At 46.6% G+C, this 71,568-nt stretch overlaps 1 long non-coding RNA gene and 1 other non-coding gene across 2 annotated transcripts; both read left to right on the top strand.

Moving 5' to 3' along the window:
- Positions 1 to 18,027: 18,027 nt before the first annotated feature.
- Positions 18,028 to 18,134, top strand: LOC138427345 (U6 spliceosomal RNA). The gene has a single exon (XR_011251953.1). It is a non-coding gene; the product is annotated as a U6 spliceosomal RNA (small nuclear RNA).
- Positions 18,135 to 20,609: 2,475 nt separating this feature from the next.
- On the top strand, positions 20,610 to 64,622 carry LOC138929800 (uncharacterized). The gene is made up of 3 exons (XR_011445985.1): positions 20,610 to 20,696; positions 25,876 to 26,530; positions 63,204 to 64,622. It is a non-coding gene; the product is annotated as an uncharacterized lncRNA (long non-coding RNA).
- Positions 64,623 to 71,568: the final 6,946 nt, after the last annotated feature.

The raw sequence follows: 71,568 nt of genomic DNA, 5'->3' as shown, positions 1-71,568 counted from the left end.
GAACGAGACTGAGTAGCGGGATTTGCTAACACAGATGCTGGCCCCACACCCGGAGTTTCTGTTCCAGTAGTTCTGGGTTGTGGTTCAAAAACTGGCATTTCTTAGGAACATGGTCTCAACAACATTTTGTAAGAGAAAAACATTACATTCCCATTCATGTATCAAAAATAGACCCCACTTCAAAAAAAAAAAAAGAAAAAAAGACAAAACAAAACCCACTTTTTTGGTCATACCACATGACTTGTGAGATCTTAGTTCCCTAACAAGGGATCAAACCCAGGCCCACAGCAGTGAAAGCACTGAAGCCTAACCACTGGACCATCAGAAAATTCCCGAGGAAGTTATTGTTTAACGGGACAAACCGTCAGTTTCAGATGATGAAAAAGTTCTGGAGATCAGTGATGGTGATGGCTGTACCACATGAAGGTACATAAGGCCACTAAACTCTACACTTAAAAAAGGTTAGAATGGTAAATTTTATTATATATATTTTATCACAATTTTTTAAAAGACCAAAAAAGAAAAAATCACCTGGCTTTTCTAACAAGACCTAGGTGCCGCTGACCCTGTTGGTCTCAGGTCTGCTGAAATTGAGGTCTATTCTCTAAGTGACAGGCGAGACAGGATGATGGAATTTGGCTCTGGGAGAGTGGTCACAGAGGCTGTGATATTTGCACAGGGCCTGGATGTTCGAGCAGGATTTTGCAGTTTGGGGAAGGGGATTCCATGCAGAGAGAATGGTGTGAGTGAGGTATGGAGAGATGAGAATGCATGCTGGAAAGCGATCCACCATGGGAAGTCTGGGGTGGGGGTATGGGGGCTGCTGCATAGCTGCATGGCTGTACTCCTGCTTATTCTTCTTTATTCTTGGTCAGCATGGGGAGATGCAGCCTGGGGAGAGAACAAACCCAGGAGAGAACAGGATAGGCTAGGAGAGTTTAAGATCTCCAGTTTTAGATAGATTTGGACCTGAATGCAACTTTCTTAGCCTCAGTTTCTTTATCTGTGAAATGGGACAGCTTGTACTCATAGCTGCTTCAGAGAGTTATTGTGGATGAAATGAGCTGATGGATGTGAAGAGTGTGGCTCATGTCTGGCCCCTGGAGGATACCCAAGCATGGGAGACCACCATCAGTAGGTGAGTCTAATGCAGAAGAGGCGCATCATAGCTGTTTATGCATATGCCTCCCACTCCAGGCTGGGTCCTTTTGGGCATACTCTGTGACATTCCATCTGGGTCCTCCCACCCCTAACAGAGCCAGAACCGGGTTGGGGCCCAGATGCTCAGGACATGGGACTTTGGGAAGTGATGGCAGTTTCCCTACAGGGCTCAGCAGACACTTGAAAAAGGAATAGGATGGGGAGGCAGGTAAGCTGGAGGTGGCCTCCACCTGGGCCATCACATGATCTCAACAGATAGCCCAGCCTTGAGTGGCTAGAAGCCCCAGCCCAGCTGCAGGCTGGGTGGACCCCTCTCTCATTGGACCCTGAAGGGAAGAGGGCTTACCATGATGCCCTTGTCGCAGCTTCTCCAGACCAACAGGGCCTTGGCCTGGGTGGTTATGACCTGCGGTCCTAAAGGAACAGGTATCAGGACTTCCCTGGTGGTCCAGTGGTTAAGAATTCGCCTTGCAATGCAGGGGGCACTGGTGCAGTCCCTGGTCAGGGAACTAAGATCCCACACGCCACAGGGCAACTAAACCTGTGCTCTGCAACTACTGAGCCTGTGCACCGAAACACAAGCTCCCACATGACCCAGTGAAGACCCTGCATGCTGCAACTAAGAGTGGACCCAGCCAAATAAAGAAATGTTTTTTTAAAAAAAGAGAGAAGGTGTCATACCATAAACACTGTCCTTGGAGTCAGAGGGTTTGGGTCCGAGTGCCTTTGACTACCACTCCCTGTGACCTTGCTTGTGTGACCTGGCTGTTTAACTTCTCTGGACCTGAGGCCTCAGCTGTTAGGTGAAGATGATAATGTCTTTTCTCTTGGAATGCTGAAGGCTGGGTCACATCTTTAGGTGAAAGGACCAGCCCTGGGGAACAGGGTTTGGAAATAAAGAAGAGTCATCTTTCCACCCTCGCTTCCTCCCTCTTTCCCTGCTGCTGGTGGAGGAGGAGGTGATCCCGCTATGTATTGTGCCAGATACTGTGCTTGGCGCAGTGGGCGGAGTGGCGAGCAGGACAGACAGTGTTTTGCAGGCATGGTGTTTAATCTAGGTGGGTTAGAGGTCAAGAAAACTACACATGTAAGAAATCAGCTTCATATTCAAGGAGATCATCGGTAATTATACTAAGACTTCCCAAAGTCTGGGAAGGATTAGAGATGATCGCGGCCTAGGCACAGCACAGTCTAAGAATACAGTGTTATTTTGAAGAAGTAAGTTAAAAAGTCCCCTTTGTTTCACTTAGTGAAAGCCTGCTGTAACCAGGCACAGTTCTAGGCCCTGGGGATTCAGGATGAAGCAGTAAACAAGCAAAGTGCTATCCTCCTGAAGTTTACATTTAGTGTGGCAAGACAGCAAATCAACAAATACAGATATAATTCATCAGGTGGTGACAAGAGCTCTAAAGATAGCTAAGGTGGGTGGGGGGGATGGAAGCCACATCTTCCTTCCTCCTGCCCGGCCCCCATGTAGGGGGAGGACCCACACTCGCGGAACACTTCCAGGGATGGAGTGCTGATTCACCTTTGGTGATTTGGGGATGAAGAGTGGGGTGTATGAGGTCCTACTCATCTGCCTTCCTTTCTGCTGGGCATAGGCCTGCTCTTTCCAAGTGCCAGCCTGCTCTGCTCCTCCAGCCTTACCTGTTAGGGGCCCCTGCTGTCTGGCCCTGCAAAGCCAGAGTCTATCTTCCTCATCTACAGGTCAGTTCCCAGAGGCCCACTTGCCCACAGATATAAGCCTCATTTTCCAGTGTCAGTTCTACTGGAAATAAAGGTGACATTATTTTCCCATCTGCCTTTTAAAAAAATTTTTTGCTGTTGGATTGGAACTGACGTGGAGTAGGAGGGTACTTTTCAATGGACCCTTGAACTTCCAGCAGAGAGTAAAAGAGTGATACATGCATGCCTGACTCTTTGTGACCCTGTGGACTGTAGCTTGCCAGGCCCCTCTGTCCATGGAATTCTCCAGGCAAGAATACCCGGAGAATTCTGGGGTGGGGTGCCCTGCCTTCCTCCAGGGGAACTTCCCAACCAAGGGGTCACTTCTGCATTGGCAGGGGTTCTTTACCACTAGTGCCACCTGGGAAGCCCAAAAAAAGTGATAGGAGGTGCTATTTTAGATAAGAGGGGTGAGAAGGACCTCTCTGATGAAGTGAGAGAAGAGCATTCAAAGGAGAGGAAACAGCTTGTGCAAACGTCTCGGGGCAGGCGTTTGTTCAGAGTATGTATATGTGAACCAGCAAGGGAGCTGATATAGCTGAAGCATGGTGAAAAGAGAAGAGACGCATCTTAAGGATTCCTGGCTTTCTGCCTCAGACAGTTATTTTTCTGGATTGGATAAAAGCAGCAGCTAAAGGACCCAGTACAGCTCAAATAATGATTCCGTGCTTCATTCTGAACCCCGCTGGCTATTGTTCTGACCAACCTGCAAATCTCTTCCATCCTTGCTCAGTGCCAGGACTCCTCTTTGAGTGCCAAGGGCTGGAGAGATGTGCCAGGGACCAGCCTGGAAGATGCATGAAGTCTCTTGGGAGAGACGGGCTGGAAGATTCGCAAGACAGAAAACAGAGGCGACCCTCAAGTTGGAAGGCTTGAACCTAGCTGGGTGATTGATTACCAGGAGACCGCCCTGATTTTGTTCTCTAATTATGGTGTTTATTTGACACATCATATTGGGTCTGAAACCCTTAATACCAGCCGGTGCTGTTCATTGTTGCAATGTCCTAATTAAGCTTTGATTTATATGCTAATTTTATTCCAAGTGTGTTCAAAAGGGGGAAAGTTATTAGACTTTATTTTGAGATTACATTTTAATCCTGGGGTCTGCTGGGTGAGCACCGTGTTTATTCTGTCGGCTTTTGTGTCCAGGATGTTGGTGGCAATTGTGATGATTTCCTTGGAGGGGAAAGATGATGAAGTGGTAAGGAGCTGTTTAGAGTCAGTGGGGCTTCTGCTAATTGGAATTATGTAACCTCTTGCCTTTGCCTTGACAGCTTTGCAATGAGGCTTGCTTTGACTGCCCAGCTGGTTAGGAGGGACAACTGGGGTGTGCCTTGGGGATGTCACACAATGGTAAACACTTGGAAGGAAGTCCATGGCATGAGGGAATGACTGGATTTTGGAATGTGAGTGGAAATTGGGCTTTACCGCATGAGTCTGTGAGATTTGGAAGGGTCACACAAAAACTCTGGTAAGGGGAGCAGCTTGTCTTTGCTACAGAAAGGAAGCATTGTGTGTATGCGTGTGTTTACACGACCATTTTTCCTAAGTAGATATCGTTTGAATTTTCCGATTCAAAGATTACAAAGTCTTGCCACAACTGTAGGTCTGTTTATTTCTGGCCTTAGGAGGTTTGTGCAACTTTGTAAATACCCTGAAATAATATGTAAAATAGTGTACATGTCTGGGCATGTACCTTTTGCTGGTCAGGGCCCAACATTTTCATCAAACTTTCAGGAATACCAGCGTTCTCAAATGTTAAGAATTACAGGTTTGGGAAACATTAGACTTAGGTCTGGTATTAAATTTCCTGAGATTGGCTGTGTGGCTTAAAGAAACCAGTTACCCAGATTAACAGATACAAACTACTATATGTGAAACAGGCAAGCAGTAAGGATTTACTATATAGCACAGGGAACTATATTCAATATCTTGTAATAACCTATAATGGAAAAGAATCTGAGAAAATAATGTTTTGTTATTGTTAGGTCACTTAGTTGTGTCCAACTTTTTGAGACCCTCACGGACCACAGCACGCCAGGCCTCCCTGTCCATCATCAACTCCTGGAGTCCACCCAAACCCATGTCTATTGAGTCGGTGATGCCATCCAACCATCTCATCCTCTGTCGTCCCCTTCTCCTCCCGCCTTCAATCTTTCCCAGCACCAGGGTCTTTTCAAATGAGTCAGCTCTTTGCATCAAGTGGCCAAAGTATTGGAGTTTCAGCTTCAACATCAGTCCTTCCAATGAACACCCAGGACTGATCTCCTTTAGGATGGACTGGTTGGATCTCCTTGCAGTCCAAGGGACTCTCAAGAGTCTTCTCCAACACCACAGTTCAAAAGCATCAATTCTTTGGCGCTCAGCTTTCTTTCTAGTCCAACTCTCACATCCATACATGACTACTGGAAACACCATATATATAACTGAATCAATTTGGTATACATCTGAAACTAACACAATATTATAATCAACAATACTTTTTTAAAAAGAATCCAAATATCCAGTGGCCCTTTCTCCTTGCTCATCTAGATCCTGTCTGCCCATGTTCAGGATGTTGCCCCAGGGGAGAAAGCCACGGGGCCATGTAAAATTGGAAGGGATGTTTACCTGACTTTGTTCCTCACTGAGTGGCATGGCAAGGACCCAGACTCTTTGCTCTGAGTCACCTGGGAGTTTTGGTCTCAACTCTAGAGAATAAGAATTGCTTATTAATAGATGAGGGCCTCTGAGTGAACACTTAGGGATATCTGTTATTCAAAACCTTTTGCAACCTGGAGCATGCCAAGTTTCCCACAGTGTTTCAGTAAATGGTCCTTCCATTGGGTCTTCAGTTCTTCTGATTGGATTTTATGCTTTTTCATCCCTCTTCCTCACCCTGCCAGCCAATGGTGACCATCAGAAGCATTTAACAGGAGTATGTTCATCTCACATTCTTCCATCATGAGTAGTACACTGTCTGTGGTTCATTTGACACCTTTATTTGATAAAATTAAACTGAAGGATTCTGATTTGGAAAATAATTAAGCAGCTAACATTTATCAAGCATTAATGTCCTAAGCATTTTATCAGCCTTATCTTAGCTCCTACACCCCCATATCCTTGAGGCAGGTTTATTATTACCATCTCTATATACAGATGGAGAGACTGAGGCTTGGAGAGGGTAAGGGCCATTTTGGGGGTCACATATCTAGTACATGGTTAGCTGGCCTCAGCCTGGGTCTACCAGGCTCCAAGTCCATGCTTTGGATCACTATGCTGGGTCATATTACTTTTTAAGAGTCTGTTTCAAAATTTTCTGTAGAGAACATTCCTTTATCCCTGTGGATATGAAGACATGAAGTATGGTTCAGCTCCTCTTGCCCAGAATCATATCTTTCCCAAGGATACCAAGGACCAGTCTATAGGAGAGCAGGTCTGTATCTCTAAGCTCGGAGGGGAGACGATCCCCAAGCTGGACAAAGAGAACCCCGTCTCTTATTCTCTAGACGCTTTGACCCTGCACCCCTACTCAAGCCTAGTGTAATCAAAGCCTTCCATCCGACCTAGTTTAATTATGATGTGGCTTCAGGAAGATTCTATCGCTTGCTTCTGATGCTTTTATCTTAGCACCTCTGCTATTCTTTGCTGCTTGCCTATATTTTTAACTTTTCACCTTTTGTTCTGTCAACTTTCCATAGAGTGAAAATCTCCCCATTCACTTGGTGCTGCTCCAGAGGAAGAATCTTTACCATTTTCCGCAGATGGTGACCCTGGGGTGGAGGAGATGTCTGATTTAGTGAGGCTCCCAGGTGACCCCTAAGAGTTCCGTTTTAAGATTCTTAAAAAGTCATATTCTCTTTCCATCCTATGACAGGGATTTTTTTTCCTATTCCTTTCCTTGTCTTTATCTATATGTACACAAATTTTACTTAGTTGTGATGATGGCATAGATTCATTTCATGTTCAGACTTAATGTAGTGAGTAGGAATTTCACAAGTTACATATTCAAATCTGGAAAGATAATCATTTTTCTGTAGCTTAAACTTCATTTTGAACTACCTTTTAGCTGATGGCTACAGTGAAGAAACAGACCCCCCCCAAAAATTCTACCTAATTTAGTCAACTAATCATCCAAAGTTTTCCTGACATTTTTTTGGGGTAAATTCAGTTAATTCAGGATGTTCAACCTCCCTCCTTTCCCCTGGGATTGTGATAAATTCCCAGGGGTCTCACATAGCATCAAGACTTCAGTTGGGAGTGAGGGAGGCTTCTGTTCCAGATTAGTGAAAGTCCAGTTAGGAAAACAGAAGCCAAATGTAAGACAAGAAATAGGGCACATCAGTTATGGAGGGAATGAGAGACCAACCAGGGAACAGTGATGAGCTGCCAGGAAGCGATTATCACTGTTAGGGCTGGGGGACATGAGTGAGATGGCAGTGTTACAGAGTCCAGGAGCCAGAACCTTCTAGCTAGAACCACGGCAAAGTCTTCCTGGATGGAGCTATAAGGCTGCCTAGGAGGGGCCATTTGGCCGAAACTAGAATCAAAGGAGATAGCCACCAAAGGAACTTGTGCTTCACCTGAGGCGGGCTGACTGAGAGAGGATGAGATAGCCCAGCTTCTCTCCTCCTTCAGCCTTCCCCCAGTGCCTCTCATTGGCCAAACCAGTTGGCAAAGGAGACTGGGAAATGCATTTGCCCGCGGCAGAGAGCAGAGATGGGGTTCTCTTAGGGTGGGGAATGGATCTGAGAATAGACAGGTAAGTGACTAGGCCTGGCATCGTCTGGCTTACATTGGCATCCACTGAGGAAGAACCAAGTCCCTCCTGCACTTTGGTGGCTAGCATCATTCATGCCGCCCTCCTCCAAGGTGTCCAAGGCCAGTTGTAGCCGCTGGTCTTTGTTGGACAGACTTTTGACTTCCTTGTCCTCTCCATTCCCCAGAGATGCTGTCAGATCCACTGGACCCCTCGCAACACTTGGACACCCCCCTTGGAGGTTATGGCAAACTGTGGAAAGTTCATCGTGTTTGTGGCTACACAAGGGGATACACAAGGGGTCACTACAGTCTTGTTCTGTCTAGCACTGTCCTGCCACCCTATTCCACGGCAAGAGATTATGCTGGGGTGGGGCTGGCTGGGGACAATCTTCCTGATCCTCCCTAAAGGAAGCAAAGTGGGGATCGCCTCACCTCTCAAATTCCTGTAACCACATTTTATTTATTTATTTTGACATCATTACAAGTAGTTATTGGTACTAGAAGGATACTAAGGAAATACTGTAGACAACTTTATATCAACTATATGAAACTTAAATGAAATAGACAAATTTTTAAAAGATCAAGCTACCAAAGCTTGAACTGTGGTGTTGGAGAAGACTCTTGAGAGTCCCTTGAACTGCAAGGAGATCAAACCAGTCAGTCCTAAAAGAAGTCAATGCTGAATATTCATTGGAAGGACTGATGCTGAAGCTGAAGCCCCAATACTTTGGCCACCTGATGTGAAGAGCTAACTCACTGGAAAAGACCCTGATGTTGGGGAAGATTGAAGGCAGGAGGGGAAGGGGACGACAGAGGAGGAGACGGTTGGATGGCATCACCGACTCAATGGACACGAGTCTGAGCAAACTCCATGAGATGGTGATGGACAGGGAAGTCTGGCATGCTGCAGTCCATGGGGTTGCAAAGAGTCAAACAGGACTGAGGGACTGAACAACACTGAAGCTTACTCAAGAATAAACAGATAATTAAATAGCATAGTCCTAACTCTAGTAAAGAAATTGAGATTATAGTTAAACATCCCTCCTCCACACAAAACAAAAATTCTGCAACCCTATTTAAAAAAATTATTTCCACTCCACCCAAGACTTGAGCTTGGGGGTGAAATGAGGGGAATGATGGTATAGGTAAGACCATGACACTTCCTTCTCCGAGTATCCACCAGTACCTAACATTCTTCCCTAACATTTCCAAGAATTATGAAAAAGGAATAAAACGTTAGCTCATATCTCAAATTGCTATCTGGACATATTTGTATCAGTTCAGTTCAGTTGCTCAGTCGTGTCTGACTCTTTGCGACCCCATGGACTGCAGCACGCAAGTCTTCCTTGTCCTTCACCAATGCCTGGAGTTTGCAGTGATGCCATCCAACCATCTCATCCTCTGGCATCCCCTTCTCCTCCTGCCCTCAATCTTTCCCAACATCAGGGCCTTTTCCAATGAGTCCGTTCTTTGCATCAAGCGGCCAAAGTATTGGAGTTTCAGCTTCAACATCAGTCCTTCCAATGAATATTCAGGACTGATTTCCTTTAGGACTGACTGGTTTGATCTCTTTGCAGTCCAAGAGACTCTCAAGAGTCTTGTCCAACACCACAGTTCAAAAGCATCAATTCTTCGGTGCTCAGCTTTCTTTATAGTCCAACTCTCACATCCATACATGACTACTGGAAAAACCATAGCCTTGACTAGATGGATCTTTGCTGGCAAAGTAATGTCTCTGTTTTATAATATGCTTTCTAGGTTGGTCATAACTTTCCTTCCAAGGAGCAAGCGTCTTTTAATTTCATGGCTGCAGTCACCATCTGCAGTGATTTTGGAGCCCCCCCAGATAAAGTCTGTCACTGTTTCCCCATCTGTTTGCCGTGAAGTGATGGGGACCAGTTGCCATGATCTTAGCTTTTTGAATGTTGAGTTTTAAGCCAGCTTTTTCACTCTCTTTCACTTTCATGAAAAGGCTCTTTAGTTCTTCTTTGCTTTCTGCCATAAGGGTGGTGTCATCTTTGTATCTGAGATTATTGATATTTCTCCCGACAATCCTGATTCCAGCTTGTGCTTTATCCAGCCCAGCATTTCGCATGATGTACTCTGCATATAAGTTAAATAAGTAGGGTGACGATATACAGCCTTGACGTACTCCTTTTCCTATTTGGAACCAGTCTGTTGTTCTGTGTCTGGTTCTAACTGTTGCCTCTTGACCTGCATACAGATTTCTCAGGAGGCAGGTCACATGGTCTGGTATTCCCATCTCTTGAAGAGTTTTCCACAGTTGTGATCCACACAGTCAAAGGCTTTGGAGTAATCAGTAGAGCAGAAGTAGATGTTTTTCTGAAATTCTCTTGCTTTTTTAATGATCCAGCAGATGTTGGCAATTTGATCTCTGGTTTCTCTGCCTTTTCTAAACCCAGCTTGAACATCTGGAAGTTCACGATTTATGTACTGTTGAAGCCTGGCTTGGAAAATTTTGAGCATTACTTTGCTAGTGTATGAGATGAGTGCAATTGAACGGTAGTTTGAGCATTCTTTGGCATTGCCTTTCTTTGGGATTGGAATGAAAACTGACCTTTTCCAGTCCTGTGGCCACTGCTGAGTTTTCCAAATTTGCTGGCCTATTGAGTGCAGCACTTTCACAGAATCATCTTTTAGGATTTGAAATAGCTCAACTGGAATGGATAAGTATTAAAAGAACCTTAACTGGCTTAATCATTCCCTTATTGGCTATTTGGATGGTTTTTAGTATCTTACTTGGAAGCAGAAATGACAACCCACTCCAGTTTTCTTGCCTGGAGAATTTCATCGACAGAGGAGCCTGGCAGGCTACAGTCCATGGGATCACAAAGAGTCGGACACGACTGAGAGGTTAACACATATTTTTACTGCTGATTCGTGGTGGATGTATTTTAAGAAGCTGGCAGAAGCTGCCCACCTGCCCCTGTGCCTTTATCCCCTGCTAACACTCTGATGTACCTGAGAGCCAGAAGAAAGAAGGGTTTGATGTGCTTTAGCCCTTTTCATGACAAAAGGTGGGCCTTCTGCTCCTTGGCCTCATTTCGTGCTTTGCCTCTGCTTCACCCGAGATCCTGGCTAGAGATGGGGCCTCTTCTTTTCAATGCTGGGCCTCGTCTCACAGCCCCTGTCTGGCTCTTGCCCTCTGGTTGTGCTGCTCTCGGTCATCCTGGGTTACTCCCACAGAGCGAGAAAGGGCCTAAGAGGTGGGCTTTAATTGCCAAGGTCCGTGTTCCAACCTCAACCTACGAATGATCTCTCCAATGTTGATTTCTTATATTATGTTTAATTTTAAAGTAATTTAAAAAGGAATATCTGATCAGTTTAGAAGGCATGGAAACAACAAATGGAAAAAATTAAAGTTACCCCAATGTCTACCACTCAAAAATAACCACCACAGATCCCACGGGGGAAAGGACCTGGCTGATCGTACTCTTTCTGTTTAACTCCCGGGCCCAGGCACGTAGTAAGTGCTCAGTGCATGCGTGCTTAGTTGCTCAGTCATGTTTGACTCTTTGTGACCCAATAGGTTGTCGTCTGCCAGGCTCCTCTGTCCTTGGGGATTCTCCAAGCAAGAACACTGGAGTGGGCTGCCATTCCCTTCTCCAGGGGATCTTCCCAACCCAGGGATCGAACCCCGGGTCTCCTGCATTGCAGGCAGATACTTTATTGCCTGAGCCACCAAGGATGTGCTCAGTAAATATTGTTAAATCGATGCTAAACTTTCATTTAATTATTTCCATCTATTTTATACAAATAGAATCATATTCTACCTAAAAGTTTTGTAACTTTTTTTGTGTAGCAAAATACCATTAACATTTTCCCCAAATCGATAAATGTTCTCTTACATTATTTTAATAGTAGTACAATATTCAGTTGTAAAAGTGAAATATAATTAATTTGACTAGTAACTTAATCTAATATGTTTAGGTTTTTTCCCTAAGTTTTTTACTCTTTCAAACAACTTTACAGTCTTATATATATATGTGGGTGCATGATTGTTCTGAAGGGCGTGTACACATACTTTTAAGGCTTTTGATGCATTCTGCCTTCCAAGAGGCATGTACATTTTCAGCAAAATGAATGACACTAGATGTACATTCCATGAGGCAAGGATTTTGTCCATTATTATACTATGACTCTAGCCTACAGCAATGCCTAACACAGATTATGTTCTTAACAAACTGTTGAATTTGTTTCTCCGTGCCCTCATCAATAGCATTTACTATTCAATAAGTTTTTTTTTCAGTCTGATGGCAACCACAACAGTTCTCCCATTTAAAAATCATAAACTCATCCCATCCTCGATCACAACATGCTTAAGTCTGTTGGAGTTGGATCTGGGACATGTGGTTCAGTGATAAAGAATCCATCTTCCAATTCAGGAGATGCTGGTTCCATCCTTGGGTCCAGAGGGTCCCCTGGAGGAGGAAGTAGCAACCCACTCCAGTATTCTTGCCTGGAAAATCCTGTGGATAGAGGCACCTGGTGGGCTATAGTCCATGGGGTCACAAAGAGTCAAACAGGAGTTACCGACTGAGCTTGCATGCACAGAGTTGGACCTAAACATTTAAAGATTATTTTCAGAACAATAGTTAATGAGACATAGAACTGAAGTCTCTGGATTTAGACTCTGAAGCTCAAGGTGCTTCTACCTGAACCTGCTTACAACTCACATAGAGCCGAGCATCCTATCTCCAGGGGAGATTTCTGCAGGTAAAGGAAGGCAAAGAGATTCATGGCAGCACCATTCACACTGATAGATTTCTTCATGAAGGATTCATCTTTGTTTTGTTTTGTTTTGTTTTGTTTTGTTTAAACACGAAGCTAACCGACTGACCCAGAAAGAAGAGAGTTTTTAAAATTTTCTTTGAGGATTTGGAATATGTAGGCTTCCCTGACTCAACCCCAGGGGAAAAGACAATGGCATAGTGTGGTGACATCACCAGACTTCAAAAGTACCTTAAGAAGCCCTTGGGGGTGGAGCCTGAGGGCTTACTGTGCGTGTGCCTGCGTGTGTGTGTGTGTGTGTGTGTGTGTGTGTGTGTGTGTGAGCACTAGTTAGGAGGCAGCCAGGGATCCATCCAAAAGAATTGAAGTGGGGTTTTTCTTCTTTCTGTCCTTGGTCAGCCTGTTGGACTTTGAGTAGTTAGACCACTGGACACTTTGCCAGATGAAAGGAATTTGCGTTGATTTTCAGGCCACTTTCCTCTGATGCCACATGACAAAAAAAAATCTAATGGGGCTCCCTTTCAATGGAGAAATAAGACTTTGGAAATGCAAATGCTCCCAGTGTGCTATGCAAAGTAGCCAAGCCAGGGGCCCCACACCTGCCCTCCCAGGAAAGGTTGTGATCCACACACAGGAAGCTAGGGTGGGTGGCTTCATCATCAAAGCCAAGAGTCTTCCCTTTGAAGAATCCAGCAAAACAAAATGTCAACGGAGAGTCACACACCCATGAAACAAACACTATTCAGTTATGGGATAACTGAAACTTTTACTCAAAATCTAGGAGGGCACACCCATTCTCTTTTAGACATTAGAGTCACTCTAGACTTGAATGCAGTGGGATCTGGGATCCCCCACGTTGTCTTGGCGACACAGCTTAATGTCTGCCATTGCCCGAGTCCGTATCCTCACCCTCTCTTGCTTCCTGCGCTGCAGCTGCCTCCTGTCTCTCTGCAGTCTTCCCTGCTTTAGTCCATTCTTCACACTGGTCACCAGAGACATTTCTCTAAACAGCAACCCTGACTGCATCACTCCCCCTTCTCCAGCTTAAAATTCCTCCCTGCTGACTCCCTTTGGGTTTTGGAAGGAAGCATGGTGCCTGAAGGGGCTTCCTCTGTGGCTCAGAGGTAAAAAATTAGCCTGCAGTGGAAGAGAGACAAGGGACTCAGGTTGGATCTCTGGGTTGGGAAGATCCCCTGGAGGAGGGCATGACGATCCACCCCAGTATGCTTGCTGGAGAATCCCATGGACAGGGGAGCCTGGTGCGAGGAGCCCCATGCGATCCATGGGGTTGCAAAGAATCGGACACAACTGAAGTGACTGAGCGTGCATGTACGCATGGCACCTGAGACCGCCACTTCCACACCGCTCGCTCGCCATTCATCTTCCTTCTCCAGGACACAGATTTCCTTCCTAGATCCCCTAGACCTCTTCTTCCTCTAATGTTCCTTGACTATTGGCTTCCAAAGAATCTCATTCTTACATTCACGGAACATAGATACACAATAAATATTCACTGGATTTGTTTTGAATTTTTAGTTTCAACTCCATTTCTAGTACGTATATGCCCCCACTTTCTTAAGATATCTTGAAAACCAAAACCACTAAAATCAACTTCTAGCTTGAATCTTGTTACCCATTCCAACCTCCCTAGGATGTCCCACTCTGAGCGCTTTTCTCTACGTTTGACTGCTCCACAGCCCAACTGATGTGCTCATTTCTCATGTGGGTGTTTCTCACCAAGCCTGTTTTTATAGCATCCTCCTATGTTTGCAGAAGTGCCAGCCACCGGGGACTGGGGAACCAGAGCCAGTCCACCCCCTGCTTCCACTCCCTTGCTGGCTGACAATAAACTCCCTCCCAGCTACTGTCTATTTCAGACAATGGGGCATTGTCTCACCCACTCTCTGTCGGGAAAACAGACTCCTTCCGTCTGGTCTAGCTGCGCAGTCACGGGGGTGCTGAGTGAAGGATGATGAAGGAAGAGTTTGAGGAGAACCTGCCAGGGGCAGGAGGGAGAACCAGAAGGTCAGAGCCCATCCCTCTCTCCCCTCCCTACCACCCCTGCAATGACCATTCTGCCGATGAGGAGGACGGAGTGGCTTCCAGTCAGTGACTCTTCAAAGTTGCAGAAGGGACAAAATGAGGACGGTAGGCTGCCCCAGGAATGGGCTCAGTAGAGGTGGGGGTGGTGAATTTTCTTCAAACATAAACTTCAGACTTTACTACAATTTAGCACTTCTTTTTTTCAAGAGTGAAACTTCAGCTGCTTCCAAAAAAATCCAGAACGAGAGTCATATTTAATAGAATCACAGCAAATTGATTGTTTTCAAAACAACGGAATAGACTCATCAGATCTTCACGCTGTACTGCTCTGAGGACAGATTCTGTGCTTGACCTGTTCTTCACTGTATCTCTGGTTGCTGGTACAATTCCTGGGACAAAGCCCCTGCTTTGAGAGCTTACTGTATCCCCAGATTTATATTAAATGTTAAGAGGAATAAAAAAAGAAGAAAGAAATATTGAGTATTCTCTCTTTCATCTTTTGATTTGGGTTATAAAAGATCTGCCACTAAACTCCCTGAGGCTGTTTTCTCTTCTTTCTTCCTTCAAAACACAGGGATGCTAGCAGTCCCAACTTTTAGCATTGCTGTGGGGTTTGAATGAAGTCAAGTATTTAAAGCAAGTGGCACATCTTAGAGTTGCTCAATAAATTGTAATTAATAGTTCAATCAGTGTCAAATACTGGCTGTCCAGAACGCGAGTCATTTTTGACAGCTGAACTTTCCTAGAAGCCTTGGGTTTGTCCATTAAATTTTGTTTAGCCAATCTGCATGAAAAGCTTTCTAGCATACTAAGACCTTCCCTTCCTTATAAGACCTTTGTTGGATTCAGAGTCAGCATTATGAGGAATCCATGTAGTTTAATGAATGGATGAGATGTTTGAGATTGATTGTCCATTCACTAAGTGGTCCCAGATTGCCCAGACCTTTCGCTTTGGTTTTCATAGGTTTAATGGTTTCTTCTCTTGCTGACAGATGGTCTTCTCTTACATCTTAGAGTTGTCAACTTGCCAACTGTAGGGATCAATGCTTTCCTCTGATTTTCTGTGAGCCTGGGAGTGGAATAACCAGTCCCATTAAAAAGGCGAGTAAACCAAGAGCAGAGAGGCTTTGAATGAGGACTAGTGATAAAGATTTCCTTTATTACAAACCTTTGTGTCATCTCTTGACTTCTCAGAGATCTTCTGACTCTTCGTGTGTTCTAATCAATCAGTTCATACTGCAGAGGCATGTCAGTTCTTGGTATATGTGGTCATTCAAACTCCAGTACTTTGGCCACCTCATGCGAAGAGTTGACTCATTGGAAAAGACTCTGATGCTGGGAGGGATTGGGGGCAGGAGGAGAAGGGGACGACAGAGGATGAGATGGCTGGATGGCTTCACTGACTCAATGGATGTGAGTCTGAGTGAACTCTGGGAGTTGGTGATGGACAGGGAGGCCTGGCGTGCTGCGATTCATGGGGTCACAAAGAGTCGGACATGACTGAGTGACTGAACTGAACTGAACTGAATAAAACTTATCAACTCAACGAATGAAGGAGTTGGAAAACATAATCATACAGATATAATATACCCTAAACTTAAAGGGTGTATATGGAGGGAAAGGACGAGGTGAAGGAGCATAGAGTGAGATGTTTGCTATGTTGGAAGAGACAAACTGAGCTAAGTCTCAGAAAAAGGGGAATACGGTGGGTGAGGGTCAAGCTGGTATCATGCAGGGGTACAGAAAAGAGGGGTGGATGCTTCCCTGTTCCTGCCACCTCCTTAGGCTTGTTTTTCCCTAGATGGCTGTGAGTGCTCTGCCCTAGTCACACTAACCCTCTCTTTGCCCCATGAACGCGCCATGCCTGTTGCTTTGCCATCTGCCTCATGGTCTTTGTACTAGGAGCTGCCTCTGTCTGGAATGTTCTTCCTCCTGATCCTTGTGTGGCTGTATCCTCCTTATAACTCAGATCTCAGTTTAAATTTCTTCTCAAAGAAGTCACCTACTGCTACCTACCTGGTCATTCTCTGTTACCCCATCCTATTTTTACTCCCCACAGAGCCCTAATGATTTTCTCAAATACCCTTGACTAAACATTTATTTCTTTTCCATCGTCTTCCTCTCTCACCACAAGAGCAAGGACCTTTCGTGCTTTGCTCACTGCTGTGTCTCAGAATCTTTATTGGCAATAAAACCTGTTGCGGGATTGAGTGAAGGATGAATACACAAATGACTAGTCAGGGGGAGAAACGTGAAAAGGAGTGATTATGGTGTGGCGTGGCAGACACTAGAAGAGTACAGAGTGCTCTGAGAGGCCCAAAGAGAGAACAGCCAATTCTGACCAGGGCTTTAGGGGAAAATTCTTAGAACTGGGTCCCCAAAGATAGTGAAAGTTCACCAGTCCAAAAAGATAAGGTGCAAAGGGACATTTTCCAAATTCTTTACCACTCTGCTGGCCAAGCGGCCCTGTGTTCAATTCACAGGCAACTAAAGACACAAGAACATTTCTGTACCTAAGGTGCCACCTCTGTCTGCTGTCACACGTGTTAAGACTGTCTGCAACGAATCTGCCAAGCCTGCCTGCTTACTAGAGGCCTAAGACCAGAGTCTTCTTGAAATTGGATGAAAGATGTTCCTCAATTTATAGAAAAATAGAATCTACTTTAATTTCCTAAAGAGCCTCACAAGTTACTTGTTCAGGGGTTCCATAGCTCTGAAAGAGGGCAACATGGGCACTCTTGAAGATAAGCAAATAGGGGTGCAGGGGGTCAACATTAGGGCTCAGAAGATGAGTTAAGTAAGTACCTTGGCATGTCCTCCTCTCACTGTGTGCTACAACTGTCTGACATTGTCCAATGATTGAAAGATTTCTTTTGCATTTGCTACTGCTGATTGACTTCTGATCTGACCTAAAGGTCAGTGATGAATGAGATTCTGTCATGAGAATTTGAATAAAGTCCCAGAGGGTATTGGGTATTTGCACAGAGAGATCCTGATACAGACTGGGACTGCCAGCTGTGTTAGGCCACCAGGAAGGTGAGTGAGCAAAAAGGGAGACAAAAGAAGGGACAGCCCCTTCCTGAAGGTGTCAGGGGAGCAGCTGAGTCCCTAGGCTTGCAGTTCTAGTCCCTGGGAGACCCGGTTATACTATACTTCCTGTTTTTCTGCATTGGTGAAATAGAAATAACCCCCTCCTCAGGTGATGGGGCAGATTTGGGGTTAGGACCCTAAATGGGTGACTGGATGTAATTTTTTAAACTTTGTGCGTTCTTAATAAAGGCAAAAATGGTCTTGCAATGGGTAGAAGTTGTTAAGGCATTTGCTGCAACTCTCATTTGGGATTCCAGTGTGTGTGTGTGTGTGTGTGTGTGTGTGTGTGTGTGTGTGTGTGTGTAAGAGAGAGAGGGAGGTTGGTCAGACAGCATCTCCTTAAAACTAACTCTATCCTCTTGGATCCTAGTGTGCAGGTGGGGACTGGGTGGGAGGCATGGTGGCAGGAGAGAAAGAGAGCTAGTTTAGAAAAATGTTCCCCCAGATGTCCACCTCTAGTAGGTGAAAGGCTGTGGTGTAGACTGGTGGATCAAAACTACATGTGAAAATAAGTCAGTGCTCGCTTTGGCAGCACATGTACTAAAATTGGAACGATACAGAGAAGATTAGCATGGCCCCTGCACAAGGATGACACGCAAATTCGTGAAGCATTCCATATTTTTTTCATGTTTGGGAACACATGTAAGAATTAAAGATTTAAAAATTAAAAAAATAAAAAACTAAAAAAAAAAAAAAAAAGAAAGTAAGTCAAAGCCCACTTGGCCCAGACTTGGGGAAACACGTCAATGACTGGTTGGCTTATGATCAGGCTACAGATCTGGCTGCTTGGTTGTCTCCTCTTTGGATTTGCCTGGCAAATCCTCCTCATTCTAGGGAGGGCTGTATTAGTCACAGTTCTCCAGAGAAACAGGACCAACAGGATATGTATATATTTATGTATCTGTCTACATTATATAGTTCCTTCTCTTCCCCTTTCTGATAGATATGGATTTGTTTGAAGGAATTGGCTCGTGTATTTGTAGGAGTCTGTCAAATCCAAAATCTGGAGGGCAGAATGGCAGGCTGGAGAGCCTGGGAAGAGTTGATCCTGCAGTTGTAAGTCCAGAGCTAATCTGGAGGCAGAGCTCCTTTTTCCTTAGGGGGACCTCAGTCTTTTCTTTCAAGGTCTTTGATTAAATGAATGTGGATAGGGCTCATCCACAGTATAGAAAGTGACCTGTTTTGTTCAAAGTCTTCTGATTTAAATGTTAATAATCATTTTGTAGCAACATCTAGAGTGGTATCTGACCAAAAACTGGGTATCACAGCCTAGCCAAGCTAACACATAAAATTAACCATCACATGGGCAAACTGGGTTTATTGTAAAAGCCCTTCTCTTCTGCAAGGTACATTCTTGCTTTCAAAGCATATGCTCACCTATGATCACACCTGATCCTCAGAACTTCTCTGTCAGGAGGAATAATAACTTTTCTGTTTTATAGCTGAGGAAATGGAGATTCAGAGATAAGATTGTATAGCTGATAAATATCAGAGAGGATTCCAGCCCAGGCTGTCTGTCTCAGACCTGTGTGTTCTTCTGATCATCATACTCCCTACAACCGGCTACACAGTGTTACTTTCCTATCATTCCCCTGCTGGTCATAGTCCTTGCATGACCTCAGACAGACCCACAAGAATTGGCTAAGAAAGTGGCATGGTTTTCATTTTTCAGGTCTGTCTTGTGACCATTCTCAATGGGCCCCTCTGGGGCAGGATCCAGGCATGTAACCTGTGTCTCTGTTGGAGGGACCACAAGCCCTAGGTGCCATTCCACCCCAGCTGCAACTGCCTCACCCTTGTCATCTTGCAGCTGGGCCCTCTGGTCTCAATAGGAGGCTTCCGCCCCCTTCTTACCACCACACCTGGGGACTGCCACCCTCTTCCTGAGCAGGAATCTCCTCCCAGACCTCAAATAGGGACCCAGAAGCAGGACTGACCTTCTGCTTCGGCCTGTGCACTGAGCTCGGGGCCAATAGCACCCTGAGAATGCTGGGCCCATATGGTCCTCACCACGTGGTGATGTAGCAAAACCTGTTTGTGACTGTGGACAGGCCTGCAGCCTGGTGGCATCCATAGGCTTTGAAAGGGCCAGGCCACTCTCCTGCCAGAACCAGTAGGACTCCATGCCTTCTCACCTTGGATGCCCCACATGAAGAAGTAAGTTTTGATTGGAGGATTAAATAGGAGGGAAATGAGGTCTTCAGAGATGGCGGTGACAACCCAAGTCCCTTTCTGGACATGCATGTCTCTCCTCTTACTCCATATTTGGGGAACTGATCTGGGTTTAAGAGATGAGAAAATGTTTGTTTTCTCCACTTTGGGTCCGTTTAGCAAATGGTGCTAGGATGCGGAGATTCCTCCCACTTGGGCATTGTGTCCCAGACTGACACCTGAAACAGGGGTAGAGGGACAGGGATGAGCACAAGCCTCTCTGATTTCAAACTGGCCCTGGGAAAAGATGAAAGAAGAGCCTCCTGAAGAAGGGTCACCTGGGGAACAGCGTGTGTGGTCTAGTTTCTGAAGGCCTCATAAGTAGCCGGGAACCTTTTTTTCCTACAGGTTCAAGAGAGCAGACACGGGTCTTGGTCGGGGGTCAGGATCAGTTCTGTTCTGGAAAGAACTTGCTTCTAGTTGGAGCTCTAAAAGGGAGGAGGCACTAAGCATTGCCTTGGGAAAAGGCGAGCGCTCCATCCAGAGAGGTGCTCAAGGCTGGACAGCTCCCTGTCTGAAAGAATTCTGGTTTTAGTGGAAGGCTGAAGTAGGTGCCCTGGGAATTTTCAGACTCAAGTTCTCCAGTCTTGTGGGTCTTTCTAAAAGTGCCAGGTACTATGTCCCACAGAAGAATGGTCCCTGTAGAGAAACCAGATGACTCTCTCTGGCCCCGGGGACCCCACCTTTTAGTAGCAGTAGCTCTAGTGAGAGCCCTGCCTCCCGGTCTGGTCCCTTAGCCTGGGAAGGGGTTCCGGACCCTGGAAGAGGACCGGAATTCCGAGATCACCCATTGGCTTAGAGGCGCCATGTGAACGGTGCTGGTTGGTTGGCGGGAGGGAGGGGGAGGCGGTTTCCCGGGTAACGGGAGGGCAAGGAGCGGCTGCAGCGGCAGCGGCCGCGACTGAGAAGCGCGGGCCGGAGCGCCGTGCGAGACCGGCTGGAGGCGGCGGCTCCGCGAAGCCGCGTGGGCGCAGGTAGGAGCTCCCCGAGCCATCCCCGGGGGCCCGGCTGGGCCAAGCTGCCCCGCGCCTGGACCAGCCGGGCGAAAGTTTGCCTCGCAACGGGACGAGCGGGAAGGCGAGGACTTGGGGATGCTCTGTGCTGGGCTCCGGGGGCCGGGCAGGGCGGGGACTGCCGGCGGGGAGAGGGCTGGCCCCGCGCGGAGCGGCGCGGGGGCCACATCTCCACTCCGGAACCCTGTCGGAGGACCCAGGCCTCCTTGGACGCGTGATTGCAGCACCGAGACCCGGCCGGCGGACGCGGACGGCCGGCGGTCCCTTGTTCAGAGATACGCTGGCAAAGTCTTGCCCGGCAGATGCTGGCTGGGGCGCGCGGCGAGGTGCTCCGTCCGAGGCGGTTCTGCGAGCGAGCTCCAGGAGCACTTTCCCCGGCCTCCGGCTACGCCGCATACGCCCCCATGCAGAGTGGGTGTGTGTCCCTCTGGGTGTGCGCGCCTGAAGCTGGGTGTATCTTCTCGTGCGTGTGCTTGTTTCTGATGCCTTCTGCTTGTGTGTTTCTGTGCGTGATGCCGCTCTTTGCGAGACTGGATCTCTGGGTGTCTCCTCACGTCTGGGCCCCTCTGTGTGTGCTCTCGGCGTGGGTGTCTTCGAACGCCCTCTCCGGGTGCTTCCGGGTGAGTATCGCTGTTTGTGGATCCTTCTGTCAGCATCTCCATGCATTTTCGGTTTTTGTGTGTGTCTCTTCCCTCTGTGTGCCTGTCTGTGTATCTTGCGCTTGTGTGTGTTTTCTGTCTGTGCCTCTGTCTTATAGACCCCTCTGCCTCTGCATGTCTGGTACCTGTCTGCGCGTGTCCCTCTCTGGGTGGGTGTGCACCCTCGAGTGTGTGATCTGAGCTTCGGTAGGTTTATGTGTGTGGGGGTGTGTGGGTGTGAGTCTGTGTGTATGTCTGGACCTCTGCGAGTGTCTGCTATGCCTGTGTCTGAGTCTCTTTTCTGTGTCTGTCCATATCCGTGTGTGTGTGTGTGTGTGTGTGTGTGTGTGTGTGTGTGTGTATGAATGAGTGTAGGTGGATCGAAGCCGGGTAAAGGAGGCCAGGCCTCCGGTTTCCCTGGCGCTCTCTCCCACGCTCAGGGTAGCGGGCGGCGGCGAGGGCGAGGGCGTGGGCAGTGGGTGGGGAGGGGGCGCCCAAGGGCCGGGAGCCAAGGCGCCTCCCGGGTGTGCGCTCCGCTGAGCCGGCTCCTTTCTTGCCGGCAAAGGAACCCCGGTGGTGGTGGCAGCAGCAGCCTGCGCCGCCCAGCTGGGGCCCTAGTGACTTATTTTTGTGTGCGATCCTTTCTTTTCTTCAGGGAAGAGGCGGGAGCACGCTCCACTCCCTAGTCGTGCGCAAATAAAGGCTCCGGGGTTGCCGGCTCGGTCAGCCCTCCTTGGCAGCTTAGCAAAGTGGCCGACTTGGCAGGGATCCCTTTGGTTGCAAAAAAAAAAAAAAGGCGCCCCCAAATAATAATAATAATAACTTTAAAAAACTCAGCCCGGAAACCACCATGCCTCCTTGGATCTCTTTCTTACATCTTCTGTAACTTATTTATTGATTGATTAATGAAAGGCTTGATTGCCAAGAAGCTCCTCCGTTTCCCCTATTGGCACCAAAGACTAATTAAAAATGCTGTGTTGGTGGTGAGTGTTAATTAGACCATTCCAGAGGCGATGCACCCTTCTTTCAGAAGCCTAACTTCAGTTAGAAGATGAAATAGGTCAGGCTGCCCTTTCTCATCCCATTAACCTTTAATCCAGGTTTAAAACCAGTTTCCCCAATCTTGGAGCCACCTGGGGGCAGGAGCAACTGGGGAGAGGGAGGGGGTGAGGAGAAAGCCAAAGGGGCTATGCCCAATTTTGAAAACTTTGGAGAATAAGAAGGATGCTTTATTAAAGCATATAAAATGGGTCCGCGATGCCAGCACCCAGGCAGAAGGAACGAGTGCGTTGTACATGGGAGGGATTGGCCTGCGGCTTGCCTGGCACCTGGCATTCCAAATTGGCATTTCCTGGGGGAGTGACACCTCCCTGGGCCTTTTGAAAGGATACCTCTGCATCGGAGGCTAGACCCTGGCTTGGCTCCCCAAGTCCTGGGTTGTGCCTCCAAACCAGTCTTTAAAAAACTTTCTCCTGGGGTTACCCAGAAGGCAGAGGGGGTTGGGCGTATGTGGAGTGGGCCGTTGAAGGCTTTCGGAGACTGTTTGACTAAGCAGGAGGAAGCCCCGGCAGTGTGTTCAGGATGTCTTCAGGATGGCTGGTCTGGTCTTCTGGATTTTAAGGAGGAGCTGGGCTTGCCTGTGATGCGCCCTGATCCCTCTGTGGTCCAGTTTTCTTCCTTCCCTTTCCCTTGCACTTCTCCTGGCTGACTTAGGGAACGGAGAGGAGAAGCTGCTGCTCTGTAGCTGCATTTAGGGATCAATCCAGCAAACATATTGACTTCTCAACCATCCAGTGAAATGGTCCGTTAGTCCTGCCTTTCAGCTCTTTCTCTCTCTCTCTTTTTTTTTTTTGAATTCAAGTATGTTTGAAAACTTCCTGAGATTTCTCTGGGCAGTAAGAAATCAGAGCTTTTACATCAGGGTCTGCTCTCATGAAGTCCTCCCCCCATCAGGAAACTGACTGGACCTGGCCGCCAGCCGAGAGTAGCATCCTCGCTTCTCCCTTTCTCAGGTATCCCCTCCCTACCCTGGCTCCAGCACAAGGACGGTGACAGCCCCAGACGTGGTGGAGACCGACTCCCAGGAAAAAAAAAAACAAAAGGCTCGTAGGAGGTATTGAACATCCTCCCACTCCCCACTGACCAGGAGGTTTTTCTGTGGCGAGGACGTCTGTGCCCATGTGCACTTGGGGCGTGTGCACTGGCTGGCGTGATGGGATGTGACAGGGTCTCACCCGGGAGACAGCCAGGGTCTGGCGTACAGCGCAGAGCTGTTCTCAGAAACAAGGGCTGAGGACACCGCGGCCCCCCTGGAGAAGGGCTGTCCAAGTAGGAGATCCTTTGGGCGGGGCCTTTTTTTCTTTTATTATTATTCATGAGGAGAGCCAGAAGCGGTAAGAAGTGTGGCCTCTGGACTCAGGCTGCATGTGAAAAGCCAAATAACAGCGATCCTGCCAGAGAGGCGTGGCTATGAGCAAGGACTTTGCAGTCAAACATGGGTTCAATTCCCAGTCCCACGACTTTCTAGCTGTGTGACTTTCAGCAGGTTACTTCATCTTCCTCATCAGCAGTTGTCTTATCTCTAACCCAAGGCTGAAAGTGAAAGTTGCTCAGTCGTGTCCGACTCTTTGTAGCCCCATGGACTATACAGTCCGTGGAATTCTCCAGGCCAGATTACGGGAGTGGGTAGCCTTTCCCTTCTACAGGGGATCTTTCTAACCCAGGGATTGAACCCAGGTCTCCCACATTGCAGGCGGATTCTTTACCACCTGAGCCACCAGGGAAGCCAAGGACCTTGGAGCAAGATAACTGGCACACAGAGATTTGTTGAATGAATGAATATGTAAAGAAGAGAGCCCCTGACGTAGAGCAAGCATTCAGCACACTTTAGCTTTCCATCCCCTCCTCTGTCAAGAGGTGATCTTGACCTTCCCACTCCTATGTGCTATCATTATCCCCACTTTATAGATGAGAACTCTGAGACTCAGAGAGGTTAAGTTCTTTTTTCAGAGTCACACAGTGAATTAAGTTGCAAAGTTGAGATTCAAACCTAGATCTGGCTGAGTTCTCTAGTTTGAGGTCTCAGTTTAGATTCAGAAAAGGGCAATATTACTCGGAGCCCATTTGCAAGAGTTTTTGCATTGTAATCTGGAGCTAAAAAGAATAGAATCTGAAAGGTTTCACCTCTGCCAGGGATCCCTTGAAGGGGTTGTGAAGATGGTGGTGGGCAACCAGAGGGCTTTCTCTGGAAGCTCAGCTATTTCCTAGGCCAGCAGAGGGCTTCTTAGCTCTGCCACCCGTGGGTGTATGAGATGCTTGTCTTCTGGACATTAAGCTCTCATGGGTGAATTCTTGCCAAATTCAGAACATTTTTGACTTGGGCATTCACTTGGAGAAATCTGCTCTTGCTGAGTGTTTCATATGGTATAGGACAAGCCTTCAACCTTTCTGTAGCTTCTCTTCCAGGAGAAGCTGTTCTCTTCCTCCTTGCAAGCCCTCTGTGTCTGGGTCTCTCATTGGCCTTTTAACCTGCTTTGGCGCTGAGCCGTGCGGAAGCCTTTTGTGACAGAGGGTGGCTTCGGCCTCATTCCAAAGTAGCCACCGGTCAGGACAGCTGCAAGGGAGGGTGTGAGGGCTTCTGTCTGATGCCCACTGCGGCCGGATCTGGCCACAGCTCTCCCGGAGGCTGGCGCAGCCTGAATTGTAGAATGGCTGGTGCGTTGATTAGAAATGCTGGCAAGAGATGAGTGCCTTTTGGTAAGAGCTTCCCCCGCCCCTTTTTAAATTTCTTTTCTGATGGTGCTGATGCTACAGGAAAAGGCATTCATAATCATTTATTGGTGCTTCTTCGTGGGGATTCTCCAATATGTTCCCTCCCTTAGATGTTCATGGAAGGTGCATCCCATGCAGAATGCTTTCCTTGGTGCGGAGGTCCCTCCTCTCCTCCCTCCCTCCCTGCCCCTCTGAGCTCTGTGACGTCAGCCTGGAGGTGACTGGGAGCCTTCTCAGCCAGCAGGTTCCGAGGCAGGGAACGCGGCTCTGGGGCACAGTTGCCTTCCAGCTCTCAGATGATCTAGTCTGCTCTTTTCAGTTCCCCAGTGGACCCCGTTGTCTCGCCTGCCGCACGCTGCCTCCGCAGCTGTAATTAGGAGAGAAGTGTTGATGCCTTTTCGCTTCACAGGCCATTGCTTCCCTGTCTTATCATATCTGGGTGCTTTATTCCTATGATGACGATGCACCCCACATAGGTTTGAGAAAGAATTCATTTCTGTCTCTGGTGTGTGTGTTTGGAGAACAGGGTCCTCTGTGTGCCTTTTCCCGGCGGGAGTGGGGAACCCAGGCGGCCCGCAGGTGCGCGTCTAGGGATGTGCTCGGAGGATGGCGAGGCTCAGAGGAAGATCAATGCTGGCTGCTGGGTGTGGACTTCAGATGGTGGGCAAGGAAGCTCACACTTTTCCTCCTCTGCACAAGGCGATTCTGACCGTTGAAACTTTTCTCCTCAGGTATGGGTCTTGCTCCATGGAGGAAGATGACAGCTCGGGAAGGGAGCAACCTCGGTGATGAGCACTCGCAGGAATTGTGAGGGGCGGCTCTGCGAGCAGCTTTGTGGTGATTTATGGGAGTCGGGGGCTGCCGGAGAGGGATGTGGGTGCCATCAGCTCGGTGGATTAAATGCCCATTTACATTGTTATTGACATATAAAGTATCGGTGCCAAGGAGACGGTGAGGGAAAGGATTTCTGGGGCAGTGATGTGGCGCATGCCCCAGGATATGGACTCGTCTCTGCCCAAATCTGTCCTCTGGGCACTCAGGAGGCCAGGACTGGAGCTGGAGTAAAAGTCCCAAATCCCAGCTCTCACGATGCCGGAGCAGCCACCCTCATTGCTAAGGCAGTGATGGCAAGAGAGGTCCCCGACTGGGTTTGAAGAAACGGGGGAGGCCTTTGACAAGGTCGTGTGGATTTCCTCGGCTGGCAGGAGCTGCGTCTGGCCGCCTGCATGCATCGCTTTTGCCTGGGTTCTTTTATTCCACTGTGGATTTGGAAGCACCACTGAAGAAGAGAGGGAATTTTATTCCTGGGAAATGGAATCCATTTCTGAGTCCAGCCAGCAGCAGAAGAGAAAACTGGTTACCCACGGACTGGAAGATCAAAAGAGGGTAAGTGAGAATTTTGTTGCTTGGCTTATGGCGCCGGAATTGCTAAGCAGGATTCAGGGCGCCAGGTGGTCGTCCTTGTTGTTGCTGTGTCTTTGATTATGCTGGTTTGTCTTTTTCTGGTTGAGGAGGCAGGATGGTGGCTCTTGACTTGCCAGGTCCTAGTGCTGAACTTGAAGTTTGGCTTGTTGGTAGGCAAAGGGAAAGAGAAAGAAGGCAAAAATCAGAAAGACAAAGATGTATAAGCCTTAGCTCAGGGAGTTAACAAACAGTGTGGGTGTCCTCTAAGTCAAATATGAGCTTATTTTGTATTGATGCTCCCTTTGGGATTCATACACTGTTAGCACCTTTTGGAAATGGTACTCTTGACAGTGGTGGTTTCATTTGAGTTATTCGCCATGAGGTCTGCTGGCTCTTGTGTTTATGGATCAAAAACATATTCTACTCCGCTCTTTCGCCTCATCTGTGAGAATGTCAAAGTCATTTAAAAAGGCCCATCGAGTATAGGTCATTTGCTGTCATCAGCCTGAAAGCCGCAGTCACCCAGGACTTGTGTCTACCAGTTAAAGTTCAACTTGTCTTCAAAAGCCTTCGAGAGTAGCATTGAGTGGCTGGTTGTTCAGGAAGAAAGTTGAAGCTGTGCTTCCTCATTCCCAGGGGAATTGCTAGGACCAGGCAGTGGCCAAGGTTAAGTACAGCTTGAGTGGAGCCAGAGTCTGTGTTAATCTGAAAATAATTTCTGATATTTCCTTTGAAATGTTGTGGATGGTTGAGGAAAACCTTCTGCTATTCTCTCCATGTGGGGTGGAGTACCGCTTCTCTTCATGAGTCTAAAAAAATTCATCCCTTGTGTGAAATACCCGTGGAGGTGAAACCTAGCCTTACAATTCTTCCCTATAATTTTCAATGGCTGTGCACGTGTTTGAAAAGGATTTAGTATGGGGCTTTGTTCTGACCTTGAAAAAGTAAAGATAAATGGAAACAAACTACATTGTAAAAACACAGATAGTGACGCTATCCTAAAAAAAAAGGAAAGTTTCCACTCCTGAAGCTGCACTCACCATAAAGCAGAAAGAGTGCCTACTATCTTAGGCACCTAGATAAGTGAAATTTGTTTTGTGGCCTTTGATTTATTCAGTGAATAACCAGCCTACAAGACCTCTCTGCTCCTGTTTCTGCGGGAGCTTTCTGAGAGATGGGAGGAAACCCAGTAACTGTTGTGAACAGGTCCTGGGATTAACTGCATTTCACTAAGTGTGAGCCAGGTTTGATGTCCAGAAACTTTAGCAGAGGAACGTTTGGGACCTCTGACACTGTAGAAATTTTTAATTGGGCTGGTACACCGAGATAATGTGCAATTATGACGGCCTCTCCTTGGCGCGGTGTGCTTGTCTGCATTTCCCATCTGTCCCTGCGTTGGGTCCACATGTACCATGGAGCCTTTGGAAACAGACTGTAACCCCAAGTGAGGCTCCACGGCAGCTGGGGTAACATCAATTGGTCATGCTCAGCTGACATTCATTTTAACTTGAACTCTAGCCGTCATGGCGATTATTAAATTTATAATGATATATGTAAGATCCATTTTAATGACTCTCCATGCTTGAGTGAGCTCTCACTTGTGCTGGCAAAATAAGGCTTAATAGAGTATTACATTTCATCTCCTACTGAATTTTCCGGGCAGTGGTTGGAACTTTGCTGAGGATGGATTAGATTGCGTTCTCTGATAGGCACCACGATATAGTTCCATATTGCTGTAGTACAGTTTCGGGTAATTCTTCTAGAAATACTGCCACCGCAACAGCTTCTGTTGGTGTGTGCACGTGTGTGTTTGTGGGTAAACACTCACAGCATTTGTGTCAAGTGTGAAGCTAAACAAGCGTCCGGGCACACAGCCCAGAATGTCTTGTCCACGGAGCTGAAAAGGGGCTCTCCTGTGCTTTGGCTCAGATATCTCGGGTGAACTGGGAACCTCTCTTCAGGGGGGTTTGGCTGAAAGTCCAGCAAAGAAAGGCACAGTCTAGGCATCTGTTGGGGAGCTGGGAGGTCCCCACCAGCTTACGTTACCACATGTTCATGGGCATGAGATCGATCCTTGCGGCATTGCTGTCAGGGTGTGTGTGTGTGTGTGTCTGTGTGTGTGTGTCTGTGTGTGTGTCTGTGTGTGTGTCTGTGTGTCTGTCTGTATATGTGTGTGTCTGTGTATGTGTGTGTCTGTGTGTGTCTGTGTGTGTGTGTGTGTCTGTGTGTGTGTGTGTGTCTGTGTGTGTGTGTGTTACTCAAGGAAGGAAACTGCGGAGGGCTGAGGAGTCAAGGCAGAGGGAGGCTGGCCAGCGTCATTTTGCTGTATTTCCTACTGTCCTGAGCAGCAAAAGCCGTTTTCTTTAAGGTTTGGTAGGTTTCATGCTCCTTGCTGTAGCTTGGCCCTCTTCTGGTTTCCATATGGATAGAGCTCCTGATTGAGGGATCCTCTAGGATTCAGCTTTTTTTTGAGGGGGGAGGGGTTCGCTTGTGCTTTCTGCGAGTGTGCCAGAACTGTGAGCTGTAGAACCAGAGCTGAGTTCAGATTCCGGTTGTGCTGTGTGTTAGCTGTGTGACTCTGAGAAAGCTACTTGAGTTCTCTGATTATTAGTCTACATTTTCTACAGAGGATAATAGTATTTAACTATAGAGACATTGTTAAGATTAACTGAAGCAAAGCTGGCAAAGAGTTTGGCACTTGGTAATTATTTAAGAAATGTTCTGTATATTCTTGGGACAGTTTGCAATGTGGGATTTCTTGCTTTCTTTTTGTTCTTAAAGGGCTGCATGTGATTTTATTTTAAATCTTAAAAAAAAAACCCTTTGGTAAAGCACTCATTACACATTCAAACATTACAGAAGAATTCGGAATATAAATTCTTTTCTCTAATTCTGCTCAGCAGTAACTGCTATTAACAGTGTGATGTATAGCATTCCTGACTACTCTTGGTTTGTGTTTCTTAATAAAAGGAAGTCACACTGTACATATTTTTAAGAACCTAATCTTCTTCACTTCACATGGTCTGGATGTCTGTCTGAGTCATTGTATACACATCTACCTCACACCTTTTAATGACTAGAGAGAGTTCCACAATAGAATGTGCCAAAGTTTATTTAACCAATCCCTTGTGTGTACAGTTAGGATGTTTCCAGGTTTGGATTTTTTGCCCCATGATTTTTTTGGTATTACAAAATTCCCATGTTCAGCAAGTATTTATGAAGTACCTTCCATGTGCCTAGCTCTGTTCTTGGAGCTAGGAATCAGCTAGACAGATGGTTTTCTTCCTGAAACTTACATTCTAGCCCAGCACAACCTTCTGTGATGATTGAAATGTTCCATTCATGAACTGTACGTGTCAGTGGCCACCAGTCGTATCTGACCATGGAGCACTTGAAATGTGGCTAGTATGATTGAGGACCTTCATTTTAAAGCTCATTTATTTAAGTTGAGAATTCCTTGGCGGTTCAGTGGTTGGGACTCTGTCCTTCTACTACAGGAGGAATGGGTTCGATCCCTGGTTGGGGAATTAAAATCCTGCCTGCTGCATGGCTCAGCCAAAAAAAAAAAAAAAAGGTTTTCGTTTAGTTTAAACTAATTTAAGCTTCAATAGACACATGACTGGTTACAGTGTCAGACAGTGCCTCTCTCGATAACTATCTATTTGCAGACAATGGTCTATGTGCTAAAGAAAACAAATAGGACTGGGTAGTGTCGTGGGCTCTGGAAGGGTATATTTCACACTTGTAATTATTTTTTAATTTCCTTTTAATTGAGGTGTAACTTACATTCAGTAAAGTGCATGCTTCTTAAATTCATAACTTGATTAAAAAAAATCTTTAGTACACCTGTGCAGACACCACACAGAGCAGGATATAGACCCTTCCTTGCCTCTGAGGGGGTGCACTGTAGCTGGTATAAGGGAGGTCCCCCTTGGGGGAGTGGAGACCCTGGTGATGAACAGCAGCTGGCTGTGGGAAGATCAGATGGCAGACTTCAGATGCGAATGTGCCTGCTCGTACCCTGCAGCAGGGAGGGGTGCCATTCAGAACTCCCCTTTGGGCAACTTATCTTGATACCACTTATGGACAGTAGCTTCCCATGCATCCCTAGCATCTTGCCTAATTCAAATTCTGTGCTGAAGTCAGGGAAAATCCAGAGAGGCATGGGCTGCAAATTGCCACGAAGAGAAATTCAGCGAGGTATAAGTATTGTTCAGTGCTGTAAGGACCCACTTAACTAGCACAGATGGGAGAAGTAGAATTTCCCTGACAGACACCTATTGATCAGTCAAGGGAATGACTGTTTGATTGATTTTTTTCTCTACTCTTCCTTAGAAGTTTGTCCTTCACAGACGGAGCGTTCCCACAGAGGGTGAACACTATAAAATAAGAATTGTTCAGGGGTTTTCAAGATACTCGATGACTGAGTGGCGACAAAGATGGTTTAGTTTGAATATTCTCCTGGCTCTCAGCTTCTCAGCATGAAAGACACCTGGAGACGGTGTTTTGAAATGACTTGGGAGAGCGTGAGTTTGAGCTTTGTGTAATTAAAATTTCCGGGGTTGGCTGAACTGTTCTGGATTGCCAAATGCTGACCGACAAAGGGGAAGATATTTTCATGCTCATCCCAGCAGCCTCTCCTCTCCTTTTTGTTCCTGGCGTCCCTGACTTGCTCATCGCCTCAGCATCATTGGACCTTACCCGGCTGCGCATCCCCTAAGTCCGCTGCTTTCTCATCCTGTCCTCTGCAGGCTGGCTCCTGTGGCATGGCATATCTGGCCAGTCTCTTCTGTCTGGTCTCACTGCCACCACTCTCAGGTCTAGGAGTTCTTGCTTGGCTAGTGGCATAGCCTCTGTGGGTGGCTCTCTTTGTTTCCATGTCTCCTCCACTCCTGGCCAGATTCCTCTTCTTTAGAGTCTTTCTGAAGTGTTGTCATTCTATTTAGAGATTTCCTGCTGTGTCCTCGGGCTTCCCTGTTGGCTCAGATGGTAAAGAATCTGCCTGCAATGCAGGAAATCCAGGTTCAATTCCTGCATCAGGAAGGAAGATCCCCTGGAGCAGGGAATGGCTATCCACTCCAGTATTCTTGCCTGGAGAATCCCATGGGCAGGAGCCTGGCAGGCCACAGTCCATAGGTTTGCAAAGAGTCAGACACAACTGAGTGATTTTGACATTTTCTGCTGAGTCCTCACCCTCCCCAGCCCCTGGCGCTTTACACTGTGCCCAACTTCTAGGGTATAATGGGTAAAAGCTCAAATCTTGCAGGAGCCTTGTAGACCTCAGCTTCAACCCTGAAAAGGTTCTGTAATGTCCCCGAGCTGTATTTTTTTCTCCCAGTGCTTTCTATTCATAGCTTATAAGACGCTTAGCACTGTTCCTGGAACATAGTAAATAATCAGCAAATGAGAATTGCTGTGATGATTATAATCTCTCAGTCTCTTTTACCCAGATATTCTCTACCAAACTCTCTTTTCTGTTTCGTGAACAACCCTCACATTTCCCCCATCTCTGCGCCTTTGCTTATGCGTGTGACTACCTGTCTGCCTTGAGACCCCTCATCTGTCCTGCATGAAGAGTACATCCCCCTCCTGTTTCTATTTATAATACCTTATTCAGTTGCAGGTGGGATAGCAGTTCATGGCATTCTCCTCGTGGCCCAGATGTTTTTTCTGTGTATCACACCCTGTACCAGATTATTGGCTCATTGAGGAAGGAACTAATTTTGTCCATCTCTTCATCCCCTGGCACACAATAGGCACCAGTGAATGTTGGCTGACTGAATGAATAAATATTACTTGATGCTTTAGGATTTCTCTTTCCCTGTGGTTCTTAAGCTGAATGTGACCTTCCAAAAAGACCAGTTTAATATGTTGTCCACTCTTAGAGAGAGAAGAAGGAGAAGTAGGATTCAAGGAGATGGTCAGGATTTCTCTGCAATGACTGAATACATTTGATTAGGGCAGCTAGATTGGGTCTGGTGAGTGGAATAGAAAGTAGGGATATTTTGAAGGAAAGAGCAGGAGAATTTGGGTTAGTGACTAGACTAGTCACTAGACTGACAGAGAAGTATAAATCTAAGATGTTGCCAAGTTTTTGGTACATCAGTGGCTGGAGAGGGCTTGCAGCCCTTTGGATGAAGCGAGTTGAAGTAGTGATACCTTCTAATGCTTCTCACGGCAAAGTGCTCTCTTATTTGGTTTGCACCAGTGGAAGCAGAGCAGCTGTTATTTCTTTTCAGGCAAAGAAGGAATCAAGACACATATTTTAAGATAATTTCCCCACATACACATGATTTAGGTTTAGTGATTCTTTCCGAAAGGATTAAGAAATAGCTGAAGATAGGGAAAATAACTAGCATGTAGAACTACTGCTCTGTGCTAGAGAGTGTCCTAGGCACTCATTTGATCTCATTTAGAGCTTGCCCATGCTCTGGTTGTAGGTATTACTGACCCCTTGCACAGATGCAAAGGCTATGATTTCGCCAAGTTTCCGCAATTTATTTTGTCTGCTAGACTCCTGCATTTCACTGTAGCTTCACCCCACCCTTAGGATTAGATCTCTAAAATATTTAAACTGGAATTTACTTTAAAAATAGTCTCTTCTAACTATTTAGTTAGATTTAGTTGTATACCTGTATGTACACGAAGCATGCAGTGCACATGTGAGTCATGTACTGCATAGCGGGGTTGGCCTGTGTGGCATCTCACAGGTGTTTGTTCATCTAGGTATTAGGTCCACATCATTCCTCAGATCAGAGCTCCATGTCATGATCCTCCCCGCAGTCAGTCCCTGGCCTGGGAGAGGCTGAGCTGCTGTAGAGAAACTCTTGTCCTAGTGATCTGAGCTCTGAGAGGCTGACGGCGCAGTCAGCGCTCTGGATGGATGGATGCTCACACTTCAGGTAAAGATGCAGCTCTAGCCCCAGCTCCCTGAGCTCTTTCCAGATGAGCTGAGGTGCTTGCTGCTTGGCTTGGGCCCAGGTGGTGCTGCCGTCCCTTTGCAGCCCGTAGCGGCAGCAGTTACAAGTTGATCAGCCTCCTGACAGCTCTCTGCCTGCATGGTCCGCCTGTCTGACTGGCATGAATGGAGGGGGTGTTAACCAAATGCTTGGGGGATGGACACTGAGGATTTACCATAGCACACTGCACATGTCATTGAGGGTGGAAAGAGACTGTAGCCGGAAGCAACTCTATTCAGTAAGTTTGGAGCTTCTGTTCAGGTGTGGGGGCAAAGAGGCCAGCAAAGGGGCCAGGGCAGTGCCCTGTTTTCATTTCACTGTGGAGAAGATCAGACAGCACAGGATCAGTCTCATTTATGCCTTCATTCTTCCCACATTTATTTATTAAGTCCCTACTGTATGCTGGCCAGCCACAGCGTGAGGCTCTGGGGTCATAATGATGAGCTTAGAGACTGTCTCTTGGTACTTCCGTTGTCTTGAGGGAGTCAGTCAGTTTAACCAGCAGGGACAGTGACATTAGATAAGTGTCTGTCTGGTTTGGAGGTTGACAGGGGTGGGAAGGTAGGCAGAGAGTGCCTCCCTGGAGAAGGAGGAGCTTGAGCTCCACCTGTGAGAGGCTGAGTGAGAAGCGCACTGGGGGAGGGCTGAGTGAGCAGCTCACAGGGTGGACTGAACTGTGTCCCCTGCCCCAAATTCGTGTTTTGAAGTAGATCTCAGAATGTGACTGTGTTCAGAGATAGGCCCTTCAAGGAAATAATTAAGGTTAAATGAGGTCATGAGGGTCGGACGCTAAGCTGATGTGACTGGTGTCCTTATGAGAAGAGGAAGGGCCACCAAGGGTGTGTGTGTACAGAGGAAAGGCCGCTTGAGGACGGAATGAGAAGGTGGCCGTCTGCCAGCTGGGGAGGGAAGCCCCAGGGGAATGCACACCTGCTGACCCTTGGATTGTGGTCGTCAAGCCTCCAGAACTGTGAGAAAGCAAATTTCTGCCGTTTAAGCCACCGAGTCCCTGGTATTTTGCTGTGGCGGCCCTAGCAGACACTAGCCCACAGAGAGAGAGAGAGAGAGAGTTGGCTGAAGGCATTTTACTTTAAACAGCCCAGACTGTAAGCTCCCTGAGGGCAGGTGCTACTTCAGGTCCCCAGCATCCAGCTTGGTGCCTGAGGCCTGGCAGGTCTTCAGCAGATATTTGTTGAGTGAGAAAATCCATGGATGCAAAGGATGAGGACAGAGAATGGAGAGACTGGACTTGCCATGCGGACAGTTGAGATGTTGTCCTGTCGGCTCTGAGAAACCACTGGGGGTGTCAGAATGAGGGGATGCCCAGAATGTGGTTCTGGGGAAGATTCTAGAATAAACCAGGATGGCTAGGAAGGGGTGAGAGTAGTAATGTAGGCAACAGAGCCTGGAGTCAAAGAGACCAGAGAGAGGACCCCCACAGCGGTCTAGGCATCCATGATCACCTTCTGTTCCAGGGCTGAGACAGAGGGAACGCAGGAATGAGCAGATGCGAGAAATAGAATCTGAGGAGCAGAAACTGGCCAGCAACTGGATATGGCTGACTCACGTGCCAGGTAGCATGAGTCCCAGGAGTCTCCAAGGTTCAGAACCTCCCCCTGTACCTAGTAGAATGCGGTCCGATGGCCCAGGGGGTCCGGCAGCCCAGGGGCACGTTCGCTCCTGACTAATGCACCGGGGTGCACCGTGGTCTTCTGCCCTGGTCGTAGCAGAGCAGACACTGTCTCCATTTGGTGGATGAGGTAAGTGAGGCATGGACAGGCAAAGTGACCGGCCGCGTGTCACACACCTTGTCAGTAACTAGATGGCGGTGAAGATCCCTACTCTCTTTATCCATCAGTTAGGATCACTTTCCAGGGAATAAAGCTGCCTTCCTCAATCAGCAGAAATAAATATTGATATTTTGTTATTTTGGCTTTAGGGACCCTACTTTAAAGATACTGAAAAAGTTATTTTCGGTCCTAAAGGTGCTAGTAGCTCAGTTGTGTCTGACTCTTTGAGGTCCCATGGGCTGTTGCCCGCCAGGCTCCTCGGTCCATGGAATTTTCCTGGCAAGAATGCTGGAGTACTCCAGGGGATCTTCCTGACTCAGGGATTGAACCCAATCTCTTGAGTCTCCTGCATTGGCGGGTGGAGTCTTTACCACTAGTGCCACCTGGGAAGCAGGCAGAAGTTGACCAATAAGGTGGGCACCTCAGAGGTGGCCTCTCCCCATTTGTTTGAACGATATACATAGATTACACAAGGATAGCTCTGCACTAAGTGAAATGAATTGACATTGGCCTTCCAGCTCTGTCCCAACCTGCTTCCAGGAACCAAATTACTGTCTCAGCACAAAAGAGGGCTGAAATTTAGTAAGTGGTAAGCAATGCCAACTCTGCAGCTGGCATCCTGTGTAGGGTTGGCATATTTGTTCAAGCCTTTTACTTACCTGGTCTCTTTAGACTCCAACTTTTCCCCTTGGTCTGCACTGTTTGATCATTCATTCCTGTCTTGAACTGTGTAGAGTGTGGTTGTAGACTGGAGGGAGGGAGTGCCAGTATCATCTAGGCTATTTGGTGTCTGTTAAGAACACAACTTTGGAACCTTATTACTTTGGGTAATTTATTTATCTTTTCTGGCCCCTGTTTCTTCATCTAGAAAATTAGGATGAATAATAAAACCTTTGGTAAGGATTATGAGATATAATGTACTTGAAGTATTTAATCTAGTACTTAGAACACAGTTAAGTATTAAATGGTATCTATTATAATTCTTACCTTATGTTTCCCTTCCCTGGCTTGGCAAAATTCTCTAAGTAGCATATTTGGGGAATAAAATGGTAGGGGAGTTGGGTGACTGCTGCTAATTTATGTGAGTTTCCTTTTCTGGTTAACTGAAGGTCATATATGATTATTTCTAATTTAAACTTTGTTACTGCAAGTCTTCCTCAAAGAATGTCTGCTTTTATGCTTTAGAAACACAGACAGTGAAAACAGCCAAGTCTTCCTTCATGTAGCAGTCTTCTAGGAACTTTGCTAACCTCATCATTCTGCACGTTAATCGACAGTTTACAGGACTCTATTATGTATTTGCTGCTGCTCAGATGCTCAGTCCTGTCCAACTCTTTGTGACCCCATGAACTGTAGCCCACCAGGCTCCTCTGTCCATGGGATTCTCCAGTCAAGAATACGGTCAAGAATATGAGTAGGATGCCATTTCCTCCTCCAGGGAATCTTCCTGACCCAGGGATCGAACCCACGTCTCTTGTGTCTCCTGCTTTGGCAGGTGAATTCTTTACCACGAGTGCCACTTGGGAAGCCCCTGTTATATGGTAGACAAGGCTAAACCTTTTGTGTGATTCCAACATTTCCTCCTACCACAAGTTGCATTTTTGCTTGAATATGTTTTATGAATTTCATTTATTATACTTTGTAGCATCCCCTAAAACTGCAGTACCAGGGAAAAAAATCTGGTTACCTGGAGGTGAATTCCAGTTAATGAATGGTTTCCAAATCTTGTCCTAGATGAGATTTACTTTGCTTCTAAAGCTTAGATCAGATTCCTCCATGTCTGCAGTTTGAATCAAAATACTGACATCTCTGACTCCTATCCTCAGGGCATTAATTTTTAATCTTCCTTCTCTTTGGGATAATTAGAAAGGGATGTGGGGGTTGGGGAGAGAAAAGAGAAGAGATGCGGTTGGCAGAGCAGGAGTGATTTTTTTTTTTTTTAATAATGCAGCCTTTTCTGGGAAGAGGGAACATCTGAAATCTTGCATCTGCATTCCCAGTTTGCTTGAGGAAGATAAAGCAAGGGTTGGGATTGGGGCTGTGGCTGATAGAGCCAGATCAGGGTGGTTCCTGATGTGGGAATGGGAGGTCGTTTAGGGAAGGAGCCAGACTTGCGTAACTGTATGTGTCAGCGAGGAAGGTCGAGAAATCCACTTGGGTGTATGCGGGGATTTCTCTCTTGGCTAAGCTGAGTAAATACAGACAAGGTTACTTAAAGCCTTGTCTATTTCCTGCATCTGCGCTCCTTGGGCCTCTGAGAATCACAGCGGGATGTGAAGGACAGGAGTCAAAACCTTGATTACAACTAGCAAGATCTTATGTCCTTCATCTCTTGTGAAGCTGACACAGAAGTACCAGTCTGGACACCTGGGAACAGGGTACCTTTTTGCTCACAATCCAGGCTTTTTACCAGCTTCTTACATAGTTGAGTTAGGTTCCTTCAGCAATAACCCCTCCTTTCAAAAAGTGGATTATAGATGAGAGGCTCCCCCAGACCGCATGGTTCTGTTTAAAATATATTTTTCTTTTTCCACTGATATCATTAAAAAAGGCAGCAAGCAAAAGTCCTCAATGACATGGGCAAGTCTTCATGGGAAAATGGCATGTTCTGAAAAGAAGGAACAGTTATTGTTGTTGTGTCTTGGACACCTTCCCATGGGAACTTCCAATCCATAGCTGAAAGTCTCTTCACCAACCATTTGGTTTCTTGTTAATTTTGAGATTCCTAACTCATTCCACATTGTTTGGCACATAGTCGATGATCAGTGCATATTTGTTGAATGAATGAAGGAGAGTCAACATTCTGAATGGGTTGAGGGTTGAAAGAGAGAGTTGGGTCTGTCCTCTGACTCTCTGAGCTATACTCTTGGTGGCATCGAGCAGTAGCATCTTAGAAAGGAAGGTTTAATCGTCTGTGATTTTGTGATGGGAGAAAGAATGCCCGGGAGGACTGCTTACAGCTGTATATCCTGCGGCTTGTACATCTTTGTATATATGGGGTTTCTTAGCTTTGAAGACCCAGTTTTTTGTTTTTGTTTATTTTAAAATTGTAAATCTATTATCTCCTACCTGCCCTGGCAGAGACGTGCCTTTTTCCTATGAGTTTCCATGGGTCTGTGCTGATGGGTAACCTGGAAGTTTCCTTCATTGATGTCTATATGAGCTGGTCATTTAAAGGTGAGACAGTAGCTGAGATGTACCCAAAAGGGGATGTACTGAATAAATCAGTGCAAAATGTGCCCTTACGTGTTGTAGCACAACGGGAGAAATGATGAGGGCAAGAAAGAGGAGTCAAGGAAAGACAGTGTCCTGTCAGAGCCCATGAAATGTTCCGCAGTGGAGATAAACGATGTAGCTGTTGACAGGAAATGGGAGAAGCTTCTTTTTAATTTATTTCTTAAGTTTATTTTTAATTGGAGGACAATTGCTTTACAACATTGTATTGGTTTCTGCCATACAACAATTTGAATCAGCGGCAAGTATATATACGTCCCCTCCCTCCCCTTCCCCTCCCCACCCCACCCCACCCCTCGAGGCTGTCACGGTACCGCCTGGAGCTCTCTGCGTTACGCAGCAGCTTCCCACTGGCTATCTGCTTTATACACGGTCATGTCTATGTTTCAGTGCTGCTCTTTCGGTTCATCCCACCCTCTGCTTCCCGCACTGTGTACACGTCTGCCCCCTGTGTCTGCATCTGAAAGAAGCTTCTTAATGTCTCTGAGCTTCCCTTCCTCATCTATGAAATGTGGGTACTGGATATTTACACCTTGTAGAGTTCTAATAAGGGAGAGAATGTATGTCAAGTACTTAGCACAATACCTGGTGTACTGAATTGGTGCTGATCAAAAGTGAGCTTTCCTTTACCTGTCTCTGAGCTCACGTTAAGCCATGAGAAACTGCACTTTGTTGTTGAGGTATTAGTGGGTCTACTTTGGGACCACTCTCCCTTATCTACTGAAGCGTGAGGAAAAGTCACACCGTGGAGAGGGCTTGGGTGACAACCCCAGTTCATCGCCTGGTGCGGCAGCTGTGACTGGGAGAGTCCTGTCCTTCCTTGGGCCTCCGCTCCTGCTGGATTCGTACGAAGTTCTTTGACTCCTTGGTCTGGCCTTTTGCTAGTACTGGGCATTGGAGTGGCTGTAGGAGGGGATCTTTTGGTTGGAAGGCTGGGCAGAGTTCCCAGCTGTAAGGCATCTTCATCCCTGGCAGGCTTCCATCATCCAGGGGCCGTTGCACCAAGCTCAGGGAGCCAACTCACTGTGCCGACTGAAATCGAGGGCGCTTGGAAACAGGGGCCTTGGGTGCATTTGTGCTTTTCTCCCGTGGCCGTCAGTCACTTGGCAGGGCCCGGGCAGGACTGTGAGGAGGAAAACGGCAAATAGCAGTTTGCATTACTAGAACAACATGAAGCCCTTTCCTACAATAATTGAAAAAAATCTAATTTCTGCCCATGTCTCTGGAGTATCTTCCTATACAGATTCCTGTGGAGTCCCCAAATCTTATTATCGACACAACTGAGGAGGCAGAAGGGATTTGCCTGCTGGAGTACAGTTGAGAGGAGAATCCCTAGGCCTCCGCAGTGGTGCCTGGAGATCCTAGATCTCAGTGAATTTAAGCGGGAAGCAGTGGAGGTAATGGGGAAAGTCACAGAGAGGACAGGGCGGATGCCTGACTTGGAGAAGTGACTGCTGGGGTCTGGTGGTGCTGGGATCTTAGTGCCTTGTCATCTTAGGCAGCACTGTTCCCACTTTACAGATAGGGAAATAAAGGCTCGGAGAAGTTACTAGCTTTCCCACGGTTCCAACAGCTGGAAACAGTAGCCCCTCAGTCTTGAAGCCAACTCTGCATGACTCCAAAGCCTATGCCCTTTTTCATCAGGTACCATTATCAGACTCTGATACACCACTGACTTGATTTCTGCTATATTATTATTATTGCTCCATATCTGTTTTAAAATTGACTCACTTAAAACGATTAGCCTACAAGAATATTATCAACAAAATTCCAGGTTTGGCGTGCTACTTATTTTTCTTTCTGATTGCTCATTAAAATAAAATCATGGGTATAAAGCTTTAAAAAATTTTATTGATGTTCTATAAATACCATGTGGGATATACAGGCCTCAGTTTGGAAACACTTCCCTGTACATAAGTAACAATATGACAATAGCTATAATGTTGACTAGTTACTGAGTATTTACCACATGCCAAGCCCTCAACAAAGTAGTCAGACCTGGGCTAAGTAGTCTAGCCTGGTTTTAAAACTGTAATCTGCCACTTCCTTGATGTGTGACCTTCAGCAACTTAAGTTATCTTCTCTGTGCCTTGGTTTCCTCATCTATAAAATGGGAATAATAACATCTACCTTCTAGAACATTAAACATTAGACAAGTGAGTAACACTTAGATAAGTGCCTTGACATATTAAGTGCTATGTTAAATATTAGCTGTTATTCATTCATTCACTCATTTGACAATTAATTATTGTTTGAGCATGTTCTGTATGCTGGACATCATCCTATAATCTTTACAACAGTCTGATGTTGGTATTAGCTACATTTTATAGATGAAAAGAGCTTAGGTTGAGCAGTTTCACCAAAGTTCCCAGCCTAAAATGTGATGAAACTGAATTCAAATCCAGGTATGCCTGAAACTCGACGGCTATGAATTTTGCAGAACACTTCTGAACACAAAATGTGTGTATTCTGTGTGTTTGTGTTTTCCACATAGACCAATTTTTCAACAGCAGCTGGGTGTCCTACAGTGCAGTTCAATTAGATTCTGACACTGTCTGCCTGGAGTGTCAGATCCCACGAGGTCAGGACTCAGCCCCGTGAATCTGCTCCCCGTCCAGATGCCAAGCGCAAGTCCAGACCACCTGTGCTTCTGATTCACTACCTGCTCCTAAGAAAAGAACTTACTTAGTATTACTGGTTTACTATGAAGGAATCAACAACCAAATGGAAGAGGTCCCTATGGCACAGGATGTGGAAGGGCACGTGGAGCTTCTTTGCCCTCTCTGGGCATGCCGCTCTTCTGGCACCTCAATGTGTTTGCCAACTCTGAATCTCCCTGTACCCCTTAACTTGAGAGTCTTTAGCGGAAGATCCATTATGTGGGCATGATTGATTAGACCTTTGGCCATTAGTGATTAAGTCAATGTCCAACCCCTCTCCCCTCCCTGGAGGTCAGGGGATGTGGGTAGTGGGCTGAAAGTTCCAATCCTCTAATCACGATCGATCGGTTCCTCTGGCAACCAGCCCCCATCCTAAAGCCCCCACTGAGAGTCATCTCATTAGCATAAACTCTGGAAAAACAGAAGACCAGGCTCTCTTCTCACCCCTATCTCTCAGGAAATTCCAAGGATTTTAGAAGCTCTGTGCCAGAACTGGAGATGAAGACTAAATATGTATTTGTTAACATGTCACAGTATCATAGAAGCCAGAGTTGTTTCTCTTATCTACTCTGCCATTACTGCCTCCCCAAGAAAGGAAGACTCACTTCCTGACAGAGGGATGCCCACCCACTTATTTCTCAGACGTGTGGTCAGACTTTATCCTCTTGGGCCAACGGAACCTCCTTGGCTGGTTTTTGGAAAGCAGCCAATGTTGCCCTGTCTATCCATCTTCCAACTTTGACTCTAGTTATGTGGGATGAGTCTTCAGCTCCCATTAACCTGTTGTGGCATCTCTGTGTCCCCTACAGTGTCGGTCCAGAGCCCCAGAGATCCTGCAGGCAGTGGGCAGTCAGCACACGTTAGAATGTGGGGCTGCAAGGCAGAAGGCACGGGGACCTGGAGCCGACAGACGCCACCATAGCAGCAGCAGCAACAGCATTTGTACACAAGCATCTTGTTTTGCAAGGTGCAGGAGTCAAGGACCTGCATCATATAAAATATGATCCTCCCATCATATAAAATAATGGTGGTTTGCATTCTAGATGTCTTTGCAGAGTTCCTTTCCTTAGAGAACTTTGGCAGATGGCGATTGCTTCTTACTGTTTATGAATTTGTTCACTAGGCAAAGCTTGGTTTTCCCACACGATATTTTGACTTTCGTCATTTTGTACCTTCCATAGGAAGATCTCTGGGCCAAATGTTATCGTTAAGGGCAGCTGAGCTTCATTCTGAGGGCACCTCTTCCTCTTTGGACAAGGATGAGCTAGAAATAATGATCCTGTCTGCTGTATTTTTGCAGGTGTGTTGAGAGCCCAAGTTGCATGTGTATTGGATGAGAGGATGAGGAGACGATGGCTTGTGTCTGGGCCGTCTCAGGCAGGACTAGCTGTCCTCCCAGAAACGGGCAGTGTCTGTCCATCTTCACCTTATTCTCCCTTTTCCTCCAACCAGCCAGCCTGGACCACTCTTCAAGATCGATTCTCCCATTCCTATCCAGTTGAAACCTTCCCTATCTCTTTTCTCTTCCTCCTTCTTCTCTGATCCTTTTAAACTCTTTCTCTCTCTGTTTCCTGCCTGGTACGGTATAATTTTCATTGAATCGCATATGAGTGAAGAGCATGAGCTGTGGAGTTGAAGGATGAAGCTCCCAGCTCTGTGACTTTCAGAAAACCCCTTCCCCTTTCTGTGCCCCTGTTCCCTTCATTGTTCAAAGGGGAAAACAGTAGCTGCTCTATCCTGGTCGTCTTATGAGGATTAAATGAGATAGTACAAGTACCTAGTAGATGGTAGAACGTGTTAGTCACTCAGTCATGTCTGACTCTTTGTGACCCCGTGGACTGTAGCCCACCAGGCTCCTCTGGCCATGGAATTCTCTAGGAAAGAATACTGAAGTGGGTTGCCATTTCCTTCTCCAAGTGGATAGTAACTATTCTGTAAATACTGTCAGAGAGCAGGGCTAGTGGCAGCGATGGTGCTGCGTTCCTAATTAGTGTAAGATGCTAGAGGCTGGAGGCTGAGTCTCGAGTTTGTTTTTTATCCTCCAGTGTGGATCCTGGTGTTCCAGTCACAGAAGCGCTCCATAAATACCCAGGGGATTTAATGAGGGTTCGTGCTTTCTCCTCTGTCTGCTTTATTAGAATTACATTTAAGTAACCTTAGTGTTTGGCTGGTCCTTAGACCCATTTTATAGAGTGTGTCAGTGATTAAATAAAGGGTTTTTTCATAACCGTTTATTTGCCTAAAGTGAAACTCCCTCAATCAAACCTTGTCCCTTTATGACGCCTGCTCTTGGCCAACTAATATGGTGAGGAGCGGAAGCCCCAGGGGAGGAGCCACCCTTGCTCTTTTAGTGTGAAGTGAAAGCTGGTCTGACTCTAGAAACAGCCAGAGAGGAAGAATTAGGACGAGCTCTGAGAATGGGAAGTCTTGTGGGAGATGTCAATAGCCAAAATTATCTCTCATTTCAGCAGCCGCTAAAAAGAACCCCACCTGGCCCCTTCCCCAGGGGGATGACCTCTCCTCTGAGCCGGCAGGATGAGCCAGGCGGGGGCAGGAGCGGGCAGCCATCAGGGGTCAGGTTACTGGTGGGTATGACGTCAGGGCGGCTCCTCAGAGCCCATGCTAGCCTGGTGGGGAGGGAGCAGCTGCGCCCAGAGTACCCTCCCCACCCTCCTCGGAGCCAGGCTCTGTATGTCTGAGTCTGAAGCCCTGTGTGGACGGAGGGAGAGAGCCAGGGCTTCTCTTCTTGCTCAGCCCTCTGGGCACGGTCCCCTTTCTGCAACTTTCCCTGCAAGGCCTGTTTGCCGAGGAGGGGAGCCAGGAGCCCCTAGATGGGCAAGGATACAGGTGTTTGGGTTGAGAGAAGGCTCCAAGTCCTTGGGCTGGGCCTGCTAGGGCTGCCAGTGGTGGATGGGAAGCAGAGGGATGTCCTGGGAAGAACTGGGTCTGCAGTCAACTCCCAGAGGAAATCTTGTTTCCAGCCCTTACGACGGGACCACTGGAAAATTGCCTCTCCTCTCTGACCGTCGGCTCCTCATCTGTACAATGGGAAGGATAACGCTTTTCAAGAATATTTTCCCTCTTTGGAAAAGAGAACATTGAGACTGCGGGTGTGTAGTGAGAACTTGATATATGGCAGCTCTCTGCTACCTTGCTCCCCATCCCACCACTCCCAAATATTAGACAGCTAGCTAGATTCTCATAGCTGCCCTGTAGTTGCTGCTAGAATGCTCCAGTGATGACTCGGGTCAGCTCTTCACTTTTTGTGCGGTTGGGGCCCCATCTAGATAGAGCAGATTTTTTAATATCTGGGTCGATCCTCCCTTTGATACCCGAGTGTTTAAATCTAGAGTTATCATGGTTCAGACAAGGAGACTGAGGCCCAGAGCTGTCAGACCCAGGGAGGCAGAACCAGGCCCTGGCCCTCAGCTGAGGTTGTACAACACTGTTTTGTTATCTCCTGCCCTTTGGGGTCTTCTCACAGCCTCTGAGCATTCGCTCGCACTCTTTCCTCTGCCAAAAACAATAGCTGTGTTGACTGTGCCGAACTGTTTGTCTTCCTTGAAGATTCAGGTCAAACATCACCTCCTCTGAGAAGTTTCCCTTAGCCCCACCTCCTGGCTAGTATGGGGACCCCTCCTCTGTGCTTTCAGAGCCCCTGGAGCAGACCTCTGAGGTGGGCTTCTCATGCTCCATTGTGAAGTATGACGTCCTTCTCTCCCCTCTATGTGACAACAAGCTTTTCAAAGATATAGGTCAGGTCTCACTCGCTCTTGTATTTCTGCTGTCACGTCAGTCACCTTGTAGGTGCTCCGAGATGACCTCTTCGTGCAATGAATGAATGGGTTAATGAGCAGTTAGCAAGGAGATAGAGAGGTGCCCATGGCTGCAGAATTTCCAGAAAGGTTCCCACTGGCTCTGTTACACAAGGTGGCAGACCTCCAGCCCTTTTGCAGGTGGAGACTTCTCTGGGATGTTCTCCTTCCCAGTGGCCCGGAGTGCAGCCACCCATTACCTGAGCTCTATGTCCATCCTTGCGGGTCCCGAGGACCAGAAACTCTCCCAAAATGAGGCCCAGAGAAGCTGCTATTTAGGGTCTTTCTTTCAGACAGCCCCTGCAGCTTTCTTGTGACTGTCCTTAGCTGACATCTTCACAGAGGCTGAGTTCCCAGAAGATGTATTAATGGAGATATCACTATATTGCCCTCCAGAGCTTAGTGTAAATAACCCTGGCATGCATTCATTCATTCACTCACACATTCATTCAATGCCTTCCTCTTCCGTTGGGGCAAATAGTCAGAAGGTGACTGCATATGACTTTATCACTCACCCGGCTCCAATGTCGCTCAGAGCAGTCAATTAGATTTTTCCCAAAGGCCAGATTTGGGGGTCAGGAGGGCAGGCTGATGGAGCATTGACAAGTACTCTGATGTCAGCTTTAAAATCTGCAATAGACTCCTGAGGTCATACGCCCCCCTCCCCCACTTATACACATGTCCCCAACATCATCCAGTAGCAGGTTTGGAGATACATCTGCTCTCTTCTCTTCGCCAGGGCGAGGGCCAGCCCGCTAGACCCAGAGTCCCTGCAGGATCTGAAATCCTCAGTGGTGGCCGCACTGATTTTGCTCTCAGGCAGACACAAACAAGCAAACTTCTTTCTGGCTTCCCTGTTCATCTCTGGGGGAAGTCAAGAAACCTGGGGGACATTAAATGGGACCAAGCACCCCCATGATTATCAGGAAGTGGACAGTGCATGTGTGTGATGATTGGAAGAGTCATTTCACTATTTGAGTCTTCTTTTTCTCACCTGTATGAAGAGGCTGTAATCGCAGCCCTTTCTCTCTCATATGCTTGTTGTGAGGATTAAATGAGGTCATGTTTGGGAAATCGAAAACAGCTAACAGCTAATGTTCCTTGGGTATATCCCAGATACCTTTATAGTCTCCATTTTATAAATAAAGGACCCAGAGACTGGGGAAGTTAAGTGCTTTGCTAAATGTCACAGAGTAAATAAGTGAGTTCAGTTCAGTCGCTCAGTCATGTCTGAGAGCCTGGTATTTGTCATGTGTCTGACCCCGGAGTCTAAGCTTTTCATCACCGTACCATATACTGTTTCAGACTTGAGCTGTGTGACATCGGACAAGTGACTTCCCTCTCTGGTCTTCTGTAGTACCATCTGAAAATGAGAGACTTGGCATGGATTAATGCTAAGGTCCCTTTCAGCTCCAAATTCCTGGTTGTATTTTAATAAAGGATACATACACCCACCGCCTGATAGCACTTCCTTCCTCCAAGTTTGGTCTTCCTTGAACATGGGATGACTTGACCATTTGCAGCCTCTAGCTGAGAGAGCGTGCTGGAGGAGCAGGCAGATTGTCACGCACATCTAAATAGCAGAGCCGAGCCTGCCTAAGTGGGAAATGGATGTTGTAATACAAAGGCAGTTACCCGGGTCCTTGGAGGTTTCAGCAGGATGTAATTATGGTTCTTTAAAAAAAGGCTCGCATATGTTTTTGAGCAAACTTAACAGATGCCCGGATGTCATGTCTACTCTTCAGGGAGTCTAGGATGACGGATTTTCTACAGCAAGTTTGCGTCGCACATGGGAACAACCCATTGCAAATCAATTCCTAGGGTGCAACTTAATGAAAGCTTTCATTGGTGATTCAGATTAGTAATCTAAAAAACTTAACAGAAGGACCACAACTTCCTCACTGCCTGATCTACTCTGTGTTTGATAAACTAGATGGATAGTCCTCTCTGAAGTTAGTGCTTGATGGGATTCCTTTAAAAAGAAATCCTTAGCCATGCCTATTTATAGGGATTGAGGGTTATAACGCTGTGTGCTTCATTTCTGGTTCATCATCCTTTGCAAAGTTCCGTGACTTCCTTAGAGATTTTCTTTGAGCTGTGCACTATAGGGAGACCTCCTGGATGGTTTGCTACTACTTTGTTGTAAAATTAAATGCACATTGATTGTCCAGTTAAGGCAGTTTGGGTGCCATTTCTGTACCCCAGCACACTCTATCTGGAAAAGTCTCTTGGAAACACACGTCCTCCTGAGGCTATTGAGAATATTGAGCAACTGCATAAGGAAATCGAAAGATAACAAGCCTAGTTTCCTTTGGTGGGGACCTTGACATCTCTTTACTTGCTGGAGCTCTAAGCCGTCTGATACATTTCCAACTGCATCTTCCCCACCAAGTGACTCTTGTGCCTAAGACCTGGTTTAAGCCTTCTGGATTCAGTTCCTGTACTGGCTGCCTCGGGGCCAAGAAGTCTTCCTTTTAATAACAGTTGAAGACAGTTGAAGATGGAAGCCTTGCACATGTCTGGTTTGGGCAGAATGTCAGCCTTTCAGTTGCCTCCAACTATTCATAACGCTCCATAATTTCATAGCCATCGATTTCTGCTCCTCCCTTGCACACTCTCATTGGCCTGTTGCCCACATCCCGTAATTGTGCCAGTCACCCCCATGACCTTTCCTTTGCTGAGTCTGATTAGTAATGTACTCAACACATTTCCCTGTTGCATCAAATACCAATTTGGCTTGAATGGGTGAAAGAATGGCTGATGAGGAGATGGTTAAGTCTTCTTATTGGAGAAACCTTTGCACTGAGCTGGTGTTGGGAGGTGGGGGAAGAAGGCAAGATGCCTTGTAACATTTTGCTCAGCATGTTTTTCTCAAACTCTGCAGCAGAGTCTGATTCTAATTACCCAGATGCATTGGTCTCGTGTGTAGGAGAGGGTGTGTCACCTGATATTGGGGGACCCTGAGCAGTAAAAGGCCTCATATGACACAGCTTTGTGGCAGGTGTTTGCACACTCCTAAAATGTTTCTGCTAAATATTTTGGACTGAGAGGAGAGTAATTACAACATGGAGTAGAATACTTATTTAGGCAGGAGGGAGGGAGGAGTAAACCATCCAGAAGTCCCGTCTTTCTGCAACTTTCTTTGTGTCCTGAAATGGCCTGGGTGTGTGCTCAGTCAGAGGATGGACTTGGGTAACCGCTGAGGAGAGCATGGCGCCCGCGCTCCTGGCTCCCCACCATGGACAGATACACCACTTGAAGTTGCTTCAAAGGCCAGGTTTGCCGATAGTTAATGTTAAGGGGACCTGCGCCAGTGATGTGGCTTCCAGGCTGTATGACAGCAGACAGCTGGGCTTTCCAGCTCTGAGTTTTGGGAGGATTCCATGATTCTCTGGGAAGAGGCATCTCCTTGAGACACCAGTAGCCTCATAGAATATCTCAAGGTAAATGTTCCTTGAGACCATCTATTTCATGCCCCCATTTTACAGATGGAAAAACTTGGGCATCACAAGTAGATGGTTAACCTCTGTAAGTCTTGCCATCAATGGGAAAGAATTGCAGAAAGGTGAAAGCAGCTGCATCAACCAAGCTTTATTAAACATCTATTATGTCCTATTCTGTATTATTCTATACTGAAACTTCTGCATGCGTTTCACTTAGTCTTCAGAAAAACCCTGACAGGAAGGTACTGTTCCTTGTCTCTGTAACTTTTAGAGGAGCCAGCACTCAAATCCTCACCATCTGATGTCAGTCGGCTTTGTGAACCGCTTGTGCACCTTCTGACTGAGCGTAATTTACCATGATCCTGGAAGAAGGTTGGTGTGGTTAGGTGAGGCAATTGAAGGACAGGGCGGTTAACAGTAACTTGTCTAGTGTTGGATGTGTGTGTGTTAGTCACTCACTCATGTCCGACTCTTTGTGACCCATGGACTGTAGTCCCCCAGGCTCCTTTGTCCATGGGATTCTCCAGGCAAGAATACTGGAGTGGGTTGCCATCTCCTTCTGCAGGGGATTTTCCTGACCCAGGGATTGAACCCGGGTCTCTTGCATTGCAGGCAGATTCTTTACCATCTGAGCTATAGGGAAGTAGTGATGGATATCAGGATTTAAATGAAAGCTTTGAAATTCGACTGTCTTAATTCTACTTTGTGAGGCCTGATGTCTCAGAATCCTATCCACACCCCTTTCTGCATCTCATTTAATCCTCCTATTCATGCTGTAGGCAACATTTGAGAAACCTGGACACAATTCCAACTCTGCTACTAAATATACTGTGCTTTCTTTGGCCAATCACGTCTCTGTGTGCCTCAGTTTCCTTATTGGTTGGAGAGGATTGTTGTTGTTCAATCACTAAGTTGTGTCCAACTCTTTACGACCCCATGAACTGCAGCATGTCAGGCTTCCCTGTCCTTCACCATCTCCCGGAGTTTGCTCAAACTCATGTCCATTGAGTCGGTGATGCTTTTCAACCAAAAGAGGGCTGGCATCCTTGTTGATGCTACAGGGTCTTGTGACACAGCAAATGTGCATGTTCTTTACTAGTGGAAAAGGGCTGAACAGGGGATTATTCCGGTTCTTTCCATGAAGTCCCTTTATCCATTGAGGTCTGGAAGCTTTCTCTGTTGCTTCATCCCTTCAGATCGTCACTGGAGGGTCTACATTTGTTGTGAGTTAGATGACAGCTGGGTTTGTATTTGATTTGGATGGAGTGTGGCCTGGGTATTAAACGGCTGTCAGCAAGACCTCTCTTCTAGCTGGCTCAGGAAACAACAGAGCTGAGCTGACGGTGCTTCCTCCAGATGTCTGGGGGCGCCTGCAGAAGGGAGCTGTGGGACCTCCAACACGGGGTCCCCACGCCATCGGGCTTGAAGCGCATAGAAAATATTGCTTCCAAATGGAAGCAGGATGAGCCCTGCTTCAGCATCCAGCCCCACTTGTGTGAAATGGCAGAGGAGATCAGGTGTGAGAGGTTTGGGTAATAAGTGATGCTGAGAAATGGCTGCAGAAGCCAGATTTCAGGGCCTTCTGGCCTCATCAGCCATGGATTCTAATCATTTCACAGCATTTGGCCATTTGGGCTGTGGGGGTTTCTAGGAAAAATTCATTTTAACTTTAACCAGTCTTATTGTGCTCTTTTTTATAGGGATGGGGAATAGTGTTCCTTTTTCCAGTCCACACTGATTTCTTCCTTATTTGAAATCCTGCAGTACTTAATTCTCTCTGAAACCAAGGGGAAGCAAACAACATTTTTGAGAGCCAACCCTGATGGACTTTATGCTGAGGCTTTTATACATATTACCCCATATCATTCCTACAAAACAGATCCTTCTCTCCTTGCAAGGCTTTTGCTCTCTTGCTTTTCCTCCTATATAAATGATTTTGTCTTTTTAATCTGCTGGCTCTTCTTCTGAATGTCAAGTACCTGGGCTCAATCCTTTGTCCTGTTTTCTCTTCTCTAGGCCTTTGCAGGGGGTCTTATCCAGCCTTTTGGTTTACTTTCCATCTCTATGCTACTAACTCCTACATTTCTGTCTTTAGGTCCAACTGTGCGCCTCCGCTCCAGACTCATGCAGCCTGCTTGGACCTCTCCCAGGAAGGCTGCCTCTCCTCCTTTTATCTCCCCCTCCTTTTATCTCCCCTTTAGCCTCAGTGAGCTTCATGCTGAACCTGTCAGTGTATCCTCACCTCAGAGTATTTGCACCTACTGCTCCCTCTGCCTGGAAAATGGTTCCCCTGATATTCACTTGGCTGCTTCACTCCTCATCAGGGCTCTTCCTCTGCCCACATCGTCTAAACCAGCCCCACTTCCCGCTCTCTCTGCCCTTATCCTGCTGTTTCGGCCACAGCACTTACCCTACCTGAAATGACATCGCAGCCTTGGTTACATTTTTGTTTATTGTTTGTCCCTTCTCCTGACTTTTGGAATTTACAGTCGTAAATGGGTTTTCGTGGTCATTGATGTAGCACCAGCATCAAGGATGTGGCTGCGAGTGGCTGGAACCCAGTGAATGCTGAATGGAAGGATACTTTTAGTGGTAGGTATTATTTCTCCCGTTTTTTTAGGGGAGGAAGTAGAGGCTAAAATGCCCCGTATCACTGGCCTTTCTTCCCCTCAGAAAAGGTGTGATAACTTTAATCAAGATCACTTACATGAAAGCAATGCATTCATTTTGACAGAAATTTATAAAGCTTAAAACAAGGATAGTGTTTTCTGAGTTTCTGTCTTAGATAATAAAACTCAGTATGTGCATTAATTCTGAACATGTATTATGACCCCAATTCACCACATGCATGACTGGTCTGCTCCCCTCCACCCCAAACACATGCTTTTCTGACTTCACACCTAACCTTGCTGTCTTGATATTTATTATATTTAACAGTAACTTGACACCATAGCTCCCTGTTGGTTCCAGCAGATGACTATGTGAAGATCAAAATACTCAATGCATCCAAGGAGAATTTTTCCTCAAAGATTAAAATAATTGTCTGTTTTAAAGTACCGCTTATCACCGTCCTCACTAAAGGGCTCTTCGTGGTGTCTGGTGCGGGCTGATGGGTGAGCCGCCATCTACTGCTGGCCACAAAGGGCACCACGGTGCATTCTCCAGGGACGCACGGTTGGGAGAGCCTGTCACTCTTGTGCTTTATCTGAAGTCAGTTGTTTTGAGCCTTTACATCAATCATATGGTGGATTTTATATAGCGATTTCTTCATCTGCAAAAGAGGAAGAGACACCAAGAAAATCCAACCAGAAGCTGTTGAGCTAGATCAGCTCCTTACTTTTTGAAAAAATATTTTCTCTTTTTGATTTTAAGAAGCCTTAACTCTGGAAGTATTATGAATCCAGCACAGTTCAGAATCTGGACATTCAGGAGGCATAACCCTCCTTCCACCTTGTTCCCCGACTGTTTGGCCCACCGAGCAGTTTGGCACCCATCATATCATCCAATTCCCCTACAAGGCTTTTCCTTCTCTGTGGATCTGATGCCTGTCCCTGCCTCTTTATTAGAATTGTGCCCCACCCGCCTTGATTGGCATTCCTTTAGGCACACAAAAACTGACTTTGACTGTATCTGCCCCTTCCGGGCAGAGGCTGCCTGCCGGGCTTGCTCTGCCTCGAGGTCAGGACTTGGGCCCTGATGTCCTCCTCTCTAGCTACACTGAAATTTCCTCCTGGACAATGACAGTTTGCTCTACTTCCAGGTTCCTTCCAAATCCTAGCCCAGTCCTCACCACCTGGAGCTACTCCATAGAGACTGGTTTGTCCAACTTCTTGGTGGTGGTTGTTCTCTCCATGATCCTCTCAAGGGAGGAGCTATTATTCCGTACCTCTGGGTAGACTCTTTCTTGCATGCAGTTATGGTGGGACACGTCCACAGGAGCTCTGCTTCCCCACTGCAGTCACCCAAAACCCAGCCTATCTGACTTCATCCCAGGGGAGGGCCGGGCACAGATCAGGCGAGAGACTGCTCATGGAGAAAGCAGGGCAGGGCCTTGGTGCTCCCTTCCCTCCTATTCTAGCAAAATTCTTCCTGGGGTTGTTTGTTTCCTAGTGCTTGAGTTTTAATATCGACCTCCTTCTAACCAAGTTCAGCTTTTGCTCTGTATCAGTCTGGATTTACTGTTCTCCCAGCCACTCCTTCCTATTAAATTAGATAGTAGAGCTGTCCATCAATTGGTGCTATTCAGGAGTAGAGTTGTTTGTTTCTGTGTGTGAATGCTATGGCTTAGGTGGACCTGGATTTTTCTGCAGAATTACAGCCAAGCCTTGTGCTTTCACCTGTTCAGGTGTTCAGATCCTATTGCTCTACCTCAGAAAACACTAAACTCCCCTGGAAGGGCTCAACAGAAGAATCCCATGTTATTATCCCTTGGCATTGCTATAGCTCTTTATGTCTTATCTTCTGGTGGTAACCCAAGGAGTGTGTGTTTATGATCATTTTATTAGCATTTCCTCAAAAGATTCATGTTTATTAAAAACACAAATATCACTAGAAATTTCTTGGTAGCTTGATTGAAGGGGATTTCAGGAAGAACGAGGCAAGAAGATTAAACATCTATAGCTTTAACCTGTTGCTTAAATGAATAACTATAATATAGCCATGGATGTTTTTCTTACAAGTAGCCTTTATCAATTCTCCTTCAGATAAGATGTGATAGCCAAGAGCTTGCTGGTTTAAAGACAGGTCAAGGGAGAAAGGCAGGTTTGTGGAGATTACTTTAAGAAAAATCTTGTGTTTAGAAAAATCATGTTCTCTACTTCTACAATTATTTCCTTCTCAAAAATTTCTTATTGGTGCATTTCTGATGGGTCAGTACATTCCTCTGTTTAAGCTAAGATCAAATGGATTTTCTTTTACTTGCTGTCCAAGCATCCTAATTGTAAATAACATACTCACAGCAATGGGTAGTTGACAGAATACCTTCAGGTTGATGGACATTTAAATCTCCTGACAGCCTTGACCTGAGTACATTTAGACTTCCCTACTACAGAAGAGAGAACTGGCGTTCTGTGGGACTGAGGGACTCGTCCAAGGTTCACATTGCCAATGAGTGGCGGAGCTGGACTCGAACTCAAATCTTCCTGTTTCTATTTCAAGTTCCTTCAACAATCTCACACTGCCTCTCAAAGAAACAGGTTTGTTCATTCATTCAGTTATCTATTTATCCGTCTATCCATCCAGCCATTCACCCATCCATCCATATCCATATCCATCTGTAACTATTCCTTGAGAACCCATTATATACCAGATGCTGTCTGGAACTCCCAGTTTGGTAGGGAAGACAGTAAGCGTATAATTCCATTGGTGCGGCAGTTGCTCGGGCATTAGCACCGAGGCTCTGGAAAAACAGGAGGAACACCTGGCCTGGGGCAGTGGTCAGGGAAGGCTCCCTAGAGGGAGTGATGCTGAAGCTGCATTTTGATATGCATGTGTATTAACAGTCACTTCTTTCCCTGAGTGCTATCAGCTTCCACTCTGCTGCCCGCCACTCATATCACTCTTCACTGGGCTCAGTTGTCAGGAGAGCAGTGGGGTGGAGCTAGTTCAACAAGGAAGAGCATTCCCACTGAGGGGACTTTGAGTGATAAGGGGTCTGGAGAAGGCTTGGAACACATAGGATGGGGAAACTGCCCCAGAGAAGAACCAGAAGATCTGGTATGGCACCTGGGAAAACTCTCTTTTTTCCAGGCCTTGCCTTCTCATCAGTGATACAAAGGGATTGAATCTGAAAAAAGTTTAAAAGTGCTGATTGTATGGCCCTAGGCAAGCACAAGGACAGGACAAATGAGAATGTTGCAGGGAGCGTGGGAGGGCATATTGCAAGCCTCCTGTAGCTCCAGGCCTTTGTACTAGCTCTGCCTTCTGCCTGGAAAGCTTTTGCTCATGTTGTCCATCCGTTAACTTCAGCTCCTCTTTTGTCTCTTCTTCCTGTTCCCAGACAGATGGAAGGACCCTTCTTATCAAACACAGAGCCCTGGGCTATAACTGCCTCACTCCTTGTGTCTGGGTGTTTGTACTGGCCATACATTCCTTGAGGGAGGGACTGTGACCTCGCATCTCTATGTTCCCAGACCATAAGCCCTGTGCCTGGCACGACACATATGTCAAAGAATGATGGAAGATGGTGGACTTGGTTTGATCGTATGTCTTTGAGTTGGCTCATAGGTCTTCCAAAATTGACTTGGGTATTCAGAATAAAGTACTTTCAGACCCGTTCTACAGACAAGACCTTTTAGGCCCTGGGAGGTTAAAAGACTTGTTGGGAAGGACAAGCCAGGTCTCCTCTTTCTAAGGTAATGGTTCTACCATTTCCCCCAAGACTTCCAGGATTTGAATTTCATTTCCGTTCTTTGGGAAAATGGAAGAGACGTTTTCACTGGCGTAAGTTAAAGGAGCTGGGAGTTGGGGTGTAACAGCCTAAGGAAAGGAGTGATGTGAAGTGTGTGAAGGTTCGTTTGGGTAACAGCCTTTTGAATAGATTAAGACGGTGAGGCTTGGTGGAGGCAGGTGGAGGATCAGAGGAGACAGCATTCGACGAGGCGGAGCTGTCTGGGCCCTGAACAAGCAGCTCATCTCCGGGGAGAGAAGAGAAGGGTTTCAGAGAGCGTGTGCATCAGACAGGCTCCATGTGCAGTGAAGTGATGCGTGTGGCAAACACACCTCTCCCCCTCTGCTGGGGCTGTCACCGCCCCGACCCCTCTACACATGTCATTTATCTTTCCACGTCCAAGTTGCAGTGGACTTTTTCAGGCCATCTGAAAATGGAGGCTGGGCATTTTGGGGAGGGACCTGCTTCGTTTTCATGTCTAACCTTCATCGCTTTGGGATATTGTTCCTGTCTTCTTTGTTTCTCCCCCCAGAGTTTATTCCTTGGCAACACGCCTCTGGCTCGGTGGGGGCCCTGATGCATCCCTGTGTGCTGCTGCTTGTCAAAACCCAACGAGAGGCATCTTATCAGTTCCCTGGCAGGTGCAGGGTGGTGGCGCCGTGTGCACGCACTGAATCTCTGATAGACGCCACTCAGAATCAGCATGCACCTTTAATAAAGAGCACCGCCTAGCTATTGGCTATGATAGGGCTGGTTGTAATAAAAGCATCTCTTTCCTATTGGCTTTTGAAATGGCAGACGGAGAGCTGTAAGGAAGGGAGTCGCTTACCGAGGAGGAGACAATGTCTTTTATACAATAAGCCCAAACCTCCAGGATAGGTTTGATGACACCTTCGATTGTGTTTTTCTGCTCTGAAGGGATGGATGATCAACACACACCTCCCAGATGCTGCTAAGGGGGTTCTGTCTTCTGATCAGCATCCTGATCAGCCTCTGAGCTACTTGGGCCTTTGTTGATTTTTCTGGCACCCCCCCACCCCAGGATCGGTGTGTTTGTGGAACCCCCTGGGCCTGAGTTCCAGCATCACCCCTCGTTTGCTGTGTGATCTTGGGCAAATTCCTCAGCCTCTGTTCAACTTCTTCCTCAGTGTGATACAGGGGTCGAGGCAGAGATGTTTCCTGGAGATGCTGTTGCTGAGGCTGAGTCTTGAAGGAGAGGAGGGGCAAGGCTTCTGGGGGACTCTTGGTGGGCAAGTGAGGTCTGCTTGTAGCTGGTGGTGAGAATGTCTGGGGATTTGTAGTCTGGTTCAAGGTCAGAAAGGCTAAATGGAATATGAGTGGGGAGCAGGGACAGTGAAGTCCTAGTGACTGGGTGGAGAAGCCCAAGGGGTCGGAGGGAGGCCTGGTAAGAGAATGAGAGCACCAGGGCCTGTTACCTGTACTGGGTGTGTAGTTGGGATGAGATGCTGTGAAGCCTTGACAGTGGATGGGAAAACTCCAAGTGAGAGTTGGAAGAAAGAAGTCACGCCCATACTTCACACTTGATTCACCAGAAAATGTCTGTCTTCTCTTCATTCCCCTGTTATGTCCTGAGTCAGACTCCCAAGTGGCTGCTGTAGAGCAAAGGACAGAGATGGGAGGACACGACAGAGTGGCAGTGGCCTCAGGCCCCCAGTGCCTGCGGGGCATGGCTGCCTCCCCTGCCCTGACTCTGCTCTTCCAGCAACACTTCAGTCCTGCCTTGGCTCTGGAGAGCTGACCGGAGCCCCACACAGGCTTCTCTGAGGTTTCTTTTTCTTTTCTCTGTTTTCGTTTCAAACTGCCTGCTTTGCCTGGTACTCCTTCGAGACTCCCCCCGGCCCCACACCCGCCCCGCATGCCTTTCTTCTTACTGCTTCGCTGTCTGTATGCAGAACTCCATCACGGCAGCCCTCCGCTCTCCAGCCCTCTGTGTTTTCCCAAGAGGCACCTCCTGCTTCCACCAGCATCAGGAATTGAACTAGCTCCTCCAAGTCACCAACGGACCATTTTGAAAAGCAGATTTAGTTAATATTTTGGATAGCTAGGGTGCCTGTAATTATAGATGTATGTAATAAAGTTATGTAATTAATATCTTGTACTCCATATAGTTACAGACAGGATAAATACTGCCATGATGGTTTTTACCTTCCAGGCTCTCTCACAAAGCTTCCCATTCGTCTGTTCCTCCTCACCCCCTGCGTATTGTATTACTTGCAATTAACCATATAAGTGGAATCTTTTTATGCAAACAATCAAAACTAATAAATAATAGAGCTCATCTTCTCTCCGTTCCGGCAGCAATCTAGTCGGCCTTAATGAGGTTTGAACGCAGTGCAGTGATGTTGATCTCCATCAACCTTGTTGCCATGGGAGTCTCTCCAGGTTGGATTTCCTTAGGCTTCTGCCACTCCCTGGCGTTAGATGTATCATCCCCGTGGCTCTGAAAGTCCAGAACGCACTAGCTAGAAAATCTACAGGTCTGGGAAAACCCTGGCGTGCTTGAACCATCTCTGGAATTTCCATGTTCTGTGATTTCACAGGTTGCCCAGGAAGTGGAATGCCTCTGAGTAGGTAACCATGAAGTGTACGGGGGCGTGGGAGGAAGGCACTCCCAGCTCCGGCGATCTACCATGACGTCCTCCGTGACAGCAGGCCTTCAGTGTCATGGCAAAGCATGGGTAGTCAGTGCACACCAAGCATTATGAATGACTGATGTGCCGTGGAGATGTTCATGGAGGAGCGTGTGCTGTTTGGACGGCAGAAGTGGTTGGAGTGGATTTTCTGAATAAATTATAAATACAGATCTGATCATATCACTTGCATGCTTATGATCCTCTGTAGACTCCTTGTCACCTTTGCAAAATGTTTAAGCTCCTCAGCCCGCCAAAGAGCTCCTTGACGAGGATGACCAACTGCCTGCTTAGCCCAGGATTGAGTGGGCTTCCTGGGATGTGGGATTTTCAGCGCTAAAAATGCAGGCAAAGCCAGGGCCAACTGGGCTGAGCTGACCACCCTGTAACCATGACCTAGGCCCACTCATTCCTCTGCAGCCCCAGCTCCCACCCCTGTCTGGAGAAATAAGCTCTGCTGCTGCTGCTAAGTCACTTCAGTCATGTCAGACTCTGCAACCCCATGGACTGCAGCCTACCAGGCTCCCCCATCCCTGGGATTCTCCAGGCAAGAGTGCTGGAGTGGGGTGCCATTGCCTTCTCCGAAATAAGCTCTAGTGGTTCTAAATGAGTTATAATGGTTCCCTGCTGCTTCTTTTTTAAAAATTGAAGTAAAGTTGATTTACAATATTGTATTAGTTTCAGGTGTACAACATAGCGATTCAATATTTTTATAGATTATGCTCCATTCCCCTGCTGTTTCTTGCCTCTTTGCCTGCGCCCCTACAGTCTCAGCTGCCTGCTAGGTTGCCCTGGCTCCCCTATCTTTGTTGAACTAGCTCTTCTCGCGTGTTAAGGCTCTGTGTGGCATTGCCTCACGGGGAAGCCTTTGTGACCCCCAGGTTGGGGGAGCTTCTCTCCCCTGTGCTTAGCCGCTTGTCCCAGTCATGTCTCTGTCCATTGAGTATATTTCCTTGTCTCTCTCCCTCACTGGACTAGGAGCTTTGTGAAGACATGAATATGACCTATTAGACTTTATATCCCTAGCACCTAGTACAGTGACTGCACATAGGCATTCATTAAATATTTTATGTACAGATTTATTTAATGATTTAAGTATTTAAGTGCCTGAATGAATTAAAGGTAGATGATAAGATATAGCCCAGGTGTTGATGACCTTTCAAAACTTGTGTGCCTATGTCTTATTGAAAAACATGTACGGCGGTTTATGAAAGATCAGGGGGTGGGGGGGACCCTGACTTTCTGGGGATGAAGACGGGGAGTGTGGTGGTTCAGGGTCACTAAAGTTCCTGCCCAGGGGAAAGGGGGCTGCAAATGAGGAGGGGCTGTGGGGTGAGGGTGAGGCAGGTGGGGCTCTGAAGAGCAAGTTGGTGTCCTGGGAGCTCGGGGTGGGAGAGGGACAGGACGGCCTGGGCAGAAGTGAACCAAACGCAACAGCAGGGCAATTGCAGGCTCATTGGGCAATTGGTCATTTGGCTCTTGGGTGCTAAAGAGATATTCCTTTTTTATTCAGGTTTTATGGTGAAGAAGGCTAAGCATTTTCTTTTTCTACGTCCAGTTTTATTGACATATATCTCTGTATAAATTTAAGATGTATAGGTGAATGTTTTGACTTACATACATAATGAAAGAATGACCACAATACGTCTAGTTAGCATCCATCATCTCATAGAGATACAAAAAAGAGAGAAAGCAAAAAAAGGGAAATTTTTCCTTTCTTATATTTTTTATGATGACTGTATCAACTTTCACATTTTTACTAACAACTTTCATAGATACACACAGTGGTGTTGACTTTGGTCATCATTGTACAATACATCCCTGCTGCTGCTGCTGCTAAGTCGCTTCAGTCATGTCCAACTCTGTGCAACCCCATAGATGGCAGCCCATCAGGCTCCCCCGTCCCTGGGATTCTCCAGGCAAGAACACTGGAGTGGGTTGCCATTTCCTTCTCCAATGCATGAAAGTGAAAAGTGAAAGTGAAGTCACTGATTCATGTCCAACTCTCAGCAACCCCATGGACTGCAGCCTACCAGGCTCCTCCGTCCATGGGATTTTCCAGGCAACTGGAGTGGGGTACCATTGCCTTCTCCACAATACATCCCTAGTACTTATCTATCTTATAACTGGAAGTTGGTACCTTTAAACCACTTTCCTCCAACCTACCCACCACCTCCAACTCTTGTAACCATAAATCTGATCTCCAAAGAAATATTTTTGATCAAGATGCCTACCCGAATAGGGGTGGGCCAAGGAGAGAGAGGTGGGACATCCAGGCAGGTGACCGGGACACAGAGCTTAGGAGGTTTCTGTCAGAGAGGCCTTACTAGGCTTCTGAGGGCAGAGGGGAGCTGTGAAGGTGGAGGCCAGGCAGGTATAAGCAGTGTGTTCTAGGCCAGCCTGCTGGGTGGTGGCCAGCCTGCTGGGTGGTGACCAGCCTGCTCCGTGGGCCCATCACTACCTGGCCCCCTTGTGGACTCGCTGCCAGCAAGTCCCCTGAGCTTCCAAGGGAGGGTGCCTTGTGCACTGGAATCTCTGTCTGCAGGATGAATATTTCAGAAAAGCAGCTGGGAAAGGCAGTGGCTTTTTAATCTAAGCTGAATAGAGCCTGAGGGGCCAGTGCACGGCATCCTCGGGAGTGGAATAATGTGCTTGCGACACCGTGTTCTCTGTGTACAATGGGACGGGACATGAGCACAGGAGACGGCTCTGGTCATAGAATTCTCTCCCTCTTGGCCCATCCTGAATGAGAGCCTGGGACTGTTGCTGGTGACCTTTGACAGCAGCCCAGGGGGCAGCTATTGTGCCGACCTTGATGAATTAGAGCCCGTGGGGGCGACTTGCAGTGCCTGCCATCCATGGAGTTGCTCATTCCGGCCAGATGCTCACTGTGCTTTCCATAACTAATTTCCCTTCATTGCAGCAACAGCCCTGTGGCAAGTGATTCTCTCTCCACTATATGGGGGAGGAAACTGTGGCGCAAAGGAGTCCAATAACTTCAAAGCACTTAGTGTAATGCCCACACGCGCCATCCCGACAATCAGAGCTAAAATTTAGATCAGGTTTGGTCTGTGCCAGGCATTGTGCTAAGTGCTTTAATAGGTACAACACATTCATTCCTTACAACTGTGGAGGATACAGCATTTCAGTTCCATTATTCGCCTCATTTTCGTGATGAGGAACTGGAACACAGTGAGGTTAAGAGCATGCCCAAGGTCACACAGCTGGTAAATGACAGACCCAAAACTTAAAAAAAAATTTTTATTGAAATATAGTTGGTTTACAGTGTCATGTTCATTTCAGGTATACAAGCTGGTGAGTCAGTTAAACACACACACACTATATATTCGTTTTTAGATTCTTTTCCATTATAGATTATTATAAGATATTGAGTTGAGTTATACAGGAGGTCCTGAGTTATGCAGGAGTTATACAGAGTTATTGAGTAGAGTTATACAGGAGGTCCTGTGTTATACAGGAGGTCCTTGTTGATTACCTGTTTTATATATAGTAGTGTGTATATGCTAATCCCAAACTTCTAATTGACCCCTCCCCAACTTTCCCCTTTGGTAGCCATAAGTTTGTTTTCTATGTCTGTGAATTTATTTCTGTCTTAAAAATTTGTGTCATTTTTTAAGATTCTACATATAAGGGATATCGTATTTGTCTCTCTCCATAGAGCCAAAACTTGAACATAGGTAGTCTGATTCCGAAGTTTAAGGATTTAACCATTTACAATACCCCCTCATATAGAGAGAGCACTCAAAACTGTTAGCTACTGTTACTCTGACTCCTTACAAAGGAACGCAGCTTGGGAGGGCAGAACTGGGATTGAACACAGGATGTCTATCTCTGAGATACCTGCGCTGAACTTGTACCCTAGGCTAAGTGAGGGATTCATGGCTTTTTCTAGTTAGCTGAGGGTTAGTAGGAAAACCTAGTTGCCTTCAACCCGGTAACAGAGGCTTCAGGAGTCCCTGGTACCTATGCGCTCTTCCTCCTGGGCTCACAGCTTCGCTACAAGTTCCTGCTCCCTTTGTAGCAAAGTCTGGCCACATCAGTGAATTCTAGCCAATGGAATATGAACAGAAGGGATGTATGCCACTTGCAAGCTTGTCCTGCACACCCCCCCCCCCCAAATAATGCTCCCATTCGTGATCCCAGAGGACCTAAAGGAGGGTCACTGATGGAAGGAGCCTGGGGACTTGAATGACTGCCTGGAGCAAAGCCCACAACCCCTGCCCCCACGCTGGACTGTGAGGCAGACAAGAGATCATCTTTCTTGGGTTAAATCACTTAGATATTGATATTATTATAATTGGAGCTCCCTCTACCCCCCAAAATACAGTGACTTTAAATAAAAGCCCTTTGAAGTGCCTGAGTCCATTTCTCTGTTAAGGTAAACAGAGGCCAAGAGAACAGAGTCTGGAAATAGCACAGGCCTTAGGGTCAGACCAGCTCATCACTTAGTAGCCTCATACCTCAGCCTCATGGAGCTGCAGAGGTCTCCTCTGTCCAGTCCAGGCATGGCCGGTGCTGGGTTGCTGCAAGGAGTTGGAGGTGTTGCAGCTAAAGCCTCTAGCACAGCGCCTGCTTCATACTTGCTGTGTCAAAACCTAAAATGTTCGCGTGGCTCTTAACCCAGGAATTCTATTTCCAGGAACTTATTTTAAGAAAATAATCTTGGATACTCAAAGATGTAGTTATTAAAATGTTTACCTTAATATTGCACTTGAGTGAAAAATTGGAAATGAGCTAAATTTTCAACAGTTTGTTGTTGTTCAGCTGCTCAGTAGTGTCTAACTCTTTGCAACCCCATGGACTGCAGCATTCCAGGCCTCCCTGTCCTTCACCATCTCCGGAAGTTTGCTCAAATTCATGTCCATTGAGTCAGTGATGCTATCTAACCATCTCATCTTCTGCCTACCCCGTCTCCTTTTACCTTCAATCTTTCCCAGCATCACAGTCTTTTCCAATGAGTCAGCTCTTTGCATCAGGATGCCAAAGTATTGGAGCTTCAGCTTCAGCATCAGTTCTTCCAATGATCAGTCCTTTCAACAATAGGAAATTGGTTAAATAAACCCTGGTGCATCTGTTCAACTGAGAACCATCCAGCCATTAAATAGATGTAATAGAAGGTCAAGCAAAATAACCAACAAGGACCTACTGTACAGGGAACTCTGCTTAATATTATGTGGCGGCCTGGAGGGGAGGGGCATTAGGGGGAGAATGGATGCATGGATATGTATGCCTGAGGCACTCTGCTGTGCACCTGAAACCATCACAACCTGTTAATTGGCAATTGGTGGCAGCAGTTCAGTTGCTCAGTTGTGTCCGACTCTTTCGACCCCATGGACTGTAAGCCTGCCAGGCTCCTCTGTCCATGGGATTCTGAAGGCAAGAATACTACAGTGGGTTGCCCTTTCCTTCTCCAGTTAACTGGCAATATTCTGATATAAAGTTACAAGAAAGAGAAGTCATGCGATGACATGAAAAAATATTTACAGCAAAATGGTAAAAACAGCAGATTGTAAAACAGTATGTATTCCATGAAATCATTAAAAAAAATAGAAATATAAGAATATATATACATACAAAAAAAAGAGTAAAAGGCTATATCTTGAAATATTAAAATGTTTATCTCTTGTAAGTGGGGATTTGTAAGGTTTTACTTTCCCTTGCTTATCTGTTTTCTAAATTTTCTATCTTAAATAGGAATTATTTAGTTAAAAAGGAAGAAACCAAACTATGTAAACTCTTTTGGGGAGCTTTGCCTGCATTGGCTGTGACATTGAACGTCTCTCATCACCCTGTGTGGATGTTGACTTGGACAGTGGGAGAGACAAAGACAAATGTGAGTTGACACAGGGTGTCCGTGGGAATATCTCATATAAAGTTGTGTTGCTATCATTCATGGACGCTGGTTGTTGGATGTTTATTATTGTGGGTATTATTCACACGGACACATGAGCTCATAGGCATCTCCTCTCCTCCCTTCCCTGCAAAAGTGCTGCTGCCCATAAGAATCTTGTCTTTCATAGGACTAGGTGTCCCATGACACTATCCAGGTGCCCAGCGCATAAGAGCATCTCTGAACAGACTGAGGACCTCAAGATGAATGCTGATGACTCCCAGCCTTAGTATAACAAGGCATCTGGCACAGCAGCCCTTGCTGGAGCAGCCTTCTCTGGGCTGGTACACTCACCACAGGCTTTCTTCTCGCCGGAGCCAGGGACTTAATGAGTGTGAGTGAGTTTGCTTCAGGTTTATTAAATAAGCGTGCTTTTGCAAGAATAAGTCAGCCACAGACTGGAAGAAAGTATTCACAATGCATATACCTGACAGAGGACTCCCATCCAGAATATATAAAGACTTTTTACAAGTTGACAATTAAAAAGACAGCTCAGTAAAAAATGGGCAAAAGATTTGAACAAGAACTTCACAAAAGAAGATCTAGGAATGGCTAATAAGCCCATAAAAAGGAGTTCCACATCATTAGTCATAAGAAACATGCAATTTAAAGGTACAATGAAATACCATTTCATACCTATTAGAATGACTAAAATACAAAAGTCTGATGAGTCCCAAAGATGGTAAGGGTGTGGGACAACTGGATTCTCAGTTTATTGCTATTATGGGGTCAGGTTAAATTCTGTTCAAAATGATTTGAGTTATGTGATTAAATGGTTTCTGGATAAATATATTTCTTCATTCATGCACTAATCCAACCATTATGTAATTATGTCATGATGGATAAAACAAAGTTCATGCCTTCAAGGGGAATGTAGACAGTTTTTGAAGTGAAGCTTTGTTGAGTCAGTCACCACGTAGCTAGTGTTATTTACCATACCTTCTTGATTCTCAGACACATGTGTTATCTTCAACCAATTTCAAAGTAAGTGTGAAAACTGAAAAACATGTTTTTGCACCAAAAATAAGAGTCTTGAGGCTCTGGCTTAAACAGGAAAAAGATAATTTTTCCCCATTTACCTTTTGCCTCTGCATTCTAGTTCTTTGAAAAGAAATGCATGGGAATAGATGGTATTAATAATGATCTTGTTGCATTTGTTGAAACGTATTCCTCTCTATCTCTTTTTAAATAAAGCTGCATTTTGATCTCTCAGTGTAAGAAAATTATCTTAATACAGTCTTAAGCCATAAGTTGCTGTGGCTTTGTTTACTCGCCCAAAGGCAAAAGTTAAATCAATTCAACAAATATTTATTTTGTGCCAAGCATTTAACCAGGCACTGTGCAGTAACACAGAAGGAGCAGTTCTAATGTGAGAAACTGATGCTCTTTTCTAATGAAAAGAGTTCTGGCTTTGAAGTTAGGGCACAGTTTTGGACTATGGCCCCATGATGTCTTATCTATGTCATTCTGAGAAAGTCTCCAGAGTTTAATTTTCTGAACCTCTGTTTTCTCCTGGGTGAAGTGGCTATAATCATTCCTATCTCATATTATTGATTTAATGGATCATGTAAAAAAAAAATCTTGGCATGTGATAGGTGCTCAGTGAATGCTTGTTGATTCTGGCTCTCAGTGGAGACACAAGACGTGTTTGAGGAGGTTCTCAGCATTAACAGAAGGCAGTGGGGAGCCTGTATTGTCAAGTTCAAGATCGAGATGGTACAGTTCTTTTGAATAACTTTCAGCATTTTCCAGCACTGTTCAGTGTGCTGTAAGAGAACATCAGGAAAGTTTGTCTGTAACTTTGACCTTGGTTTGGTAGAGAGAAAATGTGACTTGGAAAGCCTGAAGTGCATTAGTTTTATAGTGTGGGGTTAGAGAGCTTCCCAGGTGGTGCAAGTTGTAAAGAACCCACTTGCTAATGAAGGAGGGTGCGGGTTTGATCCCTGGGTCTGAAAGATCCCCTGGAGGAAGAAGGGCAATCCACTCCAGTATTCTTGCCTGGAGAATTCCATGGACAGAGGAGCCTGGTGGGCTACAGTCCATAGGGTCACAAAGAATCAGACACAACTGAAGCAACTTAGCAGACACGCACGCATATTATCTCCATGACTCAAAGGGGCAGCAGGTAGAGAGTAAAAAAAGTGATAGTCAAGGGCATGGTGTTCAGAAATAACGTCCTGGAAAAGAACCAGGTGTGAGAAGGACTGGGAGTAAAATTAGGAAAGAGAAGGAAGGTGAACGGAAGCTGTCCACCCCGTGGGAAGACAGCAAGCCCTTCCTTGGGGTGAAGTGTAGGCACAGAGGTGTGAGGGGTGATGGAAGTGAGTTCCTGAGGTCACACAGGTGGTTACACCTGATTCAGGACCAGAAACCCATGCCTTGTCCTCCAAATAGCCTTTTGTGTCCCATTGAACATTTTTTTTAATGATGCCACTTTCTCATTCTCTCGTTTGCTAGCTGAGTGCATGCACGCACACACCACACACATACACACGCTCACATTGGCAGGTGCTTTCTGGGGAGCAAGAGTTCGGATCATCTGTTTGTGTTTCTAGTTTAAAATCTTCCTTGTCCCTTTGGATGCGCTTTAAGCACTTGCGATCTAGATCAGCCAGGTGCCCTGGGACAAGGTGGCTGAAGGAGGAGCAGCAGCCGTGGGGAAGGTGCTGGCTCAGTGGCCCAGAGCTTTCCAGAGCTGAGATTTGAGAATGAGAAAGAGCCCCTGAGCACGTGAAGAAAGGGAGGTTGTCAGGGTGGGGGGCGTTGTGAGGAGAAAGGCCTGGGAACTGAGTAGCGTGTAGTGTTTGAGGAACTGCCTGTGGCCAAGGCGAGAGTGTGGACTGGGAGCTGGGATGCAGAGAGAAGCTTCTGAGCCCCATAGAACTTTCCCTCCAGGGCATATCATCTTTTTCTTCCCACTTTTGCCAAGCGCATGGAACAGAACAGCATTTTCTTCCCCTTGTGAAATGACAGGAAGGGGTTAGGTAGTGGGTGGGTGTTGAGTGACGCTGTGAGGTCGTGGAAAGCAGGGGGCTCTGGCTGTCCAGGGAAGGGGTGGACACTGCGATCTGGCCCGAGAGAGTCCTGGAGACTGTGCATAGGAGACAGGAGGCTTTCTAATGCCATGAGATGGATGAAACCGGTTCACAGTAACTGCACAGAAGTCATTCATTTGCTTTAAATCCTGCTCTTGGCTGTAATTTGATTTAAATAGACTTCTTTAATATTCAAGCCTCATTTAAGAGCCCCATTCTTAGGGAAAAAAAAGCTCAGTGGAGAGGAAGAACTTGCTGACATCTGTCTCCCTGTGATGGACCCTGAGCAGGCGGCAGGCACCCGCTAGAGTCCTGTGTGCCGCTCCACGCCAAGTATGTGATTAGCGCCCACGGCCTGGGCTGGGAGCTTGTTAGAAATGGAGAATCTGAGGCCCCTTCCTGTACCGACTGAACTGGAATCTGCATTTCCACAAGGCCCTCAGGTCACTTGAATGTACATGATAGAAATGTAAGAAATAAATGACAGTGATGAAGAATGTCACCTGCTTTCTGAGAGGTGAAACTTTGAAAACGCCAAGCCAAAAAAATCTTCCAGTTTTGGAATGGAAGGGAAAGGGGTTGAAGATTTTCAAAATTAACGTGTAAATCTCTGTATGTTTCAGAGTACTTTAGAAAACATTGGGTTATAAGTTGCTTGTTGGAGTTTCTCAGGCTAATGGGACATGTGTGACTCTCTTCGCAAGCACATCACTTACCTCTGCCAGACTGTGTGAGAGGCCCCCTTTCTTCAGCTGCTCCCCATCCTAGAAAAACCAGCTTTACACCCCAGGACCTGAGTCTGGCTTCCTCGAGGTCGAGCCTCAGTGGAGACATTGAAAATTTGCCTGCTGATTCTCTGTCTTGTTCTGAAGATTTAATTGCTAGGTATTAAAAACACCCGTGTAATATATATTCCATCTGAGAATCTGTTTTTCTAAACTTCCTGTAATGTCATCTGCACGGAGAGATTGAACTATAGATGGATGGGGGTTTTGCTGCTGGGAGGAGGTCAGGGGAGTGGGTGGTGGGGTGGATGTGGGTGCGTGTGATGAACATCTGCTTTCTTGTGACTTACTATGAAAAAGATGTTAGTAGTGTGCACACACTGGGCAAAATGAAACCTATGAATTCTTATGATTCTGTCACTGCTGACACATTCATAGTTTACTGAATACCTATTACGTGCTCCAGGCTTCACATCTATTGTGCGTATTCCTACAATAACTCCAGAGGCAGGTGGCACTGTCCCTATTGACAGCTGAGGAAGCCATGCTTCAGAAAGGATAAGTGCCTTATTTAAGGGCACGGCACTGGCTGGGAAACTGGATTTGAACCCACGTCCTTTTAACACCAGAGCTGGGCTCTTTCTGCTCTGCCCTCAATTTTCCACTATGAGCCAGACTCACTTTTTTTGCCCTGACATTCTGGTTTGCTTGCCAAGGAACCCACCAGCCTGCTTCTCAGTTGGTGGAAGCAAATCTCATAGATTTGTTCATCCTGAACAAGAAGAGGGTGAGGAGCGACATGGCCTGCTGCTCGGCCGCAGTCAATCCACCAGCTGGTCAACTCCACCAACATTGGATCAATAGCTCCTGGGCACAAGCCAGAGTTCTAGACCTCAGAGAGGTAAAAGGTATGAAGACGACCTGTAGTCTAGTGGAACTGGACGATAAAATCACCACTCGCCTGCACATGTTAAGCTATATATTGGCAATACAGTGTACTTTTACAAAGTGTCTTGCATTTTAGAGGCTACTGTAACCTGTCAGAAAGGGTATAGAATATGCTCTCCAAGTGCCTGGGTTTGAATCTTATTCTCCCACCCACCAGATTTGTGATGCTAAGCTGATCCTTTTTCCTCTCTGAGTCTCGGGTTCTTCATCTGGACCATGAAGATCCAGGACAGCCGTCTCAAAGAGCTGTTGCGGGGTTAAATGCCTGAAAGACTGGGAACTGGCCAGTGCCTGGCACACAGGAGTGACTTTAAAGATGTTTATGAAACTCTGAGTTTTCAGTGCTTTACTGTTTTCAAAGCCTGCTTTTTCCCAACATCTCATCTGTGCTACTGTGGCATACACAGTTTGACCTGAGACACTTGAACTTCCTTGAGAGCTTCCTGCCAAGCCCACAGGCCTAAGCTCCCAACAGAGATACTCTCACATCACCTCTCCACTGCAAGCTGGTCAGACCAGACAGACTTGTGGCCTAGGGTCAGAGGTAGAATTCCTGCCCTCTCTTCAACCATCCAGGCTGCTCTGTGACCTTGGCCACATATGATGTTTTTATCCTTTGGCCAGAGTTTCATAATCTGCACCATTTGTACAAACATTCCAGGAAACAATTGTTTATACAGGCTCGTAAGTTTGTGAGACAGTTTACATATGGAGCCTCATTAGCTGATAACCTCTGACCCTCAGAGCCCATTCTGGGATCCTCCTTGTGGCGTCCCTTTCTGTTGAGCTTAGCTGTGCAGATGCTGGTGGCCTGAGGCTGTGATGATTCTGCTTTGGCCCTCTTGTCTCTTTCCCCCAACCCCTCTCTGTGGCTTTTCCTGATGGGTGGCCCAAGTCCCATAATTTTCTGTCTCTCGAGACTCCCCACACAAGAACTGATCATCCCCCTGCCCCAGCATTTGATCCTCTTTGGGTAGCTCTCAGATTTGCCCTGAATGCCTAATCCTGCTTCCTGCCTACAGAGTCATAATCAGTATGAATTCCATCCTTCTGCAAACATCTATTGAGTTCCTCCTGTGTGCTGGCAGGGCGAACCAGTTGGTTAAAGCCCTGGCGAGAAGCAATATACAAGTAAAACAAAGAAATAAATCATAAAGTTTCAGTTAGGATGGGAAGGAAGCATCAATGAAAATGGTTGGGAGATCAGGCTGATGGATTGTCTCATCCCTGAGGACAAATGAGCAGCAGCTCAGGCTTGCCTGCTGTGAGGAAAGCCAGGTAGGGTGAAGGGTGGGGAGGGAAGCAGTGAGGAAAGGCCTCTCTAGGGAGAAAATCTCCAAGCAGACCTTGCGGGCTGAGAAGGAGCTGCAAGATCTGGGGAGGAGGCAAACGTATAAGAGGCCCTGAATGGGCAGTGAGCAGGATGAGTTTCAGGAGTGGTCACTATTTATTGTGTAGTGACTGCATGCCAGGCACCATCCTTAACACGTCATATCTTAACACGACATGATCCCATGTCGACAGTGATAACCTCGTCACTTCCTAGTACTCGAGATGTAGCAGCTACTCCAGTCTCCCTGGAGGATGCAGACACTGAGAGGGGGAGAGGCTGAGTAACGTGTCCACGGGCGTCCCAGACCATGTAATTGGTGGAGCGGGTATCTCACCAGCTTTGCTGTGTCCCTAGGCCTTTGTTCTGTAGGACTCGCTGCACCCACTGCCTCCTTTCAGCCTCACATTCTGATTGAATCCCACATCTTGCCTTCATTACAGCTGACTTCCAAGGAGGCACCGCTTCTGTCCCTTCCCAGCTCGTACCTGTACCTTACCCTTGAGAATCCCTTCCAAGCTGTCTCTGGCTTGTTTCCCTGCCTTACTCTCAGCACCTAGTCAGCGCTTCCTCAGCCTTTTCACCTCTGTCGCTTCCCAGCTGTCATCTCATCCGTTCCCAAAGCCCTCAGCCTGGTTCCTGCCTGTTCTGTCCACACACCTTTGGCAGAATTGTCCTCACCCAGCACTTGTCCTCAAGTTAAACCTTCAGTGAATATTGATGCTCTGAATTTCGGAGGTGATCAGGTTATCTGAAACCTTATTGTGACTTTAAGAATGACCCCTGGACTTGCCAGCCTTCATAATCTCATGAGCCATCTCTTTAGATTAAACCTGTCTCTAGGAGGATGGGATTAACATATACAAACTACTATACAAAAAACAGGAAACCAACAAGGCCCTACTGTATAGCACTGCTGCTGCTGCTAAGTCACTTCAGTCGTGCCCAACTCTGTGTGACCCCATAGATGGCAGCCCACCAGGCTCCCCCATCCCTGGGATTCTCCAGGCAAGAACACTGGAGTGGGTTGCCATTGCCTTCTCCAACTGTATAGCACAGATAACTATATTCAATATCTTATAAATAACTTATATAATGGAAAAGAATCTGAAAAGAATATATATATATATATATATCACTCTGTTATACACTTGAAACTAACACAACATTGTAAATCAACTATACTTCAATCAAAACCAGAATGGCCCCTTGAATTTGAGGAGGACCTTCCCGTGAAGAAGATAGTCACTGTTACTCTTTGTCCTGAAAAGAGTCCTGTGCGTTTAAGTAGCAGAAACAGTGGGGGATGATTTTGAATTTAGATGTTGCTAATGGCATCACAGTAAGAAAGTAATAGAGATTTTAACACTTATCAGTGGGGTGTGGGCCAGTGGGTGAGGAGCAAGAATTGGAGAGGAAGAGGGATTTTATATTGTGTTGTAATAGACGCTGGAGTTCAATCTAACTGCAACTTTCCTTTTTTGTCTATTCTGTTTGTTTAGAAAAATAATGAGCACAGCGCTGTGCACATAGAGGATGCTAATGTTGATTTCCTCCTCATGTCCCCGTCTATATCCCCAAGAAAATAATATTTAAATGAAGCAAAAAAATCATGATACCAAATCATGGTAAAGGAGGGAATATGTTGAACTCTTGACCAGAATGCTTAGGGAATAGAAAGTCTGGATTTGTGTTTTCTGGCAACTGAGGGTTAATCTGACTCTGTTTAAGCCTTTGAGTTGAGGATGGCGAATCAGGCTGGGAAGGTAGTATGGAATAGTGGTTTTGGCTATAAGCCTTGCCAGCTGGGTTCGAGTCCTGACTGCCAATTGCTCGCTGTGTGGGGCTTGTGACTTTATCTCTCCAAGCCTCAATGTTTCATCTGTTAAATGGATATGATAAGAATTTGTTCCAGGAATCTATTATTACACAGCAAATCATCCCAGCACAATGATTTAAAGAAATGGCTACATTTATCTTGCTCACAAGTCTATGATTGGGGCAGGTTCAGTGGGGATAGTTTTCTTTGTTCCATTCAGCATCAACTAAGGTGGCTTGAAGCTGGAATCACCTGGAGGTCCACTCACTGTCACTCACATATGTGGTAGTTGGTGCTGGTGGTCATCTAGGG

The sequence above is a fragment of the Ovis canadensis genome, chromosome 21 (assembly GCF_042477335.2).
Source record: "Ovis canadensis isolate MfBH-ARS-UI-01 breed Bighorn chromosome 21, ARS-UI_OviCan_v2, whole genome shotgun sequence".
In the NCBI taxonomy this organism is placed as follows: domain Eukaryota; kingdom Metazoa; phylum Chordata; class Mammalia; order Artiodactyla; family Bovidae; genus Ovis; species Ovis canadensis.
The sequence above is the reverse complement of the archived record's forward strand: the minus strand, read 5'-3'. Positions and strand labels throughout refer to the sequence as shown.